This window comes from Trichoplusia ni, chromosome 1 (genome assembly GCF_003590095.1).
Source record: "Trichoplusia ni isolate ovarian cell line Hi5 chromosome 1, tn1, whole genome shotgun sequence".
NCBI classification, from domain to species: domain Eukaryota; kingdom Metazoa; phylum Arthropoda; class Insecta; order Lepidoptera; family Noctuidae; genus Trichoplusia; species Trichoplusia ni.
The window spans coordinates 15,702,164-15,774,252 of NC_039478.1; positions in this window are offsets into that span (position 1 = coordinate 15,702,164).

Genomic DNA, 72,089 nt, shown 5'->3' on the forward strand with positions numbered 1-72,089 from the left:
ACAGACCTTCAACTGTGAAAGAAATCATTAAAATAAACTGTTCGATAGGATCGGGGTACCTACGTCCTATGGCATCCACATTTTTCATTTTTACAATCATCTTGGTTACTTACAGGCTAACACCCGAAAACGTCTTCAAACGTTAAGAACTAATACTTCCCAAGTAACCGTAACTAAAAGGTTTCATTTACTTATTAATATTTTCATCAATTTACCAGTCATGCTTATTTTATATATTTCATAATACGAATAAGCAAAAATCCAAATGCTTAGCCATTAATGGCTTAAAGTCTATTTAAAAAATCACATCCACATTTGTGAAATAACTAATCTACGACCATTTAGCAAGCATGTACTAATAACACCATAATAATCAATGTACGCATTTTATGATTGAAATGTATAATATTTTGTTCGAACCTTTTACGAAGCGTGAATTATGTCGGCGCCACACTTGCATCCTTAGATGGATAAAACATTACAAGTTAGAAGCAATTAGACACCGAGTCACGTAGCCAGTTAGCTGATGTTGAAATTAAATTTGATCGAGTTTTTGCTGAAATTGCAAATATTCATAAATTTGTCCGACTTCCTAATTTAGTTTTGGTTGTTTTTGAAGAACATACAAATGGAAGTTTTTTGAAATCATTTAATTAAGTTTTTATGTGGATAGTAATAAACAAAAACAGTCCCGAATAGAATACCAGCATTCTGCAAAAACGATTCGCATCAAACAAATCTAACAAATTCTCCAAAAGAACAAAATCCACATCACCAAAAAAGGCTCAACATATAACCCTAATTAGTCCGCATAATAAACCTTAACACAAAGATTTCCTTATTATCCCACCCAGCAATAATTGTAATAAATTATACCAGCGTGTTAACAATCTCCCAAAGTTATTCGGGTTATCTCCGGTATGTCACAGATGGGGCTTGTGGGAGGGGGGATAAGGATGACTTGTTCCAGTAACACAGTTTGATACGGGACGCCTTGATTAATGTTTAGTACGTGCATGTATGTTGCGGGATAATTATGGGATTATCGTGGACGAAAATGTTACATGGATGGCTGAAGATAGAAGGAGGGAATATACTTAGGATTTAGTGGTGTGAAAATTTACATTTTATTTTTTATTATTATTTCATTTTGGACTCCACGCCCCTACTCTTCACTCTATAGTAACATGAAGAGCCATTACTTAATACTTATAACTTCCATAACTATATATGGCCAAAAAAACCGATCACCCTTTTTTTGACTTAATCGGGTAAGTTCGGGGGCCATCCAAGCCAATATCTACGCACCTACCACGAAACTCTAAATAATAAATCAAAAAACTCAACTCCTTGAAGATTAATTTTAAACAGATAATAAAACGTTCGTTAACTAAGATTAAACCAGAAAAGAAGACATAAACACCTGAACAATTACCCCTTCAATAAACAATGCAACGATCCTTCACAAACTGGGCAAATGAACTTTAAGAATTGATGAAGCTACAACAAAGGCGCGGTTTAATAATCTCATTAAACCTTTTACTGACTTTTGATAGCCCATGAAATACAACGGGACTATTTGTTCGTTTACAGATCACACAAAGTAAGCTTTATTTATATTGGAGTTTGATTTTATAGTCTTTTTTGTTGTTTCTTAGACTTTCTGTTAGGTATGTTGGCAAAACGGTTTTCTTTGTGAAAGTTTTTTTTTTTAAAGGTCATATGTTTCACGAATAAAAATTAAGTGGTTTTCATTATTCAAATTTAAAGGAGTCATAATCTTAAATGTCAGGTAGATTAGTATCGATGTCATTTTTAGACACTCTCTAATGGATGCAGTCATGTCAAAATATTACATCGGTGTCTTATTATATCCTTGACTCATTAAAACTGCTAGCAATAAAAATTCTTAGTCATAGCTAACAAATTTTGAAGTTCTGATGCAAACCAAGTCTCGTCCGATTTAGAACCCAAAATAGATTGGATTCGGCACGTGAATCATCGGTGTAGGGCAATTAGAATTTCATACGTTTCCGCCTGTCTGGCTAATATTTTATTTAAGGCACAGTTCGATTAACTGAGAGTATTTCGCATCACGTTTTTTGGGATTTTCATTCTGATCTAATTATCTGGGATTGGGAGCGGTCCTGCCAGAAGATGGCGGCCGCAACTGAATTAAGCTATTAAAGTTTGATTAGGGCATTCCAATTTAAAGTCAAGTGTTTTGGGGAAAAACTTGGGAATAATTGGTTTACGTGCCTTGTGTTGGGGACTGCGGAGGGTCTGATTCAACTAACGTTGTTAACTTATAACTTTCAAATTTTAGGGTGAAACTCAGAGAAACTAATGAATGTATTTTGTTCCATTCTTAAGACGTAGAAATATCTCCATCTGAATTTATGTTGATGTATATAATTTGCAATAAATGTCTGACTATTAAATGTTATACATTTTTCCGCCGTTTATGAACAATTCACTCAAACAGCATTAGCTTTGCAGCACTGTTAATAGCGCATGAAACTCTACAATGTATCTATTACACCGGCTTTGCAGTGTACCGACAAATTATTGCCTATTTGTTAATTCGTGGCGTTCCCTAGTTACAATCGCGCATATTATCCGCCGGATGTCACCAATTACTAGCAGCGTATCTCTTTCCTGCCTTCTGACGTTTTATTTTTACCACGCCAAACTTGTATGGATGTAATTGGAAGTTTACGAGGGATATAAATTTTTGGCTTTATATAATTTAACAAAGACACCAAACTAGCGTTTGTGACGTGAGTAAGGATAGCATAGCATTTTATATTTATACTACGGATACAGTGATCACTCAGTTTGAGGTGTCTACTTCTGGTTTATATTAAGGAGGAGTCGTTTCTGGTATTTAATATCTGTACGAATTCGGCACAAGCTTTTGTGGAACTAATATTGCATTTTGGAAAATCTTTTCCATTTATTGCCAGAAGCGTGGCTTTAACTGAGATTTCCGATTTTATTGGCGAGTCATTTTCCAAATGATTGGTATAGATTTGATACGTCTTTTCTCTATGGAGATTTTTCTGGTCTATTTCACTGAACTTCTCCCAAACTTAATTAAATGTCGTTTTTGTTAGAAGGTCATCTGGAGGCATTAGTAAAAAAAAGGAATAATGAAAGTAATACATTTATCTTTCATTTCATTACTTTTTTAATATCTAAATCGCTTCCAATATCATGCAAGACAACATCTATCGGGGATATTTATGAAAATAATTTATATCACTATCACATTTCTGGCAAAGTCAAACTCCTCGTACATCATCGGCTAACCGGTCGGGATGTTTTTTATGTCAAAGAAATGTGCAAATATAATACAATACTTACAATTTAATAAAATTACCTTTCTTTTGGCTTAGTCGGGTAAATTAAGATTTTAAGTTCGCAAGAACGAAAGGTCGAAATCCTAGCTTGTTCAGTATCCATACTACAAGCTTTTTAAGTACTGCAATTGCCAATGTTGGAGCGAGATGGCGCTCTACATTACAAGTAGCGTTGCCTCACTTCCACACAAACAAGAGTTCAACATTACTAGCTTTTAGTAGGAGCAGAAGTCGACTAACTGCTGTTCCCTGGATCCCAAACCGCAAACTTCCGATTTTAATTTGCTAACAGGTTTTAATGGCGGAGTAAAACCACAGGATGATGTTTCGTTACACGTAATCCGTTATGTACACACAGGATGAGTAGATTTTAGCACTTTTTAAATGCTTAAGTAATGTGTTAATGTGATATCCTGATGAAGTAATGTTGAAATGTTATATCCTGCTGAATGGTGATAAACTGTGTTACATCATGTTTTGAAACTATAGAAATTTCGAAGACTAATAAAAGAAACTATAATTAATCAAATTTAAAATAAAGAGCTTGCAAAGAAATAATAAAAAGTAATTTCTTTTTTTACCGTAGATTTTAGTCATTGTATCACACAAAAAAGAAAACTCAGACTCAAAACAAGCATTCATGGATCACAGTGATCACACAAACACTTGTCGTAGGCGGAGATCGAACCCTTAACTTTTATAAACAACGAAGTTTGCAATATTTCTATACTAATATATAAAGCTGAAGAGTTTGTTTGCTTGAACGCGCTAATCTCAATAACTACTGGTTCAAATTGAAAAAATCTTTTTGTGTGGAATAGACCATTCATCGACGAAGGTTTAAGGCTATAAACCATCACGCTGTGACCAATAGGAGCGAAGATACAATGGAAAATGTGGAAAAAGCAAGGCAGATATAAATCATTACTTATATCTTCTAACCACGGGGACGCGGGCAACAGCTAGTATAAAATAAACATAATCCAATAGTCTAAATTACGATTAGGCCCCAAACTTATGCCTAACATACAAAATTACGATAGCAATGTTTCAGCACTATTCATTTTCATCTACATTCAAAACACTAATACCATCCACCGCAGTATCCATCTAGTCTATGTATAGACACCTGAAATCTGGCTAGAATTTTTAGTACATATTCAGCGAGATATAATTCACTTAGTGCGATGACAGTGGAATACTATAAATTAAGGCTCGCCCACAAATCACGTTTCTGACCGCCTAATTGACTCCCAGCCTGTGAACATATTTAGAACCCAAAATAATATATGGCTCTTGCATTTGAAACCATTATTTTTAGTTAGAAAAAGGTAATAGCTTTTTCGGAGATAAATGCTGAGGGACAAATTGAATTATTGTCTGAATAGTCTTCTTTGTCACAAGGATGGGAGTAATTAAAAGAAAAAAATTGCAGGTTTAGACAAATTTTAGCTAAATTTCGTTTCGTTTTTTTTTGAAATTCTGGCATTTCACTTGGACTTAAAAGCATAAGTAAACACGAAATGTTTATCATAGAATGGTTTAAAATAATGAAATTAGTAAAAGTATGCCTTAAAAATGGTTCAAAAAATTTTTTCAAGCAAAAAAACAGGTTAAGGTTATTTTGTTTCAAACTATCTATTCTTATTTATTTAGATTAATCAAATTTTGAAAGTACCGAAACTTCCTTAAAAAAAAAACAATTTTGTTTTATTTGTTGTTATTAGAGATACATTCAGATGAAAGACGGACAAACAGAGATACCTAAATAATATGGTTCCATATTTACCCTTTTGGTACGAAACTCTAAAACAAGGTACGCATACTGTGAGGGAGCTATTAATTATAAAAAAAACAGGTAAGTTCCATACAAGTAAAACACCTTTAAGATACCGTGATCTACTCGTTCTCTCAAAATGGATGAAACTCCTACAAAATGGTAATCGTTTACCAAATGAAGAAACACGACTAATATTGCAAAGGAATATGTGCCTTATGTTGCTTTACATTAGGGTATACTAAGCCTGGTCCACTGAAAATACATACATTGTAAGAATGTATGATTGTATCTGTTGATTTTTTTTTATCTTTTACACTTGAGATTCACTAGTTACGAACAATTAATTAATAGCACTACACTTAAAAGTAACTTGAATATTTATTATCTGAGGGCACGGCAGTGCCCCTGCCAAGTCTCGAGCAAAACGGGCACGGCCGTACCATCTTTTCTCGAAGCGATTCGCGGCTGTTTCGCCCCCCCTGTATCTTCGACGTGGACAAAGCTAGGAGTTTAGCTTTTCGGGGAATAATAGTAGGCATTAGTACAAGCTTAAGTTCGAAATTACATGCCAATTGAATTAATGGTTTAGGAGTTACGGTCGATCAAAGTTACACCATTTTGTCACTCACTGACTCACTGACAGATCATCAAAAATCTAAGGTACTTCTAGCAGACTTAGAAACTTCAAATTTTGCACCAAGATAGGTCCTTAGCCACATATAAAGGAAAAATTATAAAAACATTAAAAAATAATATGCCATAGAAAACAATTTTATATTTGCGGTTTGGCAAGAACATTATGTATGGATTTTGACTGCATTGTTAACTTTGTTCGTTGTTTAAGTACCTATTCAATTGGATGAATACATACATAGAATAGAAAAGAATAATATAAATGTAATACACAGACTATCATTAATACAAATTAATACATAAAATTCATAATTCATTAAATTAATAAAGCTAAAACTCCATTGTATTGCGATAAATATTGTATGCGCGCTCGATAGATGGCGTTGTACGTGTCTGAATCGCGCTATGGTTTCGTTACAAAGCGCAGTCTAAGTAGTACTTCAGAATAATTCGATAATTTTCATTTGATAGCGCCACCTGTCTATGAAAAACCATTTCGAAACTAAAAAATATTGTAGTGATAATTGATATTCGGAGAACTTTACGTGTTATTTAGTTTAGTTTAGCTATAGTTTGTAAGTTAGTAGATATATATATGCATATATATATAAGTTTAAGCTTGTTTACATTAGAAGTAACGAAGTCTCAGAGAAGAAACAAAAGAGATAGAGATAGAGAATGGGTTCTAAGCATAGCAGTAGCTGAAGTCCTAGAAATTATGACACCTAAAAAAAAAGAAAGAAATACACTTACAAAAAATAAATGAGATCCCACCAAAAACATTAAATGTAAAAAAATGCCAAGTCTCTCGATGCAGTCTTTCCATCGTAAAAAGTTTTGAGATCTCATAGAAGCCAAGTCCTATTCAAAATATTTTGTAGTTATAAATCAACATTTAGTAATTGTATCAATAGTTTTCTTTATATTATAATTATAGTGACTTGGCAATGAGCACAAGAAGAAACAAATAAAACGACATATTTGTAGGAGTTGAAAGTTACACACACCGCATGCGTAAACATTAATATCACAAAATTAATTTTCTTTTGGTTTATCCGTGTCGTCCCAACCGAATTTCGGCAACGGCAGTCAGTCTTAGTGTACTCTCGATTCATTTACTTTCATAAAGCGATGGCCCGTAAGGTATTCTTAATTATTGTATTGGAGCATGTAGTCGGTAGTGACCATCATGATTCACACATAACAAATAATCTGATCACTGGTCTCGTCAGTAACATTTGCACATAATTCCAGGCATCAAGCAGCTTTTAATTTGTGCTCATTGCCAAGTCACTATAATTATAATATAAAGAAAACTATTGATACAATTACTAAATGTTGATTTATAACTACAAAATATTTTGAATAGGACTTGGCTTCTATGAGATCTCAAAACTTTTTACGATGGAAAGACTGCATCGAGAGACTTGGCATTTTTTTACATTTAATGTTTTTGGTGGGATAAACCTGTCAAGAATTAATTAATGTGCAACGTATTATAAGTATTGTAATCATGTGTGAGATCTTTTACTACTTTGTTGCATTATTATTTTGTACTAGCTATTGCACGCGACTTCATCCGTCGATATAAGTTATGATTTTTTCTTCGCTCCTATTAGTCGCAGCGTGATGATATATAGCCTTAAACCTTCCTCGATGAATGGTCTATTCAACACAAAATGTTTTTTTTATTTGAACCAGTAGTTCCTGAGATTAGCGCGTTCAAACAAACAAACAAACTCCTTAGCTTTATATATTAGTATAGATATAGTGTTGCGGTATCTCAGAAGATTATTTTATAAATACTTTTTTATAATCGTGATAAACTTTTCCAGAAATCGAAAAATACTGAATAATAACATAACTAATTAATAGTGTTTTAAACAAAATTTCATAAAGAAGTCGGTTTCTCAATTCAATAGATGTGCTTTTTTTCTTTTAAGAATACTACGAGTTTTTTTTAACAAAATGATAGCAGAATGGTTAAGGTCATCATGGAAACTGACCATGCGCGACGTATGTACGAGTTCGATCCCCGCGTTTGTGTGATCCACAAATATGTGTGAAGCCCTCCGCGAAATAATGATTGAATTTCTAAATGCGGGAGTCGTTTTTGAAAGAAAATATAATCTTGTGAAAGCAAGTAGTTCTCATTTACTTACGATACCGAGTACTATCATGGTTTATACAGAGTTCCTTAGTGAAGGAGTATTAATAAGCATTATTCCGTGAAAAAGAACATTAAAAGTTTACAAGCCAGCTATTCACAGAAGTGCTTGGAAAATAAACGGGCTCTTAAGAATGAATTTATAAGGAGGTTAGTTAGAAAACAGCGTTAACCTTTACAATGATTAAAAGAAGTTACGTATAAGGGAAAACAATGCGATTTTCAGACTTAGCCTAGAAAAAAAAAAATTATTTATGAGTAAACCTTGATTTGTTTTTAACAGTTTTGTTAAATAATTACGTATTTATTGCCTCAAAACCCAATATGACATTAATTATGGGTATTTAATACTTACTGAAATATCCTATTTTTTATTTGATATTTTGGTTTTGAGGAGCTCGTGACTAAGCTTGACGCGGTTGGTCCGTAGATGGGTGACCATCTTTGACCGTCGTTACAGGTAGTCCGAAGCTTGAAAAGTCTGACAGCCAGTCCAACCAAGAGGTATCGTGTTGCCCAGGTAACTGGGTTGAGGAGGTCAGATAGGCAGTCGCTCCTTGTAAAACACTAGTACTTAGCTGAAACCGGTTAGACTGGTAGCCGACCCCAACATAGTTGGGAAAAGGCTAGGCCGATGATGATTTTGGTTTTTATATATTTCGTGAATGTACGTTATCAATATATACTTATGTAGGTTTACTAAAGGTTTGTGGTAAATAGGTTGAAAACCACTTTCGAGACCTTAGGGAAAATGTGTTATAATGTATTAACCTTCCACGAAAAGGCTTTCAGTCTGATGTAAATTGGTTATTATCAAATATTTAATTAATCATTACTTTAATATGGATACCTTAACATTTTCTCATGTGCTATTGAGTACTTCGGGTAAAGGTAATAGAGTATATTTACTTTTCTTAACTTATCTGAAAAATGACGTCACTTACTAGTAAGCTTTTTACTAGCAAGTGATGTGTTTAGACTTGAGACCATACATCTCGTCATCATAAGTGCTTTTAATCTACCCTACTATTGTAATGCAGGATAATCTATACTCTATACTAATATATAATGCTGAAGAGTTTGTTCGTTTGTTTGAACGCGCTAATCTTAGGAACTACTGGTCCAAATTGAAAAAATCTTTTGGTGTTGAATGGACCATTCAACGAGGAAGGCTTTAGGCTATAAACCATCACGCTGCTACTAATAGGAGCGAAGATACAATGGAAAATGTGAAAAAAAACAGGGCAGGTATATGTAAATCATAACTTATCTCTTCTACCCACGGGGGCGCGGGCAACAGCTATATGAAAAATACGTTGGTAAGCAATATTTTTTGGAAATCTGTCTAATGGACTAAACTGATTTGATATTGGGCAAATATCTTATTGAGACAGTAAGTCGAAATCTCGTGTGACTTCAGTTATTAGCATACCTTTATTATGTACATACATTATTTAATTTATAATATACTTATATGATATTATACATTTAGAACGCATTTCAATCCATGTTTTTCATAGTCATCATTGACATAGTGATCATCAATCGACTATAGACGCAGCCATAACAACTACATAAAGCATCAAATGACAGTGTTTATAAATAAACTTATTACAAAGTGCGATTGATATCAGTTTCGAAATCGTTATAAGTACAAAACGCGTGGGTGGCTTTCGTACCAAGTGTCACTTGCATAGCGACAAGCATTTGTTTTATCTCGACCATCGGTTCTCAAAGGATTTATGCTTTTCGTACGGTCAACAGAGCACTAACAAAGCTATACAATTTTAAACTTTATAACTGTAACGTTAGGGTGCACTGATAGCTTCAGCGATTCCAATGTGTGGATTTATGTTTTTCGTTCATTCGATATATCAGTGAAAATGTTGCACAAATTTCAACCTTGTTGTGATGCGATTAGGGTGCGTCAATTGCTTAAGTGGTTCGACTGAGAGGTTGTTTGTGCCAATAAATGGTGCCTAAGAGACGATCTGAAAGACGGCAGTCTTTTGTTTTTTGTTTTGTCCTGTCTCTATTAATTACTTCTTAACTAAGACGCGAAGTAGATCTCAAAACAAAGGGTATCGCAACTTGTTTTAATTGTGTATATGTGAAAAAGTCAAAAACGATCATTGGACTTACAAATTGTTGGTACAAATAATTGCGCGCTCTAATGGCTTTTCAAATACATGTGCGTATAACAAAGTTATTCTCTTGTTCAGAAACAGATGTTTTCACTATAAAACGTAAAAAAGTATATGCGAAAAAAAGAACTGAGCTTTTTGATAAAGAGACACCACTGCCTTACTTATTTTGAAAGAAAATAAAAAATTCAAACCTCTTTGAATCAAAATAAGCAGTCTTTAAATAACTTATCATTTTATCCTTCATCAAACCAGTGTCTAATACCGTTTACTTTATGCACATACTGCTATTAACGTCTATTAGAATATTTAATACAAATATTATTTACAAGATAAACAAACTTTATACCCATAATAAAATTCTACGGTTGTCGTAATAGCTACTTGAAGTAAAGGATTTACTTAAAACTTATTATAAATAACTGCTGGTATCAATTTGATAAGACTTTGAAATAACATAAACTACGTAACTTTCGATTCGGGAAACGTAAACTTTACAAAGTTTTTTAAGATTTATATTTTATCACTAGCTAGTGTCCGCGACTTCGTCCGCGTGGTTAGAGGATATAAGTTATGATTTATACCTGCCCTGTTTTTCCACATTTTCCATTGTATCTTCGCTCCTATTAGTCGCAGCGTGATGGTAAATAGCATAAAATTTTTCTCGATGAATGGTCTATTCAACACAAAATGATTTTTATTAAATTTGAACCATTAGTTCCTGAGTTTAGCGCGTTCAAACAAACAAACTCTTTAGCTTTAGCTTGAGGCACTTCCCGATGAACTAGCAGGCTGAAAATCTTAGGGTAGCTTCAAACCGGATGACAATGCAATTTACAACTAAAAAAACAGCTGGATCGATTTTGATAACATTTTAATGGATTTTTACAAACTAAATCTATTATTATTGAACATAATTACGTCGTGCAAGTAGAATGTAGGTTTTATTACAATAATAAACACACATTTGCGCAAATACAACATTAAGTTACATAAAGGCACGATTTATATTAAGACCGAAACTAAATTGGTATTATAATCGAGTAATTCACAGTTTCGATATATTTCATAGGTTTATGCTACCATCGGCAACAGAAATCGATTAACATGAACTGAGATACATGCAAAGAGCTATTATTTTGATCGACATGTAAGATATTTTCTGTGAGTGTTTTTAAACTACATGACATGTCAAGCCTATGATAAATAGGCTGATGTATATGTTAATTCGACGCCAAAAAGGAGTGTTTTTTTCGGGGAGAATTTCACAGGCATTAAGATCTCAAGCACTAAGACATCCAGACTCGGAGACCTGTCCTAGGCAAGATCGGAACCGGCCACACATCTACGCACCCTATTCCACTCGTCTATCCGTGCAAAAGAAAAGCAAGTAAAACAGAGAAATTTATTTCATCTAGTTATTCTAAAAATTTGATTGTTTTGCCCGACTTCTGCTGCTAACCGTACTAAAATCACATCGCAATCACGATTGGACACGCAATCGATTTTATCAAATGCTTAGTAATACAGAGAATTTCATGTATTCGGAAGCTTGATTAAATTACCAACTTGGACATAGCTCGCTTCAATTCAAATAGTTGATAGTTGCACATGGACTTAAAAGCCGGTCAAGTGCGAGTCGGACTTGAGGTTCAACGTACATGATTTGAAAGCGCAGCTGATATGCGAATGTAGACTTTAAAACTATGAAGTAAAAGTTCATTATTGCTTGACGACGGTAAATAATAAAGCGTTTTAGAGGTAATGTTCAAATATTTGTGCACCTTATGGCGATAGTTTTAAAGTTTATTTTTGGATGTTATAAAATGACTGTCAGTTCGTTTTGTGGACTTCTGTAAATATTACAGTCTAAAATATTAGGAGCTATTAAAATTGCAGGTGATTAGTTTAAGAATTTGTTTGCAATGCAAATGTATCATAGGTTATAAATGAGTGGTAAATTTAAATTAGTAAATGATTTATTAATACCATGATTGCAGCATGTATTGAGCGATATATTATGGTTTAGTTTAGCTCTCAATGTCGAACATGTCTTTCACTAGAGATCTATATAAATCTTGAACATATTTAAGTTAATAAAATATGATTAAAATTACTAGTTATTTATTTCTCACTGCTGGACATAGGCCTTCCCTGTTCCGTCCACACGTGTTTATTTTTTGCAATTTCTGGAGACGTGCGCCCGGCATTTTTGACAAGATCAGGATCCCGATTCTGCTATTTACAAGTGCCGATTAATGAATGGCAGTTGGATTAAATTTGAAATTATTCCTATTCTCTTAATAATTTTGCCAAACCAATAATTGAAAATTAATAGTATTGACCTTGAGTGTACCATCCCGTACTGAATTTCCTATTATTGTGTATAAAAAATCCTAAGAAAATACGAAAAGTGTCATTTTCATTCATTCATCGGCCATTGTAAATAGCAGAATTGGAGTCCTGATCGTATTCCGTCCAGCGTATGATAATTATAGTCTTTATCCATCGGTCCGGTCCATAAAAATCTAAAGCAATGGTCTGGTCACATTCTGGATCTACATGGGCTAAAAATCAAAATATACCTATGTACCCGTTAAAGGTATTACATATTTCATTCTTTTTCCTTTTATGTATCCGATAAATGGTAATTTTAATCATGTCGCCTACACCTTGCATCAATGTTGCCCTGCTCAATAATTCATAAGATTTTTATTACTTATTTTACATTGACGGATGGCAAACGTACCGCACAACAGGTTGCGTGAAAGTGGATATAAATAAAATAGCAAAAACTTTGATAGAGTTATAATCTAGTTTTATTTATAACAAGTTTATTTTTTTATTTATAACTTGTTCCCTTTATAAGCGAGATAGCAAACTGGCAACCAAGCGAATAATACTCGTACGAGTTAAATAAAAAACGTGAAACGAAAGTTATTATAATTAAGTATGGAGTATTTTTTATTTTTGATTCAAAAAATATTATATTCTTTAAATTCGTCTCGCATTGATATATGAATCAGACTAACATTTGGTATTTGATTACAAAAACGAATTTGTTCGTCAGATTGATTTTCAAGAAGATCGTGTACAAGTATTTTTACTTTTGTCGTGTAAATCCAAAACGAAGTTAAAACATTTGGTCAAAATCTCGTGTGACGTCACTTATCTGTAAACTCTTAACTGACTAGTGACGTTCTGTAAAAAGTGTAGTAATTTCGTTTAGTCTACTTGATGGCAGACATTCACTTATGTTTCAAAGTCCGAATAAAAATCCGCGTGATCTACAAATTAATATTTATACCAATGCAATAGCAAAACACGAGAGTCGAAATAATCATAGTCACATTAAAAAAGTAATAAAACAAACACAAAACTTGTCAAGAGACGCGTGAAAAGGCGTAAAACTAAAAGCGCCTGAAATGGTGGGTAGATATAAAAATTTAATGATACCAAAACTGTCCTTTTGAATTAAGAAGCACGTGGAATAAAATTTAAAAATATGAACGTATTATTACTTCTTCCATTTAAATGAAACTGGTCCAAAAATAATTTATGACCGGATTTTACGCATGTAAACTATAAAAACGGATGAAATTCTTTTTGAAATATTTTTGCTGTGCTCTTGTGTAGCTTTTTATTGGGAGACAGGTCAAGTATTGTGTTACGAACTCTTTTGATGCGCCCTTAATGAGATTATGATGTTCAATCTCTTTGCTTTTTTTTTCTATTTTCTCGTATGAAGATATTCTAGTCAAGATCCATGATTTAATAAATGTGTTGTGTTGTGTGTATCTCGCTTTCACAATTGAAATATTACTTATTAACTTAGTTTTGAAAGGCTTTTAGGTGACCAAAGCAGCTTTTCCTTAGAATAAATAGAGAGTATTGATTATATTACCAATTCTCAAGTAAGATATAAGATAACAATAGGTATTAATAATCCAGAATAAATTATGGCAGCAACGTTTCACAAACAAAATATACCTTCACAAGAGACTCAAACTAAGAACTTGCTTGTATGGGGCCCAGTTTTTCGCACCTTTTATGAGCAGATGGCTTATGAACCGCTAGGCTAATACATCTTTCAGAGCGAGAACAAAAAAATTTGGGGTGCAATGAACATTGTAAATAAACGGTTTATGAAACTAACATTTCCTACTAAAACTGTACGATGCTTCACCAAGGAGGTTAAGTTTCCTTCAAAGAATGACATTTAAATACTTTCCTTGTAATAAAGAAAACAAATTTTAAAGAAGAAAATAGTACCGCAGCCACAAGACATAACATAAACGTCACAGTCAGTAAACATTTACAAATGAATTGCATATTTCAGTGAAGCTGCACATTATTTTGACAAAGGAATGCCTTTTAGTAAACGTCAAAATAAAACTTAATTTGTGCGGTCATAATTTATACTTTTGTACTTTTACAAGCATTTGCATGAAGTTTCTGCATGCTTGGAAGTATTTTTGTGGAAATAGCTTTTGAGAATTTAGGTTTTGCTCGCGGTTTTGCTTGCCGAGTTGTGGGTTAATGGGCTTTTCTCGTGGATATCATCCAAGTTGATAGAGTGACGAGAGAATCTTTTTCTAGAGGTCAAAATAAGTTTAGATTGTTGTTTTTAGCTTTTACTGTGACTATAATAATCGGGATTTGCACAATATCAGAAGATTAGTAAATGATCGATCAAGTCCCAGTCAGACTCGCAATACTGATAGAAAAACAAAATGCAAAAATTAACACCCATCAAATTTATTGCCGTACCAACCGTTCTTAACCACAATTGGTAAACTCCAAAATAAATCTCTGAAAATTGCAACTGTCTCGTACCTATTACGTTTCACCGGTTACGTAGACCTTTTGATTAGATGGACAAACAGCAGATGCTGAAAATAAGGTTCCGTTTACATCATTTAGGTCCTTCAGGTATCCTTCACTCAGTATATTTAACATTCTTTATTACTTAGTTGTATGTTAGTCTTATAACGTTGGATACGCAGGAACCGTAGCAAGAAGGTCATATCAAAACAAACTTGGTTCATTTACATACTAACGATTATTATTTTGACAGCGCATGTGATCCGAATACTTAAGCCCTAAAGCAGTTAATTCAACGAAGTAATTCTTAGTGAACAGTGGTTATTAAACTTTTCCCTGTGGTTATAAATTAATTCTTGTTTTTTTTCTGAACTATCATAAATATATAAAATATAGGTATATAGGTACAAGGTGCAAAAAAAATTATACAAATTCATTTTTGAGGAGAAAGCATTCACTAGCCGTCAAAAAATAAAGGCCAAGAGACAAAGGCAATATAATATATTTGAAATTTAATATTAAATCCTACTTCAACTACATATACTTTTTACTTTTATGATAATGTTTAGTTAGTAATGAACATCCCGTTGGGTTTACAAAGTAGGCAGTAGTTACAGACAAGTAACTGGTACGTTCTGAAGTAGGATTATAGTTATTTCAAAAGCAGTAGAAGTAGTTTCTAGGCTACGACAAAAATAACGGTTTCAGTATTATAATATCGATAACTGTGTTCTATATCCAGATGAGAGAATCTCCACTAAAATTCATTTAACTGAAGATTCGCTACCTAACTTTTTTTCCATGTAAGCATGAGGATCAAATATGATTTTTTTTATCACTGCGGTTACACCCATCAGTCATCAATCTTTGAGGAACACTGACCAAAACTTCTTAGAAAAGTAAAAATAAGTAAATCGTAAAACCCAAAGTTTATGTCTTCCGTAACAAGTCAATCGACCGACATCGACATCGGGGTTTGATTCACAACAGAAAACATAAACAATGTTAACACACTGTTTCAATCGGACCGATGGGATAGATTTCAAACATTACATCTTTAGCTTCTTGTCATTTCATACAAGGCCGGATGTGTACTAACTGTTTGAGTAGTTAGCAGAACAACATACATGGACCACTCGAGCTGCAGTATTGGAATTGCTTAAAGCTATCACTTAGTAGATATGACCTACAAACAAATCTGAGAAGGTCAGTACACTGATATGCGCTTTCGATTTTCGGATTCACCGATAGTCTTATTACTTTTTGCTTGCACGTGGGAATATAACTTCATCGTTAACTACGATAATTAAAAAGTATGTGATTGAATTATCATCATATTAATCAGCAAGGTCACGCTTTTTCATCATCTTCATCTCTCAGCCCCGCATAGCAAAACGTAAGGCAATTATTTGACAGATTAGCATGTGCTTGTTATTTGCGTGTGAATTGTTTTTTTGTGAAAATCGGCGATTAAATTTCTCAGTGTGGTAGGCGTTTTGTAATAGCGCGAAGATGTAACTAGTCCACTATTAATTAAATTCATCATTGAAATGCATACTTTTATAGGTACTCAAAGGGTTATTTGTGGGCAATTCACGTGTGATCCTGTTAATCAATATTAAAATTTGCTATCTCTTATATCGGATATACAATGTAACAAATATTTTAACATATCAGAACTATCTTATATCTATGAATATATACTATAACTAGTAATTTAATAACAGTTTAACCAGAAGCTTACTCTAGAAATTAATATCCTTGAATAAGCTGTTTCCATAGGTATTGCTAAATACGAACTACTCAAAATTGCGTGTGGTAACATAAAAGTAATTAAAGCTTGTAATAGTAAACCTACCCATATTTTGATTAATATTACTAGATAGAGTCCAATACTCGATAAGAATCGATATATTTTCAATAAATCGATTTCGTCAACTGCCAGAAATAAGGAAGTATAGATATTAATTGGACTATTAACTCTGAGAGCAGAGTATATTTTTATCATGTTATTAGAAGAATGATAATTCAAAAGTTCTAACCGTGTTTTAGGTGAGTACAAGTGCTGAAATTTTAAAAAGTCAACCTGTCAAATCATATACTGGACAGCTTATATTTTTAGCCGTAAGTTATGGACGTGTAAATGACAAACTAGGAAGTGATGGTAACTAATGGAGACCGGAAAAATAGATTAGTGAGTTTTACGAAAGGGTTCATTAGTTTCCATTTTTTGTCATGGTGATAAATTAAAATCATTTTCAGAAACCAATGGCAGAAAATCTTAAGATTTAACAGTTAGGGTACCGGACAAAACCGTACGCGAGAATGATAAACAATTAAATCAGTCCACCTATTAGGCTTTCTATCCTATCTATGCAAACGGACCCACTAAATAATGCAGAATTAAATCGGCACAGTCAACTATCATGTTCATCACTACCTCCTTCATTAGAATACTGTCAGTCCCTTATTTGAGAATAGATTGATAGCAAACCGATAAACTTGTGATAGATCGCAAATGTAAAATAGGAAATCGAATTGAGACCCCAGAGAAAGACATTAGACGCAGGTAAATCAATAAAGGTTGTGCAAACGAATTGATTTTCTTAGAAGCTACGTTCCAATTGGCAGTAGCTGTTCTATATTCTGTCGCCGATCTTCGAACGAAGTACTGTGTACTTCGGTACCGCTTGTAATTTGCATTGTCATAATGGAAATGTCACGCGGAGTCAAACATACTTCCTTTTGGAACAATTGGAAGTAGTCTGATTTTTAGTCCATCGAAATGTTAATTTTCCACTTTGCGAGTATCTATGCGAGTCAGAGTATTCTCAGCTAAGGGGCTAACTAAAAACTATTCGCTTCACTGACTGTCGCGATAGTGTGCCCAAGTGGAAACGAGTTCTTATCTCCATAGATATTCCAAAAGCTTTTAGATTTTAAAAAAGGTCTCCTATCTAAATTTATGCATTTCAACGCCAATCTTAGCGAGTTTGATCTACTAAGCGAGTGAGGCTTTCAGTGGTTATTTTAAGCGGGGAATTTCTGAATAAGCCATAATGTTTCCCCATTCACGATGTCTGGGTTATCGACCCGAGGCCGATGCTTGAATAATTTATGTCACTACCATTGCCAGTAAGTGCATTTCTGTATGTGTATAATGATTGATCTTTAATGGCCCTGTTATGAACTGCAATCTACACCGGGTTACAGAAATGACGGCTGGTGACCCGACGAATTGTAGTCGATTTGTTTTTATTGGGATTGAAACTGTGTGTGGTTTCGTTTTCGATACTGGTGGCATTGGATGCAAATTAAAAATGGTTTCGTAATCCGGCAATTTGTTGATGGAATGTTTCTTTTTAATGTCATATTGCATTTATGGATTTGCTGAATGGCTACTTGAATTTAGTTTCGTTTAAAAAAAATATTTTCGATTGCACTAATGACCCTTAAAACTTGTCTAAACTATTATTACTATTTTAGAACATCAGTGTAAACTTAAATTATGATTAATCCAATTAAAATGAGATGTATCTTCAAAACATTAGTTAGCATACTAAAGCAAAATAAATTGAAACATGAAAAAGTTACAAGTAACTCATTTAAAATTGCTTACATTATAAAACTGCTTTAAAGTGAGCATTACTTAGCATCTAACTACGAAGCTAGTTTAAATAAAGTGGAATATTAAAACCTCCTTAAAGAAAACTGCTACTGCACAGCACTAACACTTTTCATGGAAATTAAGGTAAAGTGTAGATTCATTACACCAAGATTTTCCTCAACAGCTGAGCGATAAATAATGAAGATATTGGCAAAACTAAATGATATAAAAACAAGCATCTTTCTTCCATTAAACTGTGCTATTGAAATTAAAAAAGGATTGAGGTTAACCCTTAATGGATTTCGTGTAAACGTTCATGTTTTAATGCGAGTTTCGAACTCATTACGTTGTTCGGTACTGACACAACTAATTTTGTTCGCGATTGGTATTCTGCATATCAAGTACGGGGATAAAACGTGAGCTATATACATGATAAACAAAATTGCGTTTAGGGGAAGCGGGGCATAATTGTACCATGCAAATGCAGTACTATTTCACTGGTCTTGATTAATAGACAGTTCAGTTTGGGACTACTTAATGACGCTTTGTTCGAGTGACGATCATGCGTTATACGATTTGTATCTGTCAAAATGATCGTATCAGTCGCATGTGTGAGGTAGTGTATTGAATTGTAGGCATATGGTTGCGATTGCCGATTGTGAGGTTTTCTTGTTGAATTGTAGGTTAGTATAGATATGCAGTTATGGCGTTTGGTTAAAATTTTGTGCGGTTAATGACTTGCTTCGAAGTCAATTATAAGCCAACCTCGAGACATTAAAGAACTAAAGTAAGTAAACGCAACATCAATATCATCTCGCTACTACAGGTCATGAGATACAGCCTGGTGACAGACTCGCGGACAGACGGACAGACAGCGGAGTCATAGTTTTAGGTTCCATTTTTACCATTAGTAACGAAACTAAAAACAAAACGATTATAACTCAAAAAATGAGTGTCCGGATTATCGTTTTTTTTAATGGAATCATTTTTCAGGTAACAATTTCACGAATTTTATCATATATCAATAAATTGATATGCATAGGTAAATATATTATTGTTCATTAAACTGCCCACATTTAACCAAAGGGTAAACAAAAGCAGGATGAAAACAGAATTCTCTCCTGCGTGTTAGATTTTTGCATGTCATCGAAAGAATATTATTTTTGTACGGGTAGATTAATCACAGTGACTTGCATAGTGGAATGTTAAAAAATGAGGCGGTCTTTTAATTGGACAATATTATTAACGATCCTTTAATTGCTTTCGAATAGGTTGACTTTTATCTTGGCATGTGATTTCCGGTAAGGGATACACAATAAGTGAAGTATATAATAAGTAATCTTGAGTACTTCGTATAATTATAATTTTAATGTCATACTTTGAAAAAAATACATGCTTTTGTAATTAGAGTTTGCTTTTAGTAAAATAAAACAGAGAAAATACTTTACCTTACAGTCGATTAGTTAAATAAATCTAATAATAATAATATAATAAATCTTGCAAAACAACATTTTCTTCTTCGTTTTTTTTTAAAGAACGACTCCCTCTCTATTTTGTCGTGGTAAGTTTCACAAATATTAAAAGTAAAAAATAAAAAAATCTAATATCGATCAGAATAAAACTTTTAATACCATTACAAAAATTCACCTCCCCTAAAAATGCCAGCAAAAATACTTTATACCAATTCACCGTCTTCCTAAACTGTGCCCGAAAGTAAACACCGTTATTTACGATCAAGTAATAATAAATAGGACATTAGACAAACAGCGTACGCGCACTATTCATGTAAATTAGGATGTAGGAGCTTTCCCATAACGGTTGCGAAGACGCCGTGAACAAACGCTCTGTTAGCTTTGTTCCCTAAGTAGGGAATAATGAAAACGAGGAAGGCTTCGACGCTCAAAAGAAATGGAGAAAATTTCTGATTTCAATATACGAGTTCAGAATTAAGGCTCTTTGTGTTTTAGTAAACTCTCAGATCTTTGCTCTTGTATTTGTTCCGCAATATAGAATTTTATTGTCGTGATGGTAAAGATTAGTAAAGGAGCGAAAATTACAGTTCCAGTTACTGGCATATATCGGCCAGTGTGTTGACCGTGTAGGACAATTTTAAGAATGTACGGCGTAAAATGTAAGGCTTTCAGAATTTCACCATTGAGACTGAATATTTTTTTTTAATATCAAACCCACCCATTTCAAATAATTGATTGATGATCCAAGTAAGTACGAATAGTGTTGCAATGTTCGTAAATTGATGCACTGTATTATTGAACTGTCTAAGCACAAAGCTCATAGCCTCTGCCGTGGCCATGGTTTATTTTTAGCAAAATGAAAATTACTTTGTAGCATCACTTGTCATAAGCACTTGCGCACATACGCAGTCAAAAAGATTAGATAAAGCGAATAGACATATAATTCTAAAAATTGAAATTTTATAAACAAAGTGGGCACGTGAAGTGATTAATGATAACAATCCGTTTCCCCAAATAGGAACAATTATAAGAGCGTTTTTATATCAAGAATGGAGTTCACGATCCGTTTCTTGGTCTTAGCGTTTTCTATTTAATTTTAATGGTGCATTGCCAAGGATTTTTATTCGGTATGTATAATTCATGATACCTCTCTGCTTAATCAATTTGCTTTCACGGCTCGTGCAATCGTGCTGCTTCTTTTATTTACTACCAGGTGAAGTTTGATTAGAATTGTAAAATTCTAACTCCAAGGGACCTTTTTAATGACCGACCGCTATGCTGAGGTTTCTAAGATTTTTCATTCATGCTGCTTTGAGCTGCATGCCTAACTTGCTGTAGGCATTTTGTTCAATCAAGGTTTTCGTCAAGGTGCGCCCTAACGGCCGGTCCTCCTACTTCCTCAGTTTCAGAAATATCTAACTATTTTTTGGTATCAGACACATTAGTTTGACATCACAGCATAGCACAGCCAGCTCTTCATTGCCTTCTGAACCGCTTTCACTATTTCAAAACTTCTTATACATATATAGGAATTACAACATTATTTTGGTAACGCTTACTCATTTCCTACTTACACCATAATTTTCCACCAAACATTATTAAACACAGTTTAGCAAAACCAGGAAGCGATGCAGAGAACAACAGAGCATCTGTTATTACAATTTAATTTATAACAACATTGTAACTAGCTTTAGTCTATAAGTTTGAATACTGTAAGCAGAGCTTTCGACACGCCACTTCGGATGAAAACCATTTATGTGGCTTCTTCGATTAATTTGTAACAAAAGCATCTTAGTTACTACTTGTTTAGTTTTGAAAGACTATTTTTGGTAGTTTTAAATTTCAATGCAGATGGTACATCGAGATATTGAATATGTTTTGAAGATCTTCAATGAGCAATGAGCAAAAAGCCCTGCTATTCTATTATTTTTACAATCTTAATACATATACAGCGGAACAAGTAAGATTGGGTCCTTGTGATTGAAAAAAAGGGCAAATAAAACGATGGTTTTCAATGATAGAAAGGTCAAGAAGCAGAAAGGTAAACAAAAATAAGTTTGACATTGCCAATACATGTGTTTTCAAACCGAAAACATTTTTAGTATTCGTATTTGCCATTAATTCTTTAACACCATCCTCATCCAACATTCGTTTATTATGCCATATGCAAACATACACTTAAACGGACGTTAAAAATAAAACGTCTAGACACAATAAAAGCGCAATAAATCGAACTAAACCAATAAATCAAGACAGTCTATAAATCAAAATGCGGTCCCAGATTGTTTATAAGGAGAGAGGACAGATAAGGGTAACCCTGTCATTTCTTTGGTACACGACACATAACCTTAAACGGTTTAGACTGCACTAGCAACTCCGTTTTATATGTCACTGGTAACCCCAATAAATACATTCAAGTTGCCCGTTCATCTTCGATTGGGTGAAAAAACCTGCTGGCAATTGGCCAAGTTTTTGCGGCACCCCTTTATAGAAAATTGCTAAGAAAAGAATTTTAATCTTTTGCGCTCTTGCCATTTTAGCTGCATTCGTATGGCAAGCCTTCGTGTATTGTTTTTAGTGCTTTTTATCTATTTTATTGGAACCACCCACGGTACTGGGAATTTACTATTTACGAGTTTTGCGCAATAAAATAACTGATAATGTTACTTATTGGTGTTCTTCCCAGTAAATGAAGGCTTGATGATCTCATACATTTAGGACCAATAATAGTGATATGTACAAAAGCAACTTTTAACTAGGAGTATTTTTTGTAAGAACTTTGGACTATTAACATTTCTGAAACATCTAGTCTTGATCCCAAAATAATGAACCATTACTTTAACGTCTTGATCTATTATTATATGACTGTTAATTGGTTGGTAATTAACAACTAATTTCTATTTCAGACCTGTTTGAAATTGTTCAAATACTCTGCATTCTTGTTCAAGCATAAAATTTTAGTTGTTGTCCATATAGACGCTTTTACGATTACGTCCATTTGAAACATAACGAGTATCGCCTCCTTGTTTGGTTTTTTACATTTATATCCGTATAAACATTCAATATCTTCAGCGTGCAATAAACTTTGATCTACGATGATCCGTCCACTAACACACAATGATCCAAAAATAACATCATCGAGCGAGGAAGTCAAACAAAAATAGATCGGTGAAATCCTAATGACACACTTCACTCGCACTCCTATGTTGTTTTATTATTCGTAGTCTTATTCTACGAAATCGCCATACGGGTGGTCGACTTAACTGCTGTTTAATTTATTGTCTTCAACAGATACAGATAAGCCACCTGTCAAACCTAATTTTATCGCCGTTATTAAGATTAATTCGATGTCGCCACTGAATTATTCATCGATACATCGCTGCGATCATAATAATTGATTTACCCGTCTCACAAATGTTAATGCAGGTCGGATCGCTAATCGACGTCAGCTGTTCGGTTTCCTACAATAAGTTACGCTGATATCACAATTAAATAATTACGGTTATTCGTAATTTGTTGATGTCGAGAACTTTATCGTTGGAGTCACTGGCCTTCGCATTATGTCAGTGGCGCGGATCGATACTATCGATACCGCCGATGAACTACGGCTAACCGAGTAACTACATCACTATTCAAAGCGCGTTCGTTGTCAGATTCATTGATATAATCTTGAACAGGTAAATGTAGATATAGGCGCCATTTCGTTGCAGGATTAAATTGAGTTGAGCTTGGTGAAGCTTGCCCATGTTTTATTTACTTGACTCTCTTAGCATAAAATATTAAGTTTTTAGCTGGCACATGCTTTAGTCGCCCGCAAAAAGGGTAGGAAGGTTTGAGTCCGACGCGTCTGTAGGCTTATTTACATAAAGTGGAATAATTAATTGCAACTTAAAAGACAAAGAACGGCCGCTCGTTCGCTATTCATGTAAATTAAGTCTAGAGTACAGCTCTATATTTTTGAACATGGCGCACTGATTTTAGTTTAAAATACCCTGGCATTATGCAAGTTACTATTTTAGTTCAGGTCCATTTTGGCCCGGAAATTTTTACAGCGAAATTCTGTTGCAGTGTCGGTATCATTATAATAGGTTAAAGATAAAATTTTACAACCCAACTGCTACAGTTAGTAAGCGATTGGAAGTGGGAAAGTAACATTTGACTTCCAACTATTACGAACTCACTTTAACGCTGTTCTGTTTTGCTATCAGCGCGTATCTTTATGATAAAATATAAATAAACTGACGGAATATTTGGACTCTTGAGTTCCATAAGGAAAGCAATTTTAAGCTATAAAATCTATCTAAAGTACCTGTGCCTGAACAGAGTTCAGAAATACTCACCGACAAATATTAGGTTAAATACAGGTAATTCCACAAGTATTTAAAATAAGGAAATTAAATTAGGAGAAGAAGTTGTCATCATACCTGTTCCATAAACAAATAACAGTGACAATATAATATTAAGCATTCGGGAATAGAAGACGTGTCCAGCATTAAAACATTTAGCAAAATTTCATTAAACGGTGCCCTGAAGACAGACGATTTGTCTTGTCATCCGAGTCATCATCTTCAGAACTAATTTGAATTTGTAATGAAACCACAATCACGTTTTACACTAAAATATGTGGAACGACGTGTCATGACCGTGATTGAGGCACTTCCAAGCATTTAGTAAAACATTTTAGATTACAACCGCATCTCATCATTAATTATCTCGAAAAGGCGAACATTGACGGGGTAATAAATTTCGCCTATCTATAATTAAAATTGAACAAGCAGCTGACTGTTTACTTAAAACATATGGTGTGATGTCATACGGTGGTGTGAGATTTAAATTTTCTTATTTGCATTATATTTTTCTTTCCCTCGAAATTTATATATTTTCCTTAAATTCTGTCTGTCAACAATGTCAGAAGCGCGCGTGAAATTTAAAAATGATTGTTCGAAGAATTCGATATCATTTATGAAAAAGAAAAACAAATTTTCTTTTCATTCATTCCGTCTGTCCAATTTTGTGATTGATATTTTTTGTTTCATCGATTTACATATTTAACTGTTGTAATGGACATTCGATTTAAGCATGCAAATTTTGAGGACAACTTGACACGTAAAAAGTTAAATAAAAATTAATTAATGTAATTTAAGCGTTTTTGATCAACTATTTTATTTTTAGTTCATAAATATTTAGAGCTTGGATGTGTAAACAGAACGTCTTATACTAAACTTAATATATGAAGTATATCTTATCCATACAAAACCAATAACGAGAAGGCCACTAAATAACGACTAACTCGACACCACTAACACCATAAATTAGTATCTTTATCAATTAGCTGCTTATCGTTACAAAACCAGAATCAAATGTTAGAGGGCAGATCAACGTCAGTTCCTATGTAATTACGTAACAAACACACAAACACACGAACAGACGAACTAAACTAACAGAGTAACTGAGTCCGTCCGGTTAATTACATGCAGAATTTTCAAAGTGAAACTACGCTCTTCCTCGCCTGCGGTTTACGTTACGCGAAACCTTTGTAAATGATTTGAGGAGTTTAAGGGAACTTAATATTCACAAGCCTGTTTTATGCCCATTAAATGTTAGCTATACGTTTCTAAATTTCGAGCGGTTTTGCATGAGAAATTCAGATTTCGTGAACGAAATTCTTAGAGAGAAGTCTCATTTAGCGTATTACATATATTCATATTTCGACGTAACTGTAAGAGGGATTAAGAAGCTTTGGCAAACAAACCAAAAGAGAACACAAACTACTCTCTACTGCCCTACATTCAAGATACTAAACCCAGTCATAATATTAAACCAATTAATCAATCTACCCTGGAAACCCAAATCAATAGGCTCAATGTGCACTAAATCTTCGAACAAAGTTGTTTCTTGTCCATTGATAACGAAACATTGGCTCACTTAATTAAGTGCTTCATTAAGTTGAAGATAAATGTCGCCTGCACTCACATCTGGGAGCACTTTCGCCCGCTAATTATGTAGGTAAGCAGCAATGGTGGTACGATCTTGAGAATCTCGTCCGGTCGGTCCTATTAGCGAGTTTTATGCACTCGAAGACGCTAACGTGTGGAATTTGATATTGCTCGGCGAATGGAGACAATGTTTGCGTGAAATAAGAAAACTGTTTTTTGATTCTCTTTTGTTTCACTTACTACTTCACTTTAAACTGGTTTGTTAGTTACGGAATCTGTGAAATGGGATTCCAGTTTTAGATTGTATAATTTCAAGATCTAAAAGACATCAAAGTAAAAATCTAGTTAACAAAGAAAAATCTTAAGAACATTTTAGAAAAATAATACTTCTTAAACCCAGACTTCTAACTCAAGAACCAAATAACACCAAAACAATAATAAATGAAGATATGAAGCAGAACATAAATACTAATGTATTAGACGAAAAAGATGGTGTAAATATGAATCAGAGAGTAAATAGAACTGTGATGTGGAACATCAAAGGCAGTAATATCGTTCACATTATTATTCATGAAGCAGTTTTTGCTCACGACGTCCGAGTTAGATTTAGAACTCCAGTTCGGGAGATGAGGTATCGTTTAATGTTCATGGTAAAAGTAATGTTGCTTTTGATAAGGTTAAAAGGTCAAGGAAAACGAAATGGGATTTTGTAGTTGACACACTGCCATAAAATATTACTTTGGTCTTATTTTAATAGCTTTACAAGTAATTAAATATTACTTTGTATGTTTTGCTTTTGAAATATAAATGGATTTTTACGATCATCTGAATTATGTTCAACGTTATTCAGATGATCATGATGATCATATTTGAAAACTATCTTCAAATAAGATCATAGTTATAATTCATACCAAAATCAATTTTACAACAACAGCAGCATAGAATTTTAGTTGAAACAGATAAAGTTACTAAACAAACTACATCAGCTGATACAACACGTTTCTAATAAAAATGTATGCAAATCGAACCTCTCGAAGTGATAATTTATCCATTGTTTGGGAGAGGAAATCTCCGGGCTTATATCGCCCACGCTGAACCCGATGTAACGTTGAAAGTATTAATTCATTCATTCAATTATGTTAACCGTCATCAAATTCGACTCGGCCCGATAATACGCGTGGGATATGGATATTTGACACACTTCGAACGTTTCCATCAAAATTTTAGACCGAGTTTCTATTTCTTGTTAAACTTTTGAAGCTGAATGGATTGTATGATTCGTTTCCAATTTTGTGTTTTTTTTGATAAACGTTTTAAACACAAATTATTATTTTTTAGGATTTATGTTAAAATGGCTCAGTATATGGCTAGGTAACAGTCAGAATCAATCTTGTTGTAAGTTTTTGAAGTACATTTAGTTCAGGCTAGTAGGTAAGCAACATTTGTTAAATATAATAGAATATTATTTATTATAACTCGTTGCATTACAGCAATGAAATACTTGTGGTTTCATCGCAATATATTCTCAAACTTTTAGGATCGTTGCAACATATAATATGATATCATATCTTTCAGTCATGCATTCCTAACACTTGTCCGTTGAAAATTAATTCCAAGTTATTTTTAACTTCAATAAAAGTTTAATTTAAATCCATCGATCATCTCGACCATTCCACTGTCGCAGAAGCAGGCAGACTACACCACATTCTTTACATTTCCGTTATTCAATTCCATCAAAACCAGTGTGATTGATTCTATCTTTAATTTAAATTAGCTCATCTCCAAACATACATTCCATGGAACCACGAAAAGCAAATCTGTATCGATGGTACGGAGTCAGTGAACCCTGTCCAGTAATTAAAAAGTCATCAATGCATTCGCGTCACTCGTCTGTTTGTGGCCGTTTTGATGGCCGGCCATAAAACTATTTCGCATAGTGTGTTTGTTCATTCACGGATTTTTGTTGGTAAAACGAAATTGATGATGACTGAAAAATAACAAAATGAATTTGAATAGTTAGTTTAATCTGTTGGTTTTTTTTTGTTTGGAATAAGATTTGTTTTAAAGTGATAGCTAGATTTGATAAATGTGCTGTGGTACAACGTATTTCTTTATATTTAATCATGATTTTTATGGCTTCTTTTTCATAAATGTTTCAATAACAGAAGCCTCAAATTTCATTACACAAATGCGTATTGAATTATCTATTATTGAAATTCCCAAAAATCTGTTAATAACAGTTTAATTTTAAGCCGTAATTCATACTTACATTTAATGAAATGTGTTGTATAGGTACCTTTTATCTCCCTAATTTCATTTTTCCCACGTTCTCATTTTGTATATCTCATATCAAATTTAATAATCCGTCATGTCTTTTCACTTTATACGTCGGTAATAAGACTTAAATATGAAAAATGATCCCAACGAGGATATTCCACTGCGACTTATTGTCATGTGTGTTTATAGCAATATCTTCAAGTTTTTTATTGCTTATAAAAGTATCTTCATAACTTTACTGTTTACTTTTTTTGTGTGACAAAATTGTCATCGAAACGTAAGCGATGAATGAAAGAGCAGACTCGAACATTGGACCAAGAACTGGATTCGAATTCTTATTCTATCATTCTTCAAATTTTTAAACTACAGCCAATTAAAAGTGATTGAAATAAGAACGTAATTTATTTCAGGTCAAGTTTAAATATAAAACTGTCCACTTAAGTGTTTTACTTTCATTAAAATGCTAAGAGGATAAACAAAAGAGTACTTCCCATCCAAAAATAAAACAAGGCAAATATTTTAATTTCGGACTTATTTACAAAGCTTAAATGAAAGCGACCCTTATCAAACGGAAAAGAAAACACACACAGCGGAAAATTATGCAAATCGTGATAATTATAATGAGAAATCCGATTCATATCATGAACTTATTACTTCCTGTCAGAATAGGGAATACTATGGACCCATCTCAAGCACGTGCCCGTTGACGCGACGCGTCGTTTGTTAGCGAAACGTTTCACATCGTTAACTTTGCTTGTTATAACTTTACGCGTTCCTCGGGTGCACAGAATTTAAATTAACTGAATGGAATTATTAAGGGATGAATATTACAGATATGACTTGAGTGTTCGATCATGCGTGAGGAGCACTGTTGAGTAGTTATTAAGTGAATGAGATATCTTTCATTTGTTTTACTGTTATCTTTGTACGTGTCACGAGTGTTGTTCGTTCTATAATTTGCATGATGTTATGAAAAATGTATGTTGTATTTCAAGTTCTTTAACTTCTGGTTTGAAGATAAACGTCCGCCTATCTCATCACTCAAAGTCAGTCAAAATTTTGAATATTAACTTTTGCATCAGAAATTCATTATATCTGTTTTTTTTTAAATATATTAATACTAAAGACTTGCGATGGTCGAAAAAGGTTTAAATACGCTTTGCTGGTTTTTTTTTTAATTTGTCAAACAGTAAGCATTCAGACTGCTCAGACAGTATGCTTTCAATACACAAGCAATATTAACTTCTGAGAAAATCGTAAGTTAACCTATAATCATCATTCAAATTAATCCACAAACAGAAAAGGCAAAAGATACGTAAAATAAATTATAACTCACGTATCAACAAATAAATTCTCTTCCAACACAAATTGATTAACGACCGTTTAACCTTGCTCTTTGTAATATACTTAAGTCTTCCGCGTTCTGCAAAATCCGGCTTTCGTACATCAAATTCTCAAAAGTTATCCGCGGGATAAAAGGTATTCGTGTCACGTAGGCACCAAACCGCTTGACTCATCCAGTGTCCCAAACATGGAACTTTAAGAAGTGGGAGGAAGGGGCATCGCATGTTACTAAGGTGCGTAGTATAGAGATATGACGATCATCCTCTTTACTGTTAAATTCTTGGTGATTCTTCACTTCTTAGTTGGACATTCTTGACGGAGTGGTCGACGTCTGGATAATCTGTTTGGTTGTGGTTTTTTTTTATCTTCTACATCTCTAAGCATGAAGCTGTGTGAACTTTCAGTTGGAAACTTTGGGGATGATTTGATAAGTTTGGATATGTTTGGTACTTCCATTTCTTTTTCTATGATCGACGATCCCAACGCACGATATATTTGAATTCTTAAGACGACATTTTGGGTAAATGAGGTAGAAGGTACAAGCTTTGCTGTTTTCGCATAGATCAAGTTGGAGTAACTAGGGTTTAGTTAGGATTTTCCTGTGACGGGACCAGGTAATCCTTAAAACTTAGACGGCAGTAAAGGTAAAATTCCGGGAGTTACCGAGCTTAAGCAAGAGATTAATTAAATTTTGTACGGACAAGGTTAAGAAAAATTGTCTGTGAATAGTAGTCTTACATTATGCACTGAAATTTCTTGGTTCTTGTGTTTTTAATTGTCGTTAATGAAAACGTATATAATATGTAAGAATAAACCAGGTTGTGTTTAAAAAAAACACGATACATTTCTACCACATGCCCTTCTTTTGTCCAAACTACACTAACTACACTACTGTACCACTTTTTTGTTTTCTTTGTTTTTGTTGTTTTGGGAATCTGGACTCCTTGGGGAGAAAGTGGGAACTTTCAGACTATCTAAACCTAAACCACCGAGCTAAGTCATCCACGTTCTAGTGACGGTACAAAGCAATGCGATGCCATACTGCTATAGAGCTGTTGTGCTGCTTGCTTGATGTCAAACTTTATTTCTTAGTCGCGTGACCGATTTTAAAAGTAGTAGGCATACAAGCTACAGGTCAAATGCAATAACCATTAATTATATTACAAGACATGTTATTGGTTAAGATAATTTAAGGTGTTAAACGTTTTGTAACAGGCCATAATTAATCATTTAGATCTTATCAGGTTAAATAACTATACGACCTGGTTATCAAGTTGACATAACATTATATTTATCTTGTTTAAAGACTTCAGATGCTAGACGGAGAAATATAATAAAAAGAATTGTTTTTCCCAAAAAAATGCAACATACGAACCTCTGATTTTACAACTACCTAACAAGCTAAGATTAAACTTAAGTAATTGTTTCCAGGGCTCTTTCTAAACGGCATTAAGATGACAATTTCCAGCAGTGACATATATAAAGCTGATGATGATATTACAAATATGAATAAGGGCCGCACTTATCAGTGTGATCTTTATCAAGCTCTGCCCAGTATTTTTTTTTAGATTTGCTGTCAAAAGTCATTCCTTTCTTTATTCTTTTTTATGTCTACGTTATAATTTAAGTGCAGATTGTGATGCTTCATCGCACTATGATTGCAAGCTTACCGAATAGTCTCTCCATATAATATTCGGAGTGCTAAATATTAAATGCATCTACTGTCAGTCTGACCTCCAAAATACAACCCACTTTACTAATTAATATATTATTTAATAGTAACTTAGATTGGTTTTAGAGGTTTAGATTGAAATGTAAACTAATTTCTTTGCTCTCATAATTTTATAAATTCTAACTTCTTATGGTAAACCGCTTCGTAACGTATTGCGTTATCAATCAATCAAAAATCTGTTTTTTTTTCGTCAAAAGAAAAATCCCATACATCACCTGATATAGGGCCACTTTGGCTTGCATTTATTTTTCTCACGCAAATAGTTTCAGTAGGAAAGGTCTTTCTTATTCTTTTTACATAAGTTTAACTTATCTCTACATCGTCTTCGTCAGTCTTTTATCTCCTACTTCCTGTCTACATTTTTCTTTGGGAGTAATAATGTTTTCGCTTCTGACGTTCCAATACAGAATATTTAATACAAACAATTATTATTTCAAAAACAAATACTCCGTAAGCTCGGTATCAATAACTTGGTAACAAATACAAAGCTACATTGTCTTCCATTTAGAATTAAACGAACAATCAATATGTATAGCGAGCCAAGCCCTTATTGACTCAGTAACAATAAGTCAATAAAAATAGCTTCAAGTAAAATGGGATTGTTCTATTTGCTCGCTATAACAAGATTTGTTGTCTTCGGTCAAGTGTGAGTGCGATAGACATTGAGGGTTCCATGAGTACAGTAATAACAAAAAACTAATTTAAAAAAAGTTGTCTGCCATCTATAATTTTTTATTTTTATAATTCGTTAGCCGAGTGGTTGAGGTCACCACGCCAAACCCGCTGAGCGCGATGTGTCGCGGGTTCGATCCCCGCGTAGGACAATCATTTTTGTGTGATCAACGAAGTCTGGGTGTCTTTGTGCATGTGACTTGAATGTTTGTGAAACCCACTCGCCACACGGATTAAACATACTTAATAAGGAAGTTGTTTAAAAAAAAAATCTAGATGTTACAGACAGGCAAACAGCGGAACATTACAAATACAGTTCTCTTTTGCCATTAAAGTTCGAATCCCTAAAAAGGTTCATTATTATACGATTCACGTTTACGCAATCATGCCTTAATAAAACCGTGTAACATGAATTTTGAGTTTATAACAGTACAATGCGATGCGTATTCTATTGCCTTTATACATGTTCGACAATTTTTTTTTAGCTTTTAACTTTATCGTTTTATTACCATTCTGACCTTTTTGTATAAAAAGTTCATATATTTTATTTGATTGCACATCCGCCGTTTCATTCATAATTTTTAACTGGCCAGTGATATATTGAATACCAATGAATTAGTGATATACTGTTATCACTCAGTCTCTCTCTCTCTCACTCACGAAGTTTCACTTAGTCTCTGTTTCTTTCTCTCTCACCCTAAGTTATTTTTGTGATTTATTGTGGACAGGTAACTTGTTTAGGTATTAAAATGATTTATGTTGATGTACTGCTTGTATCGTTTAAATTTTATCTTAAATACCATTCCTCAGACTTCATTTATGTTGAAAGGTCTCTAAAAGGTTTATTTCGCAATTTAAAACAAGTAATGGAAAAATTAAAGTTCAGGCAGGACTCAAATATATGTATTATGACTTCTGCATAATCTGCGTTGCTGGTCTGCTTTAGCAACTAAGCTATCGATGTCACTAACCAAGATTATAAATTTAACTGTAGCATACAATATGTTACAAGAAAAAAATAGACAAAATAAAAAAAAACTTTCCCACTTATACTTTATTTAGAACTATATGCAACTTTTATCATAAAAAAATATATATTTTACCTTCAATAATAATGTATAATTAATAGTTCACAATGTTCGTTCGCACGCGCCTACAACATTCAGTGGGCGTAAGTCATTAGCGGAGCTTTTATCGAGGCTGCGCTTGCGCATCGAAAACCGTTAAATTTCAAACATCAGCGTGATTTTACTTACGATACCATTAAATATGGGTTTTATTGAAGTAATGTGGGTTTAATGGATTTATAATATTATCGTTGTGTACGATAATCGTATACCGTTTAATAAAAAATGTAGTTTGAAAATGAATCAGATAGTTTAATTTAAATAAGTCAAAGTTCAAAGGTAATGTTTTGCTGAGTTGCTTTCTACATTTCTTGGGTGTCTGTTTCACGGTCAAAGGGTAAGATTTCGCTGAGCTGTCGTATCTTAATCTGATATTGTATTGTATTAAAAGATAATTTACATTACAGAAGTGGCATAGCGTCGATCGTTAAGTTATATTAACTAGACGCGGAGGAACTCCAATTTCTTCTGGGACGAAAATTAACATGTTCCATCAAATCCTGGTCATATTTTTAGAGAAGTTGTTACGCTTTTGAAGAAGTTTGTTTATTTGTATATATTGAGGGACATTTAAAATGTTACCCAGGTCTGTTTAGTAATGTTGAAAGCCCGTTTCTTTCTAATAGAATAATTTATTGTGTTCCCCAAAATAATCTTGTAGCTTAAATTGAACACCATAATCTAAAGCTCGACGAAAGCTCTAAAAACAGAACCTCATTAATGCAATTCTTATTAACATAATTTACAGCAATGCAGACACTAAAATGAATTCTTATAATAATAATGCGTTCTCTTCACACGAATCATGATTTATAAACCTTTTAGCTCTAACTAAGAAACATTAAAATTCGCAACAATACTCATTAATCACTGAAACAAAATACTAAGAAGTTTATTTTACAATACTGCTAAATTAAACTGGTAACATTTCACGTATTCTAACGCCGTAGTTAATGTCATCGTCTGGCTATGCGCAGGCGCACGTTGTTGTACGGACACATGCGTCATACGCACTGATTTGTATGACGCTGATATAGTTTAGATATGACGGTGTGTAGTCATATGAATTGTAATGTGGGAACGTTCTTTTGTCTTTTTTGTTGTTAGCGGTTTGTTTCTACATTTTTTTATTGCTCTGATATAGTTGTTTCTTATTAGTTTTATTGCCTAAAATGTGAAATATTTTAAAAAGCTTTTCTTATCTACCAAATTGCACGTTTTAGTATGAAACGTGGTGTTGATTTGCGTGTTTGATGATTTTGTAACGCAGCCTTATCCAATCCTGTATTTATAATGGTGTGCAATAAAGAATATTCTTCCTATATATCCCATTGTCCTATATGTGACCAGTCAAATAAGCATTCATGATCGTCTAAGTTAACACGTCAGTATAAGACAAAAAAATCTTCAAAATTAATTAAATCCTGAAATAAAATACATCATCATAAAAAATGACATCATTAATTTCGTATAGAGAGATTTCCCGTCTGCAACACATCCACGTTTCCTAAGACTGAGCATTTGGAAAGAACGACACACATATATTACGCGAAGATAAATATACCGCGATGTCATAAATCAATGCTGGATTTGTTGCTAGCTAATAATACCGGTCAGCTGTGATTGGAAGAATCTATCATGTAGCTAATATTAAAGGAAAATGAAAGCTATGTGATTGTAAATTCTTTTGTTTTGTATTAAAATTCGATGACAAAAAGTATACTCGATTGGGAGATATTAGAGTGACGCTTAATGTGGTTGATGGTGACCATTTTCATGGTTTATAAGAAGTTTGGATTTAAAAGTCAATTAGTTTGACACCTAGACAATTTTCTCCTTTTTTCTTCTTCTTGTAACTATGTAAGTACTTTAATATTTTAATAGTAGGTAAGCTAATATTATCAAAATTACTACTTGATTGATTTTGCAATAGTCTCTTTTACCCCACATACTGAGTAACAACCAACGCAAAAATAATGAATCATTTTAAACCTAAACACTAGACGATCAAATCGAAACTAAATATCGCATAATTAAACCAACACTTAATAAACATAAATTACTTTACTCTACAACAAATCAATGTCAAATAATAATAGATTCAAATCCAGACACAAGACGAGCTATAGACATGACAAGCAGTCTCTGCAACCACCACTAACATACTTAAAGTAATATAATAGAAGGCGTGGGAAAGAGATGGCGATACACGACGTAATGCTCTGTCTCGCTTTCACATCTGTAATTATATAACTTTGAGACGTGGTAGAAGGGCCGCTGTATCAGTCGGTAGCACATTGCCCTCTTTTATAATGAGGTAACATACACAAGATGCATACTAGTCCCTGCAATGATAAGGACGCGATATTGTCAACCCAGTTTAGAATAATCAGCTGTCTCTTAAGCTTCTATACACTGCGACGCTTTCACCGATGTATTTTGTGAACACGTTAATTTTTAATAGTATATAATAGGTCTTCAATATGTTATAAACTGTGTGTAGGTAAACTACCTTAATACAAAAATCGACTCTTGAAAGGAATCATAACTTAGTTTAACAAAGTTTAAGTTAAGTAAGTCATCTAAGGTAAAAAAAACTAAAAAAAACTAAACAGAGTTTCAAAATAGATATTTTTTATTTCTAGTCGACGTAATAAACGAAAATACATATTTTAAATCGTTGCATTACGGATCTAGTGACTCTAGTATATCTAAAGTCATTAGATTTACGTCATTAGTTTAGTAGTATTAATGTCTTAAAACCGCATTTTTTTGAACTATTGAAACTATAAATATTTGATTTTAACCTCCCCCTGCAATCATATTTTCTTATATTATCATATGTTCTACTAGGACTATTGAGCTACACCATTTTGTCGAACAAAACACTATTATTTTTTCTTTTCGATCATTTATACTTAAAATCATACTATGACTATGATTGAGTGTACGACGATAGTATCTCAGTGTAAACTAAGCCTTAAGCACACATTGATAAACTGCGCCTTAATTAGCTGCAACAAGCGACAAGAGAACATTCGTTTCACAGTTTAATTTATAAGGGCCGCCTAATTAGTGAGGAACTAATAAAGTGTGTAATTTATTTCCGTTACTTAACGTAATTATTAAAGACTTTTTTAGAAAAGGGCTCCTGAAATAGACATATTTCGTACATTTTTCGTGTCACTATACTATATTTAACATAGGTCTCTGTTTATTATATTAAATAGTTTTTTTTTAATGTGTTGTACGTAATCACATAGTATTTGCAATTTATTTTACTTTGTTCTTATGTTTTCCGAATAATTAATGTCAACATATTAATTTTAATGTCATTACAAACATGTCAATTTCTTTCAACGTACCAAGTTGTGACAGTTTAAATGATCTTTACATAATAAGTCATTAATTAAGTAGCCACAAAATGTTTTAAATATTAACGTACAGTAGGCATACGATTATCGTATTTAAGAAGATATAATGTTTAAGCAAAACCAATAATGGTTTTCTCTGTTTCTTTTAATAATAAAAGGCTTTATAGCCTCACCGCCCTGACTTTTATTAATCCAAATTTTACAGTCTATAAATTTAACCGCGCTAAGCATAAAATCAAAACTTTAATAGACATAGTATAATTAACGATGTTCCAAAATTTATTTCTAAACCGATTGTAAATTTGACAAATACCAATTATTAACGTGTCTAAAGCGATTTAAAATTGGGAATCCGACACCGATACGTTAGCGTATCGCTAAGACTAGGAACTCATAAAAGACGACCTCGGTGGTCGAGTGGCGTAGGCACCGGTTTCAAGATGTCGCTAGCTCTGAGGTCCCGGGTTCGATCCCCGGTCGGGTCAATGTTTAAATCACATTTCTACATTGTCTCGGGTCTGGGTGTTTGTAGTACCTTCGTTGTATCTGAATTCCATAACACAAGTGCTTTAGCAACTTACTTTGGGTTCAGAACAATGTATGTGATGTTGTCCGCATTTATTTTATTTATTTATTTATCATAAGATGTTAATTTTAGTAGGAAGTAATGCACGTATTTTACAGTTTAAAGCGACCAATTAGACGTAGCAATAAATTTAATAACCGATATATTAGCGCAACGCAATGTAAACGTGCGTAATGGGTTTGTTCTCGAAATTTCACGAAATGCCAAAGTTTTAATGCAAAATGTTGCTGCTTTCAATTACGGCCGTAATTTTATTGGTAATTATGTGTACTGAGTACAAACGACTTTTATAATTAGTATTATTATACGTTAATAATTATTTTGTTTAAAATTATATTACACAGTGTCAGAATGCGATCACATAATAATATGTTATTTACTATGTCCTCAATAAAGCTGGAAAAAGTTATGAAAATAATACGCCTAGCATGTCACATACGCGTCTATGAAACTGTGGATGCCTATTGGGCAGGCTAATATGCGAGAACGGCTAAACCGATTTGGCTTATTACAGTTTTGAAATGTACCTAAGTGGAAATTCAAGGACGGTTTAAATGTGATAACACTGGTCAACAATAAAAAATCGTTTGTTTCCTTAAATTTTTTTGTTAACTATTTTTCTATACCTGCTTCTTTTTTTTTGAGTTACAGCTAACTCCCCATTACTACGAGTTTATCAAAATAATAAAACTGAAGCAATCTTCCAGTATTTTTTTCATACTCAGGGCCATAAAAATACCCAATAATAGAATAAAAAATAAAGGAAACAAGACTTGGGTTGACCAGTGTGATATATGAAAAAGTTGCAAGAAGTCGAATCTAATTTAGTATTTTTGCCTGCCGGGAAAGCTAGTAAATAATAAAATACTTTCCTCATCACTTACAACAGAACGACTTTTTTGCATATCCCTGCAGACTCCTGATAGAAACATCAGCCCTACCGCTACGAGAGACAATCATAGGTAGCAAAAAATGTGATGGTCGTATGATGGCCTTGTGTGGCCACGCCGTGGGTGTCTCTCTAGAAAAAGCGTGTCTGACTAGAAAGCTCGAGTATATAATACACATGCTAACAGCTGTACGTAAGTATAGAGATGTGTAGGTTTAGTTAAGAAATCTTTGAACTTGAATAAGGAATGGAGGTTTTTTATGTTATAAGAGGTATCTAACTAAAAACATAACTGGTTTATCGGAAAAGGCAATCTCAACAATGCAAATTGCATGGTAAAATTATGATAAATCCATCATAACGGCAACTACTTACTATTAATATTATTATTTTTGTGTAATATTAACTTATTTGAGATTTTTTCCAAAAAGTCTGAAAAATAAAGTTTCAACCCGCAATAAATAAGCTGAATATTAGCTGTCCAGAACCCCTGGACAAACGCAATAGAGGCAGAAGAAGAAAAGCAGTAACAGCGTAATGGACAAAGTGGCGTGAAACAAGTATCGGTCGTCCAGAAGCCAGATAGGTCGGAGATATTAAAAAGTGTCAAGATTAGAAAACAAAGACACGAAAAAAGGGAAACCAGCAAAGGATAGACAAAGGCTGTGGATGATGATGATTCATCGAATATTTTATCTATACATCAATAACCATTACCCGACGATAGCTTTACAGAATTTTTCATCACTCTTCTAGCAATAGAATGATATTTCAATGGATATATTCCATTACATCTGATCGATGCTGAATCAAGGTTTAGTCCATCACAAGGTCATTCACTGTATTATTCTTGTCTCTAATTTGCACGTTCAACGTTTGATGTGCCTTGCACTTGAACGTTCATATTTGGAATGCTCTTGAGATTGCAATGTACTGTATCAGGATGAAGTACTTATTTATAATTCTTTATGGTGTTTTATGGTAATACTAGCTGTTGCCCGCGACTTTGTCTGCGTGTTTAGAAGATATAAGTTATGACTTTTTCTTCGCTCCTATTAGTCGCAGCGTGATGATATATAGCCTAAAACCTTCCTCGATGAATGGTCTATTCAACACAATTTTTTTTAATTTATACCAGTAGTTCCTGAGATTAGCGCGTTCAAACAAACAAATAAAATATATAACAAATAAATATAGATTTTGGATTATATTCTTATAGATTATCACAGGCTTTAAGATTCCATTTCGTTTGTAATTTACATTTATGGATATGCAGAGGTTTAAATATTAATTGTTTTTATTTATGACAATATTGCTACTGCGTGTGATTGTGGAAAAACGTTTCTTAACGGCAAATAAGAAATTCTAAATTAGCTGTTTCTATTTCTTCGATTGCGTATTTAGTTAGTACATTTTCTCTTTGTAAAATTGACATCTGAAATATGCTGCAATGTATTTTAGTAGTTCAGAACCTGCATGGTCAGCTAAGCGTGACGTGTTACTATGACGGACGGTGACACGCGGTGACACGCCATTTTCACGGAGCTTAGCAAGCTTTGAAAATTTAAGTTGTGCTCTACAATGTATGAAATTTGGTTCCACGTGTTTAAAGTGGTACACTAGTTACATTTATCAAAAAGTATCTCGTTTTCTCCATTCCATGTCTAAAGGACCCATAAAAAATCTTTTTTCTTTTTGTTTCCTTGCCTTCAGTAATTTCCTAACTTTTAATGGTGAAGGCCATTAGATGCAAAGCACATTATACTACACCTTTTTAGTAAAATTGGTGTGCAATAGTGCTTGTCTTTGTTTTACTACTTGAATTAATACAAAAATAAATATCTCTTCAAATAAACTTAATGATCCATCTATTAAATTATTACCTAAACATGTATTCCCAAAACATGGAGTACAGGAAATCAATATATAATTCAACAAAAGCCTTTTACGTGGAATACGTCTATTGCCATTTATTAAAACCCTGGCACGTTACACAAAAGCGAACAACCTCTTTGAGAGAATCTCGGCAAGTGCACCTAACATTGACTACATCGTACATTTACTGTACATAATACATGCTCCTTGGGGTACACCTAAGAACCGTATTGATTTTAAGTAAACCGCGCCGATGCATGAACAAATGTCTTTGGTAGGAGGTTGCATCTGTAGTGATTCTTAAAAAAATAGTCCAAATATTTTATTTATGGAGAACAATTTATGTTATAAAGGGTTATTGAATGTATAAAGCTTGCACATGAGGCCCGTAAAATTAGAGTTTATATTTGGACAATGGAAAAAAATAGGATACAAACTACCAAATGACATTTGTTCTAGCTGTTATTTGAACAACGTGTTAAAACGGCGCTAAATGCATGATGGAAAATACTTTGACGGGTTAATAAGAATAGGACTATTTGTAGCATATACCTGGAGAAATGAAACGTAAAACATAAATCCATCTCCATAGTTTATCGTAAATCCAGTCTTATGTAAAAACATGCTTCAACTGCTACCATCGAGAGAGCCAAAGACCTCTTGCAATCCATTGCAATTCAAATTCAAATTTGTATAATAAAACACAAAAGCCTGGTAGCTCCGTATCGATGGCATGGAATAATTTGATCAATAATCGGGAGCGATAATCTATAATGACCCTTCCATTATGTATGCGCACGAGCAAGGCCGTTTCCTACCCTTGGTATGCCAAGGAACGAAAGCTGGCTCGTCAAGTTGAAGGCGAGCGATGAATTTGAATCTGCTGCTTACAGCTTTGGTTTTTTGCCAAAAAAATTCATGCTAAAATGCTTTTTGGTAAAATATTGTTGGAGTAATACATGAAATTTAATTATTTATTTTTTCAACCTCACTTCAACATTATTTTTTATCTCTTGTTGTCGACACTGCATATGGACGTCTTGTATGATAAAAAAATTTGACCGATTGGTACCAGATAGCTCCCTACATTCAAATTCTTTTGTTATAATATCATTGCCCACAAAAGACCGCTAATTTCACACTTAAGTATCATAAATATCATTACAAAATTGCAATAAAACTTGTACGCTCAGTGACGCAATTCTTTATTCAAAAACTTACAACATTTTAATAGTCTACCATCAAACCGATCAAGCTGTTATAAAACAAAAGAAATAAGTGTATCCCGCACCCTTGACAGGTTGATGCCAAACTAAAAGTAAAACTAAAGTAGAGTCGGAAGCAAAAGTTATATACAATCAGATTTACACCTTATGTAATAATTTTTATAGTATGTTTTTGAACTAAATCAGGTCAAAGTAAGTAAGTAACGTAGTTCAAGGTTATGATACCGTATCATTGCGATAATATTGATTTCTGATAAGGTTATTTAACATTCTAATCACAACAAGTTATTGCACTTTAGTGTGTCCTTGTATTCTACTATTTTAAATAAGGTTTTTTGGCATTTTAGAATATAATCACTACCAGCTGATGTGTGTCTTGCAAAATGTCAAGCCTAACTGCAAAAGCTCACAATACGAATGACTTATCAACAGCTCTTCAAATAATATAATTGCAATTGTGAAAGAGTCATACTGTTCTATGTACAATAATCATATTTTAATGGTACAAATCATCACTCATATCGGGATCGACTCCAATTGAGTCCCAAAGCAGTCGGGCTCTTGCGATGAATACGTGTGAATTAACCCTCGTGTTTATCTTGTAGTCCATCAGTTTCATTTGTCTCCACGGTAGATACAATTAAAAAAATACAAGGCGACGTAAATTTTTTGGCAATGTGTTGTTGCTGACTGTACAATCCATGTTTCTTTAAAACACCGGCAAAATGCCGCCACTTGCAAAACAAAGGGATGGTAAAATGCTCCATTATTTTAGTGCTAGCCGCTTTGTGTTACGAATAAATTGTTACCTTGAGAATTATAACAGCTGAAAATAATGACTACTAATGTTTCTCGAACTAAATGAACGCTCGTATTTTATGACAGGAAAAGTTTAATGTAATTTTGTCCTAATATTTAGCGTGATTTGAGTAAGTGTTTTTTATAATTGATTCCTGTACTTATGTTAATTTAAAAACTAAATCATTCGACATTTCAATGATGACCGTAAGGCTAGCCGAGTGATTGAGGTCACTGCATAAGCTCATTGCATTACGTGTCGCGGGTTCGATCCCCGCGTAGGACGAAAATTTGTCTGGGTGTCTTACTGCATGTGACTTAAATGCTTGTCAAGAACCAAGGACACAAGGATTCAATTCTTTATGGTAGTCATATTTTTGAATTATAGAAATTGATCTGATTATACATTATAATGACAACAGTTTTGACGTCAAAAATTTAAACGAAAATATTGAACTCATGCAAAAATAAATAAATAGGTAAAATTATCATTTTCCTCGAAAAGCTCTTCACTTTACACTCACAAAGTTTTATCGAAAGCATTGTTTACGTGAGTACCTACTACTTCATTAGTTAGATGTAACATTTGAATTGAATAAAAAGTCTATTATTTTTTTGCACGTCAATTGACCTTATTTCACTTCGCCAAGTGTCCTGTGTCTTGTACTTAGATAACAAATTCAGACTTTCCTTCCTATCTTACTGCTCAATAACACTGATAGCTACGGAATGTGACATATTAATTTCAATTTATGGAATCACAGATCTAGTTCTACAAAGTTCAAGTGAGTTTAATTCGATAAACGTAAGATAAAAATCTTCTTCTGTCATTATATATTCGATTCGTGAAACACAATATTGATTAATTTCAAAAATATAACCGTTAAAATAAATAACTTTAGATATTATTCGCAAAAATAAATGCAAATTTAAATATGTAATTTATTTTGTATTTTTAATTTATTTTTATCTCTATTTATTTAAGATAAATACTTTGATAATTTATGATGAAGGTTTTATGTGTTTTAGATGTTAATTAAACGTATAATTATATATAATGACCAATTAAGGTGTGTGTTCGAATGTAAAATGAATAATAGGTGAGAAATTATCAATGGTAATGCATGCGTTAATAAATTTTGAATAATTAAGTCGACGTGCCTTTCTTGTGCCGCTCCAAAATGTTGGAAATACCTTTCCGCATTAAAGTAATGATTTATTATTGATAGTATTATGGTAATTTCGTAAAGTTTACGTATTGTCATATTTATAAATGATATAATATATACTATGAAATAAATCTGTCATATATTACGTTGTTGTTCTGGAATTCTAAATAAAACATATGTACAACACTTTGTTAATATTAATTTCCATCCCTCGGTGAAGTAATATAAAATTTCCTATAAATACTTCAAAATGTTTCATTTTGTAAGTAATGAAATAAATTTGTCCTAGTCTTTACGAGTCTTCAGTTTTCAAGGTCGACCTTCAAAATTCTTCATCTAGCCAGCCTGTATTTTATCTTAAGAAAATTCTGAAGATAAAAATATGTGACGAAAAATAAAAGAAATGCCGGCAAAACATTTCAATGATCCAAATACACCTAAAAATAATTCGTAAAGGTATTACAGTCCATTAAGATTTAATCTTTCATACCTTCAGGCATCATAATACGTCATTATCATAATTACACACAAAAAATTTGCACCTAAAGTATTGTAAGCCAAACTAGACATCCATATATTTTAGAACTGAGCAATCTCTTATACAAGCCTACAGCTAAAAATCAAGCAGACCGAAACAAAAAACTACTAGACAAATACTAAATCAATGTCAAGTAAAAACAAAATGTAACAAGTTCAAAGTACCTAGATCCGAAAACAAAAGATGATCTCATAGTTGAATGCACTAACTACAGAACAAAAATAGTTGGCCAAGACTAAAAACTGCATGGTTACACAAAATCCAGCAACGCGGTCCTATAGACTCATTAATATTCAGGAACGTACTATGTATACATGTATATACGTACCAAGTTTGTTGACATAGTGACGAGCATGCGCAAACGTTACGATATACATAAACAATGAATTTAATTTGTCGCAAGCCTACCTATGCAGATCCTACACAAGAACACGGTAGGACAATTAATCTGCTTGATGTAATTAAATTCCTTAATCAAAAACCCTTTGCCGTAATGTAATTAAATTTAGTAGTCACCCAAAATAGGTTATGGGATTATAGGCTTTTAAGTTGCTGCGTAGGTGAGAGATTGCCGAAATCCCCAAGAGAAAACTGCTCGTTTGTTATCCCAATAAGATCAAGTCATGGGAACCATTCATCAATCATTTATTTACACAATCTTGTATCGAAGCTTTAGGCACACGGAACGCATAAATCAAGCACGAAAATACAAAAAACTACGATTTACGAAGACTAATTTCACATTCTAAATAAAAATTGTATTATTTACTCACCGAAAACACTCCATTGCCGGCAAAAATGTCACCAAGCAATAATTCACGATAATCCTTGTGTAACCTTCCTCGTATTACAACATATCTTTATATCGGCGGTTCATTCACGTAAACTGTTATCAAAAAACACTTTCCCTGTCGCTTCAGTCCGCGCACATCGCACTGTTGATAAAAAGAAAATAAAAGCTAGCCGGCTTTTGTGAACGATTCGACTGTCAAAATCACGTGGAGCGACTACACTCACACACGCAACACTGATGAGCGCAAGCGGAATACGCTTTTTCACGGCGAACGCTTAGCGCATGACATTCAAGGAACATTATATTCATGTAGCGGACTAACCTCCCACACACTTCGTGAAGAACTAAGCGCAAGCAGTCGAGGTGCACGTGGTCCGTAGCTTACGCGACGGCCGCCCTTCCAAAGCGTCGTCCACACACTACGAAAATCGACTTTCGCTCGAACGGTAGACGACACCATTTCGCCCAAAAACGGCACGAGCCGACGAGATGAGCCAGAATATGGGACGCTACACACAGAGTATTTCCGTACTATCGTTAACAGTGTGCGTACGCTGCGTACATGTACAGCGGAAGAGAAAAGTGCATTGTATTTTTATTTTCGCAATCTCCCGATTTGTGGTTATTCTTTTGTGAATAATTCGATCGGGTATAAGCCGGAGATAAATCGTTACGGTTATCCGGAGAGAAATTTGATACGGAATTTATTCCCCTAGCGGAGCGAGGAAAAAAAGCCATTGTTGTCGCGGCAGATATTGAAAATGTTTCTAGTCGTTGTAACGCTGGCTTCCTTTTGTCTTGTTTTTAAAGGATTATTCGAAACTTAGTGGGCAGTCCGTTTAATCTCCTCCTTTGTTGGGACATGACTCGATCTTTTTAAATCGCGTTTTGTTATTCGAGTTTCTTTTCGCTTTCATTCTTTTATAATATGGGTAGAGGCGGCAAATAGAAAAGTATTAAAGTAAATATTGACGTAACTCGTCAGAGTGTGAATGGTATGAGAAACATACGCACAATATAATGCTTGTTTGACCCGTGGGTTAGTGAGCCAAGCGAGCTTACGTGTCAATAAAGGTGACGATAATATTTGGTCATAATAGTTTTTTGATTTCGGTATTTTTAAGCGTTACTTAATCGCCCCTTGTATTATTCTTCCGGAGTGTTACACGTTATACGGGTTTCATGTCAACTGATTGAAAGGTGTTTAAATATTTACTAACGTTTGTGGTCGGTTAGAGTGACGTCATACGCTAGGGCCATAAATTCAGCGGTTTAAAATTAATAGAAAACCGAACAGTCTAAAATAACAGGTGTTTTTTTAATCAATATGTCTTAGATAGAAGTGAGAATAAATTGTTAAATCTTAATTAAAACCTCATTGGTGATAAACAGTCCGCAAACTCATTCACGAAACCTTCATAGACAGGTCAATAAGCCAGCATATTTGTTGGTTTCGATGGTGTGATCTAGATGCAATTTACAAAATTATTAAAAATGTTTTTTTACTAATATGTTAGGTCAATAAGTAAAGAAGAATTTAATATTTTTGTCTTTTTTAATATGGACGTTATATTGTTCTTCTATTTCTTGTATTTAATATAGCATTGTATTTTTTTCACATTTAAAAGTTTTTACTTAAACACAACCTGCTATCCCGCTGAATTAGAAGTCCCAACGTATCTAGTATTTACAGTGAAAATTATGTGTACCATAATTTTCTTAGAAACTCGTTATTAATGATATTATGACAGTGTTCCTCCAGTTCCTGCATTTATCGATATTTTCTTATTCCTCTATAATCGTTACGTAAATTATAAGTTCACTTTTAGTTAATTTAATAACATTGCTAGCCTACCGTTGTGTATGTTACCGGCAATGTGTATCATTCAGTATTCTATAAAATTGCTAGAGAATATTTTTTTTAAGTGTTAAGGAGCCAACATTTTTAAGTAATGTAATTGCTGTTGTGAAAGCGGGACAGAGTACAATACGACAAATAGCGTCATCTCTCTCTTTCACGAATGCAATAAAATTACTTTAAATGCCATGGAACGCTAAAAGGTATTGAATGAAATACTAATTTAAAATATCATCTGGTTATTCTATAAAATGACGAACGGTATCTTTCACACTGTTCAAATATTTATACTGGTCAATATTTTTTTTTTCCTAGGTCATATTCTAAACAGTATAATTCTATATGTTAAATGGATATTCTAAGAAATAGAGGAAGAAAGAAATCATTGCTTTGCATAAATAAAGTACAAAACTTTGACAGCATTTATAAAATATATCTCTTGTTGTGCCTTAATAATGAATTGCAAAAAATGTAATAGAACTCTATAAGGATACAAGTGTGGAAGAGAGACGCCGATATCCGTGTAGAGCGTTGTCCCGCTTCCACAGATGCGATATTATTACTTTAAAAGCTCGGGGCAGACCTTCTGTTTGCCTGTAACTTATACATGATAGCGGAAATTTGTCGCGTGCGTAATTTCTTTTTGAATTTCTGATTAATTATGGATTCCTTGTGAAATTGATGCACTTATAATTTATTCATTTGTTTCTATAGAACTTTGACGGTAATGGTAGTTTATTTTTATTTTTAGTACGTTATTATAAGAATAATTTTATGGTTTGAATATTAATGTTTTTTAAAAATCACGTCTTTAATTAAGTATATGGGGGGGGGGGGGGGTTATACGACCCTAAGGACCTGCCATAGTAAAAATATTCAAAATGGTAAAAGAAAATATTTTTAATTTATTTGCTATTTTTGCTATTGACAGTTTATTCGCAGACCAAACGCGGCACCGATAAACGAATAATGCCCACAATATAAATTTATATCCGACCAAAATCTACCTAAAATACACAAATAGTTCCCACAAAACCATTAAACTACCATAATAACAAGGCAATACAATTAAAATCTGTATTACAACGCGCTAATTAGTAATCCAGCTAATACACAAAATTATTGTGTAGCAATTACTGTTCGAAGTTTAATTAACTGTTAAATAGGTACCCGCAAAACTCGGACCAATGCATCGACGCTAAAGCTTTGTACAGACCAAACTTATTGACTGGGATACTGGTCTAGTGGTTTGTGGCCTTGCCTGCTATTTCGGAGGTCGTGAGTTCGATTCTCACTTAGACAAAATGTTAGTGTGATGAGTACGATTATTTGATTTGTTTCAGGGTGTAATTTAAGTATACTATGAAAGTATTTTAAAATTATTATTCATTATTTCTTATAATGGAATCTTTGCTTAGTCAAACTAAGAAAAGATTCCAAGACTGAAGAAAGTTTTGGAATATAATGCTAAAGTCAACCGCTGACTGGGCCCTGCTACCATTTATGCGTGCAAGAGAGACACCGTTCTACATTTTGTAGATCGCTATCATGCTTCCACAATTGTAGGCTGGTGAAGTTAAAATTATGTGCTATTTTCAATCGTCTTCAAAAAGGGGGAGTTTATCAATTCATTTGTATGTTTTTTACCTCATAACTTCTGGCTGAATGAACCGATTTTTTTCATTCTTATTTGATAGAACGTGAAAGAGCAGTTACTTGATCTCCAGTCTAGTCTAGAACTAGTCGGGCGATCCTAATAATTACTGGTGACAAGCAATAAGCTACGTAACGTTTTATGAGGGTCAGTACCTCACTATACGTCAAGTGTGAATACAGACTCGTGGTGTGTCGTTGTATATGTAGGATGGTCACTAATTTCCGAATTTCGGATCTCAAATTGCTTTCCGACCGCCGACTAACCGCCGGTTTTATTCCGAAAACAATATATTGCTGTGACGCATGACATTAGCAGTAGAAAGTTGTATGTTCTGATTTATGATGCAGATCTACCACCAAATCTGAAAGGTTTAGGTTTTGTAGTTATGAGATACCGAATTATACACTGTCAAGCTTCCGAAGTAGAATAATTATCATTTACTAGCTGTTGCCCGCGACTTCGTCCCCGTGGGTAGAAGATATAAATTATGATTTAGGTATACCTGCCTTGTTTTCACATTTTCCATTGTATCTTAGCTCCTATTAGTCGCAGCGTGATGGTTTATAGCCTAAAGCCTTCCTCGATGAATGGTCTATTCAACACAAAAATCATTTTTCAATTTAGACCAGTAGTTCCTGAGATTAGCGCGTTCAAACAAACAAACAAACAAACTCTTCAGCTTTATATATTAGTATAGAAGTATAGATTATTTGCTGTTACTCTTCTCTCTTTTCTAACTGAATAATATCAATATCATGGCGGTAGGCCTCATGATCTGTGCATAGAAAAAGATGAATTTATCCAAAATCCAATACTCTTCTAGAGCCCTTCTAAAGTTCTTTCTCTCTTCTCTTCTAGAGCTCTTTCAAAGTTGGTTGTGCAAATTTGAGGCCCCTGGTGACACACATCCATAAGCCTCGGCAAGTCTTACCATAAGGTGAGTGCTTGAATGCCACAGGAGTAGCATATAATACTTAATATAAAAAGGGAAATTCTGAAAAAAAAATAGAGCAATCTTGTCTGTTTTCCAATATAGGCTTTCATTATGGTCTAATCGCTTACTGATAGTGTTATATTAGGCTCAAATTACAAAACATCAAATACAATAATCCCATCAATTATTTAAATGCGATATGCATTCATGTTAATTATTTAACACTGATCGATCAGGGACTAAATTAATTAATCATAAAATCGTAACTGCAGAACTTAGGCATCACAAAATTGCAGTGCGTTCTAACAAATTCAGAAATCACTTAGAGAAGAACATTCTATCAAATAAATAAAATACCTATTTCACAGATTTTAGAGTTCAAATTTACTTCTTCAAGATGTTTTTAAAGAAAATAGGTCAGTATGTATGTAATTATGGAAGAAAAGACAACAAAGATATCATAGCATCTAAGAATAGCGTCGTAAATTTGGTACTAAGAGTACCGGCGTAGAGAAATCACTGAGATAAGAAAACATAGCGTTATTATTTTAAAAACAACTCGGGATTTATTTTTTACTGCATATGGGAACTATTAGGGATACGTGCATATTGTTGTTGTAAGGATTAAGATTTTAAAAGGGGAAATATACAGTGCCATATTAACTGGTATAAAATGTTTTTTATCGGTATCTTGTAATGTATTTTTAAAATAATAGTAATGTGGGTGGGTATAAGTAATAAAAAGTGTATCGTGCAAGTTTTCTTTTTAATTTTTTATGATCGAACTAGTCAAGTGTGGGTCAGATTCTAAGGGAACTCTATAACATACAAAGAGATAAGAAAAAAAAAACAATTTTCCGTAATTATATCATTTTTTTTAGCAACATCACCGGCAAAAGTTTGTCCGTATGCTATCACGGTTCGTGAGATACAGTTGTTGTTTGGTATACACACGGACAGATATCGGAGCATGATTAACCGTTACGGTACGTATCCTTAAGAATAATCCGCAATATAGTCGAAAACAATAAAATACCGACATCAGTAGAAACTCTTTTGGTGACTTCATTCAAGAAAAATCTGCAAATGTGCATCCAGACTCCTAAGGTAATTAATGTGCCTTAAAAGCCTTTTTATTAGAAACAAAAGCTCTTGATTCAATTAAAGTTATATCGATTTTATTGCATGTCTACATAAAACGATCCACTTAATACTTAAAATTGCTTTTAAATGATTCTTTATGTTTTATACTAATTAATGATGGTCTAAAGAATTACAATTATCGACGCTCCGTTTTTCTTGACAATCCGATAACCTTATACGACACGTTACTATGTTGACTACTACTCCTACTACTTATAAATGTAGTCTCTTTTAGACGAAACGAGAAATATTGTGTGCGATGCTATACATTGCGGATTTACACAGCTGGGGTAACAAAAGTGATACGTCATAACCAGCAATGTATTGCAGCTTCTTTAATATTACTTCACCATCTAGATCAGCTTATTGCATCGTATTTTTTTATAATGAGTAACTCGTGGGAATCAGACAAATCGGTTGCAACCTTTTTTTAAGGTGGTCTAGTTTTGGTTCTTAATTAATTCAGTACAGATGTAAAGACGATTGTCAACATTAAACATTGTAGAGATGCTATTATTAACTGTCATTGTTAGAACTGATTTATAGTTAGTTGACTGTCGAGAGATTTTATACAGATTTTTACGTTTAATCGTGACGCAATATACTCATAATTGGAATATTTATAAAAAAAAATGCTGGTTTCAGATATTGTAGAGATACGCTCGTATAATAAAATATATCATACAGCATCACGGATAAAAAATTAAGAATTACTCTACTACTAATTTACTGCTTACTCAAACTATCTAAAAGAAAATAATCAACTAAAAAGCTATTTTTTCAATCAGAATGAACTTAGCACTCGAAAGCGAACAGTACCTCTATTACAATAACCATAAGGTTGATTCTGTAACACCACCGATCGTTCACACCTAATAAGGAAGCATTTTTATTTTCATTCCAGTTTTTCTGAATGAGACGTGACACGTCATCAAAGACCCTATTAGCGTGGATCGTTTTATCCTCATACGGGCACATGGTCAGTGTCACTCAATCTCTCGTGAATAAAACTGTTAAATTTAATTTATATGTACGGATTATTGTCAACGATACACTTTAGCTTGTAAAGTGTTTTCACAGCAGGCATCAGAAATAAGAGTTATCATTAATCAACAGCCTGCTATTTTAAACTCTTTTTTTCATTACCACTTATAGGTTTAGGCGCTTTGAAAAAGAGAGTTCCTATCAGAGTTTTATTTTTAAACAATTTTCCTGCGTTTTTTTATTCAACTCAAATCAAGCATTCGCGGACCGCGTAACACAATAGCCACTTCTTTTTGTATAAGAGGATTGAACCCACAATACCTAAATATCGCGCACAATGGATGGGTATCAATTTTTATAGTTTGAGAAACTTTCAAGAGGAGACTACCTATCGCTGTTATTTTATTACTTCACCGGCTTTGCTTCATCTAAAGCTTAAGCAGCTGAGACAAAAACCTGGTCTCCTGTCCACTTAAAAACAAAACATGAGGAAAAAAAGTTAACAAATTCGCTGAATAATCCACACAAAAGTTTTCAGTTCATCTGCAATGGAAAACACGGTTCTCGTTTCACGTAAATTTGTCACATGAAAGGACGTTTAATTTGCTGTTTCACTAGTTGCTAATTACAACTTTGATTGCCGTGGTAATAGTGGAACGTTTGGACAGTTTCGGATGTACGCTTTGTGGTCGAAGGATACCTTTTGTGAATGGTTTTAATTAGATTCTTTGAGGTGATAGGGTAACTTATCTTGGAGTGAAAATGCATGGTTCCTTAGTTGGTTAGGTTATTTTTATCTCAATCTAAGCTATGCTTCGTAATATCATGCGTACTAGGTAGACGTGCTTACATATTCCTAAATACAAACTATAGACAAATTACACCCAGCCTTAGACAAATTTGTGGAATAGTGACGTGAGTTACAAAGTTTTATTGAAATTAAATAGGTATAAAGACAAACTTTGTAAGTTATTTAACTGCATTAATTGATTTAACTGTCACTTGCATTCATATCATTTGTTTATTTCTTACTTACGACAGGTTTTATCGGTTTAATTTACTGCTTTATAATCAATCAATGAATTTATTTATAGAACTTAATCATTTTATTAAGTGGCTAACGAGAACGAAAGGAAACATTAATTAATATTCGAAGTTATTCATTTAAAATTTAAATTATTTCCTATAGTAAAGTAGCAATGAGCCAAACCGCTTACTTTCTTGCATAAATAATGAAAAAAAATGCTTGAAAAATTATTCCTTTATAATTTATAATTTAGTTTAATTATCCTTTATCATATCCTTTACATTAACACAGGAATGAGTTTATTAAGACCAACAGAATTTTTGCAAGCTTCTTCTTCATCAATATTCAACCGTGAAAAAACATAGAAAGAAAAATACACAAGTTTTGTTGGCAATATGAGACATGACTCCCTTAGTTCAGAAATAGCTCGTCGAAATGAACTCATAAAACAACATCGAAAACAAGTTTTCGACAGAAACATAGCAAACGGATGTTGTGATTAATTCGAAGCAATTAATAAAACTGTAATAACGTTCTCATAAAGAAATTAAGAAACACTTTCCTAGTAAATAAACGATAGTGATCAAGTTTCAAAGATCTCTGATATAGATATCTTGAGCAAGGATGTTGCACTGTCACTATATCCGAAAGTATCCGTCATGAGAAACCAAACATTCCGATCCAAAAAAAAATGTTTATATTGTTTTTAAGAATTAAAACAAGAAACAAAGTGATAATTCGATGTACTTCAATTTTTCATGAATACCAATATAAAAAAATGTTTCATGCTTGAAACTCAGTTCAGTAATTATCAGTAAATTAAAAAAATCATTTGTATTGTGTATTTCGTTGGCGGTTACTTATAGAAATTTACGATCATTTTCGAATAAATATCCGAAACTTCACACTTACCACGTCCCTAACTTCGAGTCAGAGTTGCTCGAGTATTTCCAGCAATTACGCTGTCCTCTTTGGTTTGTGATAAATTCAATAGAAATTCCCTCTGTAAATAAATCCAGGAGATCGTCAGATAGGTGCAAAGGCAGCCTTTAAATTTGCAGAGAGCAAATAAAAATGTTAATGCTCTTTGTTTTCAGCCAAGTAAATAATTAGTAGAAATGTTTATCGACGTATTTTCTTCTTTTTGCATAGGTGCTGACTTTATTTCTTGTGTTAAATTATATTAAAAATACAGTGTTTAGATTTTTTTTAAGTTATTTTGTTAAAGTCAACTCTGTACGGAAGCTTACGAGAGCTAACATTTGTGTGTCTAGATACTTGTTATGTTTCTACATGCAATAAGTCGCGTTTTTTTTTTATAATTTCTTGTCAGATCCAACGATTAGATGAGCTTAAGATGGCAGAAATTCTAGCAAGCGATGCGGCGAATAAGAATTCCAAAATAAATGTATCTTTGAATGGAGTACATTTGTTTTATCTATATACTAATGTATAAAGCTGGAGAGTTTGCTTGTTTGTTTAAACGCGCTAATCTCAGAAACTACAGGTCCAAATTGAAAAAATCTTTTTGTTTTGAATAGACCATTCATCGAGGAAGACTTTAGGCTATAAACCATCACGCTGCGACTAATAGGAGCGAAGATACAATGGAAAATTTGAAAAAAAACAGGACAGGTATAAATCATAACTTATATCTTCTACCCACGGGGACGAAGTCGCGGGCAACAACTAGTCTTTGATAAATGTGATCAATTACTTAACAAGTGTTAAACTCGAGATAAATACCTATTTAAGCATTAAATAATTTCAATTAAAATGTTAAACATTCATGTATCGTTACACAGATTGTGAAGCAATCGACTTGAATCGTTATTCGCTTTTACCGATTTTTATGATCGAAATGTCGGTGTGCGGAAGCGATTTATCCATGTGCATCTTTAGTTGCAATTATATTTTATTGATTCATCAATCTGGCATGTTGCCCCGTCCTACATAAGCTTCGTTATAAGCCATATTTTTTGAGATTTAAATCGCGTCAGAAGTTGCATAAATATAACAGTTAGACTCGTTCTGTTTCGCGGTGTGGATTGTATTTTGTTTTATTTCCTAGGGACTATATTTTGGTGTGTCTTTTCATAATTATCTTGAAGTATGATGCTAGTATTCTGGATTTAGCTAATTAACATGTTACATGGGCAGTAACTACGTTTATACGACCGTAAAGTAAATAAATGATTTAATAAGAGTTTTCAATAGTTTGTAAAGTTTGCTCAGTTATTATTTTAGAACGCAAAACTATCTTACATAAATGACGTCACAAAACTTATATACGTTTTAAAATGTTTAATCTAAATTCAGGTATCCATTACATTTTGGCTATCTCACTATAACTAGTAGCTTAACATTAAAAATTACAAATTATTACCGCGGTCATAATATACGAAAATAAATCTTCCCGTGCAATGACCGTTGACATAAAAATAGTTGAACAAAACGCGTTAATAAAAAGCTCGCTGGCAACACCGCGTAATGAAACCTGCGTAAACCGAGAATTACAATGCTGACACACAGGCTTAGCGTTAGTATGACTTTATATGTAGTAATATACCAAATAAGTGAAAAAAGGTATTTAAAATAATAAGAAACGTTTGAAATTTAAAGCGTAAGTACTGGCAGTTATTGAATATAAGGCTAAATTTTATTAAAACAAAGAATAGGATGAAAAAAACATGCCAAATTCAATTGCGATTCGGAGTTGCGACTAACACATTTTTCTTGTCATATTTCTGTGTCTGTACAGCGGCAGAAGAAATACGTGAGCTCAGAAAACTTAACTACCTATCAAGGTTTATGAGGTCTGGTGAATTACGGACAGATCGAAACGGACAGACAGCGGAGTCTCAGTAATAGGGTTCCGTTTTGACCCTAGAGATTTTTAGGTTTCCTTACCCAAAAAAGAAACTCTAATGAACATTTGTTAAAAACAAGAAGTTGTATATAATGGCAAAACGAATTGAAGTATTATTACTATTTTTAATGAAAAAACTTCAAAACCACAATATAAATTCAATCGAAAAATGGCTTGATCAGAACGATTTTTCCTTTTAAAAGCTTCCTCCCTATAAGTATCTCTACAATTTTAACATCTATGTTTAAAAAAATGTAAACCTTTCAAGGCACTTAACTTCGACTTGCATTTAATAAACTCGGGACATAAAGTAAACTCTGAGTATCTTGATTTTACTCGCTCATAGCAACTGCAATAATAAATGAAATAAACCCCATTAAAACGGCGACGTTTCTAGTCCAGAGAACCTACTACCAAGTCTTATAACGAAACTATTACGGTTGGTGAAGCGGGATGGCGATACGCCTCATAGTACGCTGTCTCCTTTGCTCAATTGCAACTGTTTTATTTGAAGTATTCGTGGTAGATCTCCAGTGCTAGCTTTGATACTGTTGTTGCTAATAAATTACATTGGTATATTTTTAGTATTCGATATTTGCATATAACTTTAACTGTGCCGGAGAAAATTTATATTCTGTCTCTTACAAATATATTGATTTGACATTTCTGTGTAAGATTTATTGTGAGGATATGAAATTTGTATTTTCAATAATATGTACCTAATGAAATTTTTAGAAAGGAAAAATGAAAAGCATCATATTTATTGACTCCGGTTGGGTCCAAAACTAGGACAGTAACTTAATACGCGTGATTAAACCATTTAATCACATAAATACCATTTTTTGAAATCATCCTCAACAAAGTAACTATAAAAAGAAACTCTAAAACAATATCATATTTCAAATTTTTGTGGCATAAAAATTGTAACTACTTACCTCTACTATGCGCGGTATACTTCTAATATTGTTTGTCAAAAATGCATCTTATGTATTAACCACCATAAATATCCCTTAACTCTATATTCATTAGCCTAGCCTTTTCCCAACTATGTTGGGCTCGGCTACTAGTTTAACCGGTTTCAGCTAAGTACCAGTGTTTTACAAGGAGCGACTGCCTATCTGACCTCCTCAACCCAGTTACCAGGGAAACATGGTACCCCTCGGTTAGACTGGTTGTCAGACTTTTCTAGCTACTGACTGCCTGTAACGACTGTTAAAGATGTAGGAATAACAGCCCACAATTTAACGTGCCTTCCGAAACACGAAGGAACTCGTTATGACAAATATGGTCACCCATCTACGGACCAACCGCGTCAAGCATAGCTTAACCTGTGATCGTTTCACTTATGCGGTTATAACTTAGCCAATAGCTCCTCCCTTAACTCTATATACCTACGTCTATTTCTTGTAATACAAACTATTTTAAAGCTATTTTATTTTTAGTACAAAGAGTATTTCTATCCATTATCTAACATGGAAGCTCAATCAAGGAGCACTTAAACCCATAAGGTGTTGACTATCACACTAATGTCTACTGTCATGTTTTATTTACTGATACCTTTATCACTAGATAAGTTTCTTTTACTGCACTTAAAGATATCTTCAAATAAATACTATTATCTAAAGGCTCATTCAAACAGGGAGAACAACGTGACTATTAAATTCCATTGCGTGGTTGTGTAGCTTTTGTATCGAAAGTGATCTAACATTGCCAGCAATGTATTGCGATTTTTTCGTTATTCTCGCTTTGCCTATATAGCTTCTACGCTTCGCAGTGTTTTGTTTATTTTTCTTTAAACTTTTGTCAGGTGACTGATTGTGAGCTGTTTAAGATTCCGTTTTGATTAGAAAGTTCTTTATGTTTGAACGTTAAGATAAAAGTGTGGTGTAAATCGTTTTAAAGACATTTATTATAAGAATTTTATGGCTGAACATGGTCATGCCTACATAAAATTATTACAAAAGTATGTTTATGTAAAAAGATAAAAATCTTTTTCCCCAGCATGTTATAAAAATCTACAGACTTTTTATCACAAACATTTAAAATAAGCGCAAGCTTTAAATGTTTTCTCAGGCAAGTTTATCATTGTGTTATAAATTATGAATGCTTTGTTTATTTTTGTTGTTTTCAATTCACATACGAAAAATTTACGAAAATTCACAACTTGGACGAAATTGTAAAATTCTGTTTTCGTACTTTTATGTCCGTGTGTATCAATAGCTAAGAATTCACTGTAAGGCCATGAAATAAATTGCGCGGCCTTAAACTTTCGTGACCTTACCGCATCCCCACGTAAGTGCAAATAAATAAGAAAATAAAAGATAGTATTACTACTGCAGTAATTTGTACATTTTATATCCGATTTATAAGTAAAAAGGCATCTGAATACTTGACTTATTTATTTTATAAAACTTTTTTTTTACTTTTTTTGTTTTCTCTTTTTTTTTAATTATGTACGAAATAATGCAATAAGTATAACTGAACATACTTTATTGCATTTTACTGTACATTATTCAATTGTTTCCTTTAAGTATTATCGTCGTTGGTGGTCCTTGATGCTGAGCTAATCTCAGTGATGGGTATCAGTAGATACGTCGTGACGATTAGCTTAAGCAGTAAACACAAAACAAATTTGACTACACATACAAAGTATATATATTTTATTAAATAATATGATTATTAAAAAAAATGCATACTTTGTATGTTGTAGATATTGTATTGCATAAATTGGAGTAAATATGAGAGGATGAAATATTTTTTTTTTTCATTTTAAATGTGACCCCTGGTTCTCGTTTCAAAGTTAATTAAAATATGCTGTTTACTATATTTTTTGCCGCAACAAAATATTGGTGTAATCAGTATAGAAAACTACTCTAAAATATTAGATACGTATGTTTAATTTTGATGCTTACCTAAACAATTTTTTACATCAATTATGATGTGTTTACCTACTTAATACATATACAAAAGAATTTTTTATTCTATATTAAACATAAAATTGCGCATTCTAACAACATTAACATTCGGATTAAAAAACCTCATACTACTCACTACTAAATGACAGTTTACATTTCTTCCTAAATATACACATTTTTCTGATAACCCTTATCAAATCACTGCGAGGTGTTTCGATTTTTTTGATGAGAAGTGTATTATTTTCGCCTATCTGTACTGGTTCGTGAGGTACAGCTCGTGAAGACACTGGAAAGATGGACAGACAGCGGACTCAGTGTAAAAATCTGAAATAAAATGACCTCAACAGAAACAAAATATTTTTCTAAATGTTATTTTTAAGTCCTTCACACAATTCACAACGAACTTTTAAAATCGTCTCATTATTTAAACAGAACATAAATCTGTGCTGTGAATATGCCTGTATACGCTCTCCCATAAATTATCCCCTATTTATTTTTCATAACATCCACAAAACTCTTTACCCCAATCTGCCGTATAAAAATAACGTTGAAGTGATGCAATGGAAAATTATTTTAATATTTTCCTTTTTGACGAGAGCTCTTGGCTTGTAAGCTGAACGTACGTGCTATATGTAAGTGCTCTTGTACTACATGTATACCTTAAGCCTAACAACGCAATTTCGCGTCGTTTTTGCGTAACATTACATTATGTCACAACAGATGTCAGATGATTCGAGTTTTATGAGTTATTCCTTTATTTTTACTCGACGATGGTACTGTAATATACTTGTCTTTCTTTATTTGTCGTTTGTTTTTTCGCTTTATAAAGGCAAGAAAGATATTTTAGCATATCCTGATTGACAATTTGACAGGGCTTGAAGTACAAAAGTCTAAGGTCGTGATGTAAGAGCGTTAATATAATTTTCGAATTCTGAGGCCAAAATGCTAGCTTAAGCTATGGTTAAGTTTCTGTATGGCTTAGCTATCTATCTGAATGAGGTCTAAGTAATTAGTCTGTAACTACCCTTAATGTGAATAGTCACCCAACCGATTTATTTATCTTTAGCCAAGTTGTGCACCCTTTGTCGCAAGTATAAATGGCATTTAACCAGTTTTTATTATTTAACTCACTTCTTTGGGCAAAAGTAAAATTACCTCAAGTTCATGCTTAGTTGGAAAGGGCTTTTTGTAAGGGATTTCTAATCCCTTGTAGATTAGATAGAGATTCTTAACGTGCTTAATGCGACATGAGATAAGCACGGCTAAGTAAGGTTTAATGTATGTAGAAGTGTATTGACATCACATTCAAAGTGGATACATTTTGTAGCCAAATACAACAATATTATAAGGTCATGTTATTGAAATTGCATCATGGTTTTTGTAGTAAATCGATTCTTAGGTATTTTTGGTTGAAGTAGAGCTTCAATTATATAATATAATATATCCTGGGACAACTCACACACGGTTATCTGATCCCAAGCTAAGCAGAGCTTGTGTTATGGTAACCAGATAACTGATAAACTTACTTATATATTTCTAAATACATACATATTATAGATAAATTACACCCAGACATAGAACAAATGATCGTGCTCATCACACAAACATTTGTTCTGGGTGGGAATCGAACCCACGACCTCCGTTATAGCAGTCAGGGTCACTCACCACTAGACCAACAGGCCAGTCAGAACAAATGAAATGATCACAATTCAAAAGAATTGTGTTCAGCTGCCACTATCTAATTTGTAACCTTATTGTAATGGCGTAAACACGAATACATGATGAGTGAAAATGAAAACTGTCTAGCAATCACAGTTCATGGGACAAACAGCAATTGCTTGATAATAGAGTCAGCTTATGGGAGTTTCTGGTCGTTTCTTTACCATAAGATTTACATTCTGAAACCATTCACCTAGGGTCTAAAATATTGTAATGTCAAGTGCCTGAAAAACGGGCTACTAGAAATAAATACTATTGATTTTAAACCCTTTGGCGACAGAATCCTAAAATCTAAAATTATAACCTTCATAATTTATTAAACATCTATTTTGAGGAACTAATTTGTCTCGCTATTGAAATCGCAGTGGCAATTTAATTTCAGAGATTGGCCCGATACCACCGACTCGGGTGGTCGCATAATAAAAGCTATATTAAATATAGAACACGTTTCGTAGCAATTCATCATTTATACAATACAAAATGTCTGCCAAGAATAACTTTAATTTTTGTACTAAATGGGCAATGACATTTTATTACGAAGCCAATTTGTAGTACCTAGGTTTTGGACTTGTTAAATAATTTAAAGATAAACCCAAAATAAAATCCAGGTTTATTCCAGAACATAGAAAATCGGTATGGAAATATCCTATTGATGGGCCCTAAGCCCTTTTTTCATACAGAGACGGTACAACTGAATGGGCTACAACAGTTGCAAGTTGGCGACTTCAGATAGTAGTGAGATGTTCTTTCTTATGTACCCAATCATTCATGATCACGAATACAAATTATTAAATTGTTAAAAATGAATATTTTACAAGACAAAGTATTCACAGTAGTGTTATTGACCAATTTGTTGAGAACTTGCAAAGTTTGAAATGCACGTGTGCACGGATAGTCAAGTGATTTAGGTCACCACGCCAAAACCACTGTGCGCGACGTGTCTTCTGTTCGATCCCCGCGTAAGAGTGGCATCCATGTGATCTATAAATGCTTGTCGTGGGTCTTAGTGTATTACTGATGTGACTTAAATGTTTAGGAAACTAATAATTACATTCCACCATTTAATTTCAATACTACCTAACCTTTTTTTCTACCAAGTAAGCTACAACTAGATTATTACTACTCCTAAACCAACAATATTTACGGTAGTATCACTTATTAAACAATCTATCGTAATAGCAAACCAATCAAATTTGATTTACAGTCCGATTTACTTTACAGCTCTAAATAGTATTCAGTAAACCTTCGAGATTATATCAAAACAGGTGTTTGTCGACAACATTGTTGATCATATCGTTATCTCGGTTTCTATGATCATTATCATGCAATTTAAGTGGCAATAATTTAATTTAACGATAGTCAAAAGGTTGTTGTAACCCCCCACCACCCCTTCAAATATGACTGTTGGTGTCGTGCGAAAGAGACATTGCTCTCCATTGTATTGAGCGCCATCTCGCTTACACCACTGTAATAGAAGCTCCATGCTTAAAAGTATCTTGTTTGTCTTACATTAGATTTGCTTATTTTCAGTTTAGATACAGTAGTTTATGAGATAACGAGGTAATGTAACAGTTGTGTAGACAAACTTGCATCAAATTGCAAATCACTTCTTTGTTTCTTGGGTTTATGTTCACTGATTATGTAATAGCGAAGTTAGCGAGTACTTGTCAGTTCTTGCAATATTTTAGACTTACAGGTTAGACCTTTACCTGGTTTTCTTATTTGGTACTGCTTTATTTTAGGTTACAAAAAAAAATCATCATCATTATACTGAAATAGTAGATCTTTGTTATTGTTTTCACACTAATTCAGCTGAATAATAAATACAGCTAAAAGTATTTAAACAAAACAGCTTCATCCAGTAACTTTTGGTACGGTCATTTTTTAAATTCATTTCGAAACCCCCCTTATCGCGTTTATATTGTCTGTTTGTTTTTAACTTTACCATTTGTCTAAGAGTATTGCATTGTACACTGTTACAAATAAAAATGATTCTAATTAAAGAAACACCCTGTTCAAACTAATGATTATCACTTATATCAGCATTGTTTAATCTTAATTGTAGGTAAATAATTTAACATTTCAATATAAACCAACAATTTACTAAGCAAGATTAATTGCTCTAACATTTTAACGTGTAATTAAATTCTCAGACAAATATTTAACCTAACAAAACCACATCTATAAATTAATTAATATACGCCCAAGAATGCAGCAATTGGCAACAATTACTCTGAAATCTAGATAGCTGATAGTGTTCAAAGTAAATCTGGATGTATGAGGTTCGAAGTATCGAGGTTTCATTCATTATTGGGACAATGCCTGTCGACTCCAACCAGTACACAGCAAGAGGAAATTTAACACCAAAGACCACATACCTTAGTGTTATCATAGTTTATTTCGCACGCTGTTACCAAACACTACATGGCATCCCGACCAGCAAACACCAACTGCACTTCAAGCGAAACTGTACTTTATTGATATAGGAATAAAGTTTTCATTTTCAATAATTGCAGGTCTTGTTGATTTGGTTACTCTGTGGCTCGTGCTAAGGAAGCGTAGCTTTATGGTCCCTACTGTGACCGCATGGTCAGCACATAGTTGTTGTCCGATTTTACAGAACACAAGACTTTGTAACCCATTAATTTATTGTGTTGCGTTTATAAAAGCACTTTTAGTTTCGGGCGATTAGGAGTCGTTAGTTCAAGAGCAAGTTTCTCGAACTTTTGATCTGCTTCAAGCTTGCAGCTTGTGTTTGTACCCGAGCGAAGTTTTTTTTCTTTAAAGCAACTCCAGCATTAAGGCAATAAAACGCTTTTTCTCGGGACATTTTAGAAACATTCAAACATGTACAATGATACCCTGACCCAGGACAAGCATTCGTGGATCACATAGACATAATAAGCTTAAACCTATCTTTGATAATAAATAAACTACCCTAAAAAGACAAGTAGAAAGAAAAGGGAACAAAGAAGCTGAGATTCGAAACAAATTTTTCGTAATCATTAAATTAGGATGAAATGGCTCATCAGAGCAATGACTTTAATTTAGTTTTTCATCATGATTTTAATCGTCTATTTTTGACTTATTGAAAACCTACATTTGAGCAAATAAATGAGCTCGACTCCAATATAAAGGACTAAAGAAATAAGAAGATCGAGGCCTTTGCCTAACAGTGGAAGAACGTGGTTTGGGCATGGGCAAAAAATATTTTTACTACTAATTTTGTTTATGCAGTACCAAACTCGTTATAAAGCGCCCCAGCGTTAGTTACCGGCTCATTTATTATTGTAATTACGAAACGTAATTAATGTGTTGTTTATGTTTCTGCTAATTTGGGTTTCATCCGAATTTGATATAATTTACAGTAAATAACAAAATTATATTATCCACGACATGTTTTTTTAATACCTATCATGATTGAAAATACAAACAGCAATAATTTATTTGGCAATGTTAACTATCTAGTTCATTTAATGCCAAATTCGATGCTCAAATATTTATTTAAATGTTATTAATTAATGCGGCTGTTGATCATGTAAATAACATGCTTGGAATATATTACATTGTAACAAAAATCGCTTCAGGAGAACGACTAAAATCGTCGAAGAATAGTTTTTTATAAAAGTAGATTTCAAAAAACAAATGAACAATTAAAAAAATGAAGTAATATGCATCACATATGATAAAACGTATGTAAGTTGGGCTTATAACGTCACTTTTCCGTAAACGTATGCTGCTAAGTGACGTCACACGAGATATCAACTTTTGTATGTATATGTATTAAAATTATTAGTCAAAGTCACGTCACGACTAATGATAAAAGATTCCTATACAAAGGCGATGTAACTCTCCTGATGATGGCTCCCGTTCTTGAAAAAACACCATAGTCGCTAGTCAAATTCATTCTCTTTTGTGTCAAAAACACTGTCTTTTTTATTTAAACATCGTTCTCGCACTTCATATCACAATGACGTCACGACGACACGCAAATTGACACCCCGATGTCCGAATTAACGCTGACAATGTAGATGTTCATTTTCAAAAGAATAACTGACATTTTCGCAATTATTATTCTCTCAGGTTGATTTTACATTTAAAATTAAATTTAAATGAATAAATGTTCCTTGATCGAGTTCATAAAATTTAAATGTCGATGCATTCGTGTACTTACTCCCAACCTTAACCGAGTTTAGCTCATTAGGATCCTGTTGGACTGGAAATAGGTGCAAAAAACCCAGATCAGTACCAAATAATCGGATTCATATGGATCTGTATAACTGGCCATCGGACCTGACGGTGTGAACGCCAATTGTGTCGTAACTACGTAAATAACGTAAAGATTTCGTGTACCAGTACAGTTTCGTGTAACAATAGCAAATTCTGGTATTGTTAAAAGTGTGAGTTAAGGTGAAAACTAACAAGTTGATGTGACGTATGTGGACATTCATGAGGAAGATTTTAAATATTTTATTGTAGAAGCACTTGATCGTTGAAGTTCTCGAGATGATTTAAAATACTTACGAGTATAGAGACAGAACTAGTAGAAATACAAATAGCTGGTGAAATCAAAGCTATGGATTGAAGTCTGAAGTAATATGAGCCAAATAAGGTAGCTCAGCGCGATGTAGGCGTGGTTTACATTCAAATATATTACAAATTATTCAAAGCTAGTCCGAATGAGACATCACATGAACCAACGCCGATCATCCATGAATTATGTGATTCAAATCCATTACATTCAAAATTTGAATTGTAAATAGATGAAAATATGAATACTACAAATATAAAACGTGTCTGAATTCCCGGAATCTGTACGGATGACGAAATTAATTTATTATCATGAGAAGCGATGGTTGACACAATTACTGACGGACGTACCGACGCGCCAACGGATTAATTCTGCTCGTAAAATTTACACTGTGCTTATTAAGCATCGTTTTATCGCGATGAGTTCGCTACAATTTGTAACGTTTCACACCGATGTTCCTTTGTCCCTTGAATTTTAGCTATCTCCAGCATTTAGGAATCTAAATCGTATTAACTAGAAACAGTTGAACTGATGATTTGATCAAATGACTAAATGTAATTATTTTTGAAATAGGTAAAGCTATGTTTTTTATTCCTAGAGCTTAGCGTCTTACTTTATCTAAGTAAGATTACAAAGATTCATTTCTCAATGTAGAGTTCAAGACAAGTACAATCTATCTATTTTAACTTTTTATCAAATTATCGTAAAACAGTTGAAAAAACGCAAAAAACCTTATGTATTGTCTCACATGGGCTTACGTTGTTACATTACCAAGTACATTTTCTTTCAAAATTATCGTTCCATAAAATAAAATTCAATACATGCTATTAAGTTGTCCATTTCCTTATGAGCATCAACCGTTACCGTCCGTTACGTTTCAATTGCTAATATTTTCACGTCTACATTTTTATTACTACCGGAATAATACTAACTTCTTTACTATACTTTGCAACTAAGAATTTATTTAGTATTCCTAACGCTTTTTAAATTTGCCTGGCTTTTATTGGTTCATCATCTGTTGCTAGAATACTGAATAGGTTCTCTAGAAGTGACAAGTGACTAACGATTTGACTAAATACAATTGGTAATATTTTGTCATTAGTGTCAAGGAAGTCTTTTCTCATTTATTCATTTGACATCTAGTATCTATCTTTTATTGGCACATTGTCGTGTTGAGTAGTATCATTGATAATCAAATCATGTTTTTGTGTAGTCATTATTTAGCCTCCAGTTTATAATACTACTTTGAACTAAGCCTAGAATATTAATATATGTGAGAAAGGTGCGTTAAAATGGCCTTTTGTCAAGGCATGCGTATCGGATTTTGATCTTGTATAACATAAGTATTGGTCAATGTTCTTATCAACAGACATAATATAGGAAATTTTTGTATTTTTTTTATGGCCTTTCCCGAAAGGAAATGAATTTTCCGGAAACTAAATCCGAATATTATAGTTTTCTTTTTTCAATTTTCGTGGTTTTCGAACATTCTTTAAAGAAGTTGAGCGCGAATCGGGATGCGATATTGTCTTGTACAAAAAAAATGTACAAAGTGAAAATGTCAACTGTCTAGCTATCACAGTTCATAACACACAGGCTGGTGATAGACGAACGGATAGACTGATTAAAGTGGAGACTCAATAATTGGGTACCATTTTTACAGAACCTTAAAAATATCATCTGATATACGAATTACCTCATAATAATACAGAACGAACATACAGAAAATGTTAATTCCGTACATCCAGATATGATTAATAATAATGAGTAATGATCTTTGGTAGTGTGATATTATTAATTTAAAATTGAATTAAATTGAAGTATCAAAGTAAAGGTCAGTCCGGTCGAACCAGAGGACGTCATATGATTGGACACGTACAAAAAGGTCGGCAAATCAAAGAAATAAACCGAACAATCAGACAAAAGAGCAAAAGGTTTTTGTTGAACTAAATGATGATAAGAAATGCGTATCTAAGTAGGTTATTATTGCAAACAGTTTGAAGACCTTTGAAGTGGAATGAAATCATTTATTCTGCAAGTAGTGATTATCAGCTAATTTCACTTTTACATGTATTTTTTTGAATATGTCGGACATCTCCTTTCTGACTACCCTGAGAAAAAATGTCGAAGCAAATTCAGGGGTTGTCGTTTCTTTTAAAGACAATTTGGAACCTACCTAAAATTTTAGGTTTTTAGAAACAAATTTATAGAGTTTGTATTTAAATTAAGAAATAATTCTTTAAGAAGACTGAGTAACTTGTGGTATGGTCACAACTCTACTCGTTCCTTACATTTCTTTTTTTGTGCTTCGTTTAGAACGATAATAATCTCTTTAGTATCAATTTATTTAATTAAACAAACCCGTAGTATATCATTTTGTTCTCTTGTAAATAGTATTAGCAGCGCGAACCTTTAAACCTTTAAACCTTCAATTATAGCCTATGTTCAGCGGGGTAATGTAGCTTCTCAACAGTGAAATAATTTTTCGAATCGGAAAACCAAGTATAGCAAAGCAAAGCTTACAACTATATATCCTATATATCCTGGGACAACTCACACACGGTTATCTGATCCCAAGCTAAGCAGAGCTTGTGTTATGGTAACCAGACAACTGATAAACTTACTTATATATTTCTAAATACATACATATTATAGATAAATTACACCCAGACACCAGAACAAATGATCATGCTCATCACACAAACAATTGTCCTGGGCGGGAATCGAACCCACGACCTCCGGTATAGCAGTCAGGGTCGCTAACCACTAGACCAACAGGCCCGTCATAACTATGCTGAATAAAGTAGTAGTAAGTTTGTTTTGCATGGCTATTTGATACACAACCATATATTATAGGATCTACTACTCAGCAAGTTCTTGTTTGAAACAATTATGTATCATGCATCTAATATCTAGGCTTTGAATTAATACTTTGATCAGAGTCTCGAGCCTACATGGACTTGGAAATGAAATCGATAACACTTCATACAGAGAAATAGTGAAGGTTGAGATAAGTACGTTCTTTTATTAAAAAAGAAACAAACGACTTCGGCGCTGAGCAATTTAATCCTTGTTTTGCGGGGGGTTCAAAATGTCAAGTCCGTGGACAAGCATACGTGGATTAGACAAAATGCTTGTCCTAAGCGGGAATCGAAACGGCAACACGTCGCACTGTGGGTTTGGCATGGTGTCTAATAATTGTCTTCATGCAGTCGTTATTGTTGTTAGTCATAATACTATTACTACTAATATAAATTAAAGCCATTTACCGTACTTAACTTCTAATAAATGTCACTAAAGTAAGTCAACAATAACGTTGATTAACGATCCTAAGAACTAATTTTATTTTAGAGGTCTCTTGTTAAAAGACGCGTCTTCAATGTTTTCATTACTTTATCTTTAACCGTATCTAGGGCAACGTTATTTTAATTTGTAAAGCTATGTTTGGGTCTGAATTGTGGTGTGGATATTTTAGAGCTGGTATAATCTAAAAATTAGTTTAAACAAAGAAAGTTTAAAAAAGTGAGTTTTCAGAACAGTAATTGTCGATTAAATTGCACCCCAGCATTGCGAGCGAATTCTGAGGATATCAAAGCAGAAGATTGCACAAGTAGATGATAATAAGCACAAAGTTAATTCGCCTCAAACAAAAACACTAGCAAAAAAAACAACCAAAATATTCGTACAAAAAAAGACAAGAATCATGACCCAAGAACATCAGTTACAAAAACTGACAATTCCACAAAATTGCGAAGTGTAATCGCGAAATAAATTCCCCTTCCCACAAGAACCCGTGTTATAAATGATGTAGGATATTACCTCAGCTACAGTATTGTTTGCCTAGATTATTTCAGGCCTTATTTCATGAGAACATCGCAATAATACCTCGTATTATGAAATGCTCGAGGATATAATCTGACGGAATGAGAAAACTGACAAAGCGGAGATCTTGAGTGTCTGACAGTCAGAATATGTGCTTGACAATGCATAAATTAATCTAGTGTCATGTCTTTGAATAATCTTTATAGTCTTTGTCTACATTTTGTGCAATCTTTCCTTGTTTCAGTAGAATATTCCTGCGGTTTTCTGTGTACTCGTTGTTGTTTCTTGTGCCAAAAATGTTGCATACAGAATATGCTTTGAGTTTTGCTTTGTTATATTTGGGTATGCGAGTTTGAGACTAAGTAACAATAAAACAAGGTCTGATTTATGTCTCAAGATCTAGGATCAGGTCAAAAATTTGCATGAAAACATTTCAATTCAGATCATAGTAAAATTATACGATGCATTTAATGGTAGAGGTACCGATGAATGAAGCTAATTTAAGTACCTAATTAAAATATTCAGCGAACAAATCAAATCATCAAATTGACTAATCAGACAGCCGTAAATTACTGAATTACAGATATTAAACATGAATTTGAATATTCGCACATTTGCATTGATTTTGGCGATAGTACATTTTAGTTTTGAATATTATTATCTCATAAATCAACATTGATACTCTAATGTTTGGAAACTAACATGTATCGCCTAAAGGGTGTACACAAATAGAAACGTACAAAAGCTAATTAATGTTAGGATTTAGCGATCATGTTTCACATTCAATATTTGGACGTCGGGCAGTTAGATCTAAATTGACAGGATCTGACAATGACGATTATGACTTGATGACTAATTTAAACCCTGGTATTGTCAAACTGACTATACTGATAACCAAAATTGACTTTAAATAGATCTAGTTCATAAGAATAGATAGTTACTAGAGTTAATACAGGAGAAACGTAAATTAGAAGAAGCCTGGCATTAGATGGGTTGATAAATTGCTTAGATTTTGATTCTTTTTTATTGTATTAAAACTAACGCCCAATATAAGATGATGATATAAGAATATGTGTGTTACAAGGATTAAATCGACGTGTCGTCATGATTTCCATAGTCAATCACTATAAAACCACTTGTAACTCAACTGACATCTTCTTCAACCATATCGTTTAAAGCAATTTACTTTTTCATATAAGTGCCTGCATGTGATAATATCTCCATACAGTCATCATTAGTACGGGTATAAGTACCTATCACTGACGAAAGTCCAATCAGATAATGATGACAGTAATCAACTAGTGCCGGCTGTACAATTACATCTCAATATACCGCGTGATTACTGGTTTAGTTTTAGTGAACGCTAATATTAATGACGGTCCGAATGATTAGTAGGTGCAAGCTAATGTACCCGATCAGTCGATGGACCGTCATTAGGTTCCAGCGGCCCGAATTACGTACGAATGGGTGACGAGCGGAGGATGCCAATTAACTGCACGCGATTTGTGCAGATACAGATGTGGGTATGTTTTGAGATGGTGTGCAATTTAGGATGAAAGTGAAGAGAATTGGTGAATTAATATTTTTTTGAAAAAAGAAACGAAAAGCCAATTTAAAGCGGCAAACTGGCTGATGCTTTGAACGTACATTTCTGTGGTCATAGTTTTACTTGGAATTATTGAATTGGTTTCGTAAAAATGATGTAATAAAGGATTGAACAAGCGTTATAAGACTTAAGAGATACTTAAGTTTGTCACGTATCAAAAAATTTAAGAATTGTTGTACTGAATTTATTGTGAAGTATAGCAACAATGTCTAAGAAATGACCTGGATGGTTGAACAGACAGACAGACCCTCAGTGAGAACTTGATTTCTTAGTATCGAATGTTGCAAAATATACAAAAACATAAATGCAGATGTTCATAAATAAAATATTTACAACGCAACCTTTTGCCTACTAAAAAGCTTATTCACATAAAATATTTGAATAAAACATCCAATAAAAAGTTGAAGTTACCATCTCATCAACCGAGAGCATGTAAATATTACGGCCCTCGTTTGAATCTTAAGCATCCAATACCGAAAACCTCCTTAATAATAATCATCAGGATTTAAACGTCTATTGCGAAGATTTGACTATGAATTTTGCAGTAATTTTATTATTTCCTCAAAATTACATTTCGATATTTTTTTTTGTTACTTCGTTTTCTATATTTCATTCTTTGATGCTTAAAGCTATCGAAAAAAAATGTCGGGTAAAAATCGATATACCTGAACAACTTAGAACTTTTCAATGCTTTCAGAATTGTCATTTATCTTTTGGACCCATATTATTTGCCTGAATTTTTGGCTTTGAAACGTAAGTGAAGTTTGAAGTTAACTGACTTAACCTCTTATGTAATAATTTACACCTGCGTCCTTACTTAATTGTTAATACAACAAATTACTTCAATCGTAAACTACATATTAAACACATAAACAAATAAATCAGCTCCGTTATTGTTATAAACAAAACCATCAAACAGAAATGTTAACACAACATAAACAGTAGCTCCCACGAGTTGTTATTGTTTATGAACTTTCTCAGAGAATCAGCATAAAAAAATAATTCAATTTACTCGCCTATAATGTGCCCTAGATAGGAGTTATCTATTAAAGTTAATTTATTGTTACTCGCGGCGTGACTGCGCCGTTTAAGATTGATTGATGTTATGTTTGAATGACTCTTGGTCTTTTTAGTGCTTAAGTGTGATGAGGAATATGTGGATGCGGCAAAAAATTTAAAATATTCAAAATCACGTCAAGAATTTTCTATCAAAAATTGATTGTTGTTTGTTAAACCTATTTGTTGCTAAGCTAAGCTATTTGTTGTTATAGCAGAAAAAAGAATACAATACCTTGTTTGAAAATGTCAACTGTCTAACTATAGAGGTTTATGAGATTCCTGGTGATAGACTGCCAGCCGAGTCTCAGTAACATACTCCAGTTATTATCCGTCAGGTGCAGAAATAATAAAACTATCGTATTTGGTTGCCGTTTTGGTTAAAACAATTTATTTCATATGACTAAGTACTGTGATACTAAGTTTTTATTTAGCATTCACAATTTAGCACTTAGGACACCTCATCGTCCACTGTTAGTCAAGTTTGATGTCACCATTTGTGTAACTAGACATGTATCTCTAGTATGTCGTTCAAGTATTCAAATAACACTAACATTATGTCATTAAATGGTAATTGCCAAACGTATTCTGGATCCTAATGTCTCCTTCCAAGAAATGCATACCTCATCACTTATTAATAGGGCCGGTATACAAAATCAAAATCACGTATTGTGCCAAATACCAATGCCCATTCTCTTCACAGAATCAACAACTTGCGAGATGATGTCATTCTCATAATTTATTTATGCAAATGCCATGTACTCACGGCTTTACCTCCATAAAGAGTTTTCGCATTTCCAAATAGTCTTTCATTAAGTCTCTAACCTTTATTCTATGTTTTTTTTCACTTTATCACATTCTTACAACAGATTATTCGGTACATTTAGTTTGACATTTAATTTTGCATCTCTCTTTTTGTATTCTAAAATGTCACTCAACATTCAGAGCATTTATAGCTGTTGCTCGATGTTCCATTCCTTTAATTCCATTCCAAGAGTTAAAACATTTATTCCAAATGTTACTTCAATAATGTCATTGAGATCTACATCTACACTCAACTGTGACGTCATTACAACACCTGATGGTACTATTGAAGATTCAACATTAATAAAACATATGGAATTTGCAAATTAGGATGCGCTTTGGCAAAACATTTTCGTTTCCATGGTCAGCGCCTTATCCATACTATTGCCTATGTATATTTCGTACCATGTCAATGAACAATAATGAAATAAGTGAACCGAGGTTGAAATTTACATACTGTAAAACTGTTCAGGAACTTGTGTGTTTGTGCGTTGAAAGCATTGTTAGGTAACCGTTATTCTAACTACAATTCCTAACCACATTATGAGCACGAACTTTTAAACAATTATGGAAGCAAAATGGATGGTTTTTTTTTCATTCAAAAATGTATCATCGTTTATATCGATATTGGAAGCTCCAAAATAACGCAATATTTGCGCTCATTGTTTTATTTTTATTTACAGCAAAGATCACGACATTATTTGAAATTCTATAAGAATAGGGTTAGAAATACATAGAGTGCATAATTGTCTCTATTACCCCATGGTTTGAATGACAAGTGAAGCAGTGGGCAGATCGAAGTGATCGATTAAAATCATTTTACAGGCCCATCCAATATT